Genomic DNA, 68,994 nt, shown 5'->3' on the forward strand with positions numbered 1-68,994 from the left:
AATAACTAAGGGTAACCAATTCTTCTTTAAAGCAAGCACTACAACAAAAAGTAGCATTTCCTCACTTCCCTGTTCTGAAATGTTTTTAAAATTGACCAGCTGACTCACTGTTATGAACTACACTTATTTGTCTTTCACAGCAGTTCTTACGTAGTCCAGATAATTCTTCTCTAACTTATACATACACACACACTCTATTTGAATAAAAGGAAATCCCAGAAATTAGTCACAAAATTTCAGAAGCAACTAAAACCCAACATCAATAAGCTTCCCAATTGTTTATTACACCACTTTGAGGTTTTGCTCTTCATCTTGAAGAAAGGGCAATTGTATAACATCTCTTACAATTAAGTGAGACATTCACAAGACCTGGCTTTCAAGTATTTCTGAAATAAAATGAGATTCAAGTACCTACTAGAAAAATCAGAATACAATCAAACCTCAAGCCATAGTATTTATTTTCCCTTGCTTTCTTTTATCTCCTCTCATCTTTTGTGAGACAGTCTGCAACTGAATTAAATATCACTAGCAATTTGCAAAATTTCAGATTTTGCTTTACATAATCCTACTTCACGTTCTTGGGAGTCAAAGAGACACAACTCAAAACATAAATTTTGTTTCCTTGACATGCATTTTGATCCAATTCTTCTTGAACAGCCTTTTTTCTTTTGTTACTATCGCCTCTATTGCAGTAAATGGAAGTCAAGAAGCACCTGCTGCAGAAACAAAATCCTCTCAAGTGTGTCAGGACTGGAGCACACATACTTGGCATGAATAATGTGTAAATGCTTACTGTAAATTGAGGAAAGCCTAGAGTCATATTAGTATCATATATATATATAGATAGATATAGATATAGATATCCCCAAGCCTGAATTGACTTGAAAATTAATCTCATGTACCATAACTTTAAACCCTTGAAAAATTACAAAGTTAAACATAGACCCTTCTCTACAAAAATATGGGTTGACACTAGATCTTTAAGTCCCTGCAAACACAAACCACTCTTATTCTGTGATCTTTAACAGCTTTTCTAAACCCTCTGAAGCAGTCAATGGAACAACTGCATGGATACAATGTTCTAGGAACCACAATGCAAGTTTGCTGCTAGACATCTTTATTTTTCTTTAACAAAATACACAAAGGCACAAGATTCACTTATATCTTGTCATTATTTTACAGGTATAAATAGTGCTTCGTATTCAAGTACAATCAAGTGCAGAGACTTTCTATATTTTATGTAAACACAAAACAGAACTGTATGTATGCGCCTCTGGTTCATCTGCAATGCAAATACCAAAGGAGATACCATTTTTGAGTGTCATTTAATTGAATTCTATCAAAAAGTTAAACTATGAATAACATCAACACTACTGTAATGACACTTTCCATATGCTTAAGTCAAAAGTCCGATGACACTTCAATTTGTAAACATCTGTATTTAAGATGTACTCAATTTACTTCAGTAGGGAAACATTAAAAGGTATCTAAGTTCACTAGACCAAATTTACTAGATCAGCTGTGGGCCAGTAGTTGTTCGTTAACGGCTAAAGAGATGCCAAGTTACAGGTCACCTTTAATAAAACTTAAAAGTTCAGTTTTTCAAATATGCATAGTGAACTACGTCTATGACTGTTAGACTTCAACCAACTATACATTCTGTGAGTTAACTTAAAGACATGCTTAATTTACAATATCCACTTTTACACAAAGCTTTGACGTACTGTGGCAGTTGAGGCAGTTTCAAGCTCAAGCGAGATTTTTAAGTTGTACCATTTAAAAAAGCTCACCTGAATAGTAACAACAGGCATGAACAAAGCTAATAACTAGCTACAGAAGGCACTTGAAGTACTTTATTCTGCTTTCATTAAGGATTCCTCACTTTGTTCAGTTGAAATAGCAGAATCTGAAACAGAGTCTTCAGTTGTTGAAACATTTTCTGCTGCTTCTTTTTCAGCTTCTTCAACAAGACTATCACTCAACTGCTCAGCACTTGGTGCTTTCTCATCCGTCTCATTTGACTCAGTGAGCTGAGCCACTTCTTCAGATTCTGTGGGAAAAAAAGAAATTCAATACCTATTTTCAGAAATAGCAAACAGCTAATATTTCTAAAGTGCATATGAAAATATTTTGCAAACATATATACAGGTTTCATTACATAAAGTTCTCAGCTGCCAAAGGTAAAACTATCAAGAAAAAAGAAACTGCTGTGGAAAAGAGTTCAGACCCCACTGAAAATACTACATATTATTTGTGAACATTCATACTCAACAGAATCTTTCTGGGCTTGTTCATTTCACGTGAGAGATTGTTACAAGTAGACATTATGGTAATTCAGTTTCTTTATTCTTGGTAATGGAAGCAATACAAACTGTATAGCTTTTTCCAAGCTGAACCTTCATACAAATACATTCTAAAAGATTCTACTTGGTGGAAACTACTTTAAACATAAGGAGCCAGGTCAGGTAATTAGAAAATTAGAAGAAAATAGAACAATCTAGTTCAACATCTGAGAACTGCCAATAAAAAACTGAATATTCTTGATCTTGCTACTTGTCTCACCTCTGCTTTTTTTCTTCAGTCTCAGATACTACAAATGTGTTTATGCCTTTTCTTGCTCCAGCCTCTCCACACTTAAGTTATGTTAGATCTTTACTGCAGCTGTTGAAGCTCGAGTGACAAAGAAAGTAGAGGATGGGAGGAAAAGAACTGCATGCCCTCAATTCTCCTATAGTATAACCCAACCATTACTTGTCTGCTCGCTCCTGCAGCCCTTAACTGAACAATGCTCAGCATTCTGCAGAACTGCCTTGTTTTCAACCTACCAAAAATAGAGGCACTTTCCCTAAAGAAAACAGTTATTTTACTCGACTTTTTCCCTCACTGAATTTTAAAGAAACTTTGTGAAGCTGCTGAAACTCTCAGTTTAAAAAGGAAAACCTTACCTGGAAAGTTAGTATAATAATTAAAGGTCTGACAACGCTAAGGAACTAAAGAGCAGGTTCTTTAAACAGGAAGCCATAGCAGTCACATGAAATGGTACTGCTAACTCACTTATAAATATGATAAATCTTTATTGAATATACACAGTGATTCCATTTTAAATGCACTGATTAATCGAATTTTAACTTCATACCGAGTGCCTTAAATTATTGTAGGAACAGTAGCTAAGAAAAAGCTCCTTAAGTAAACTTGAAGATGACCACAGAAAGGTAGCATTCTTGATGATTAATCACAAATCCCAGATCTAATTGAAGAATGCAGCTGTGCACAAGCAACAGCAAACAGCTCTACGATGGTTTAAGGCAAAATTGCAACCATAAAGTTCTTAAACTTAAAAGCCCTGGTTTTGGCTTCAGTAGTTCCCTCTTTCCTACCATCTCTGCTTAATGCTTACAGAGCACACGTACTTCACACACAACAAGTTCATCTAACCCTCTTCTTAGAGGGTACTTCATTATATAACCTGTGATAATCACAATATTGCATCACTACCAGATTGAGTAGAAGATTTGAATAGTCATGCTACAGACAAAAACAATGGAATTTTTAAACTAAGAACTGTGAACAAGTCATTGAACTCCAGGTAAGCTGATCCAGGTCTGCCTCAAAATCACAGAACTCTAGCTATGTTAACCAGATAGCAGACAAAACACAGCAGGAAGAAATTCACATATTTTAAGTGACAAATTGGCTTACAAAGATATACCATATCCACACTGTCCTGTCAAAGCAAAGCATATTTAATAAAGAAGCAAGCCAAATCTCAAGCAGAATTTGTCCACTTATTATTAAAAAAAGCAAGTAAACAGACCATCTGACCAACTTACTCCTTAGTTTTATCTTCTACCAGTTCTAATCCTAATGTTTCTGCTCCATTTGAAATACTTGCCCAAAGCTAAGCTCTAATTTTGGTACAACTCAAGCATATGCTCAGAATAGAATTATTTTTTGAGAACAGTATCACTGTGAACGCTTCCATTGAAGTGCAAACCAAGTTTCGGCATCTGCCTTGTAAATAGAAATCTTCTCAAACATACTAACAGTTGCTATATGCCAAGAGCATTAAATAACTGTAGAATATTCAGACAGCCAGGGAACACCATGCAAACCTGGAGATCACAGGTTATCTTCACAAATTCCTGATGGCTACAATGAAATCTGAAGTTCAAAGGCATCTAACAAACATCAGCACCAGATATTCACCACAAAATACTCATGTTGTCAAACTGCAATTTCAACATTCAAAATGTTGCTATATGATAAGTCTACATCAAGAACAAAGCAGAAGCACCTAACACAGGGAAGGCAGAATTAACCACAAAGGTGAAAGTAATTCATGGTGTGTTTCTACCCCCAATATAAGATCCAAACATGAATACTTTGAGATGTTCATAAGAGACCTGCCTTTGATAAGAAAAAACAAAAAAAAATTGAGATCAATTTTTTTCTTAAGAACTCAAGTATTTGGTTTCATTCTGGTACTAAAATCTCCCAAGTTACACAGCTGAATAGCAAAACAATGTTTGTGCCAGTAATCGGCATCAGACTGACAGCTGATGACTTCATATTTCCAGAGGATTACAAAGGCCAAGGTTCAGTGCCAGTAGCACTCCACACAACCATTCTTCAGATCTCTTATCTATAGAAGTACCATGTAGCATGCTTCACTGTGTGAGCACACAGCAGAAAAAAGATTGAGCTTCATGCTCCATTCATTAGTAAAGTAGCTGATGGTAAAAAAAAACATTTATAGCACTTCTGCATCTCATTAGTCTGCAGTTTCTTCAAGCTATATAGCTATGGTTTAAACAAATTATACATAAGAGTTGGATATCCCTGTGTTGTCAATATTGTGGTGAGTTTGGTTTCTTGATGTTAATGTTTGTTCACATCTAAGTGAAGATATTCTATTCTTGCCATGACAGCATTTATATTACCACAGTGAACAAAAGGCTTCCCCAGAGCTATACCTTCACAACTCAAAATTACAATCAAGGAAGATGCTCATTTATTAATACAGCCCAACTGTCAGTAAGCAGAGTTATGCTTCAAATTAGGGTTCTGATGGAAAAAGTGATTTACTGAAAATGATATTTTCTCATTCGTAAGACATTACTTTGTGGCAGGACACAGGCAGTTATGCACAGTGACAGACAGGATAGCATAAATTATATCAGCAAGACATGCTTCAGATATTAGTTAGGTTAAATATTAACGCATGCTCTATGCTGGCTGCTTACTAATTATCAAAACAGAATGGTTCATTCTCTGTAGATGAAATATTCAGAAAAGATTCAGGCATTTAAACCACATAGAAACAAAAGTCAATGCACCAAGTTCTAATTTCTCCTCCAAAAAGTTTCAGCATATACTTCTTAGCAGGAAAAGGTAAGTAGGGAATGACCCCCACAGTGGTTTAATTTTTGTTGGTTTTTTGTTGTTGTTGTTGTTTTAAGTTAAAGAAGCATACCAAAATATGAAGATCTACAAAAAAAGAAAGCCATTTTTACTTGAAAATTCTACTTTCAGAAAAAAGAAGTATTTCACAGAATTTTCACTCCCACATTTCAACTGCGTAATGAAAAACCCACACTAATTCTTAAAGCTTTTTTTTTTTTAACAACATCTGTAAACTGACTCAACAGCTCAGACCCATTAAAAGTATAGTTTGATAAACATTACTTCAAAGATAATACTAGCTTAATTAGCACACCCTCTCTCAAAACCTCTAAAAGGCTGCAGCTGAACATTATTCAGATGTCCTCAAGGCACATATCTCCAAGAAGCAGGAGCTTCTCCATTTGATTCATACAGAAAAAGAAAGCCTGAGTTTTGAAGACACAATTAACAACCCCTATCTTTTCTACAACAATCTTCTGCCTTTAAAAGTAGCCACAAATTTATCAGTCCATCCACTATGCACTGAAAAGATCAGATAATTAGAGGGCAGAGGTGAAATTTGCATGGTTTGGATTCACACATGATTTAGTTCTTGTTTCAATACTATTATCATAAAAGTACATTTTAGTCAAGTACACTTATCTCTGTTGCCATTCGACCATAGTTCTCCATCTCCTCAGTTGTGTGAATAAAACTGTTAGACAGCTATATCTACATACATAAAGCAGATAGTAAACTGTGGCACACTGGCAAACACAAGGGGAGAGAAATAAAACATGCTGTCTTAATAAATACTTGAATGTGGAGCTTCTCAATCTATGTCAGAAGGAATTTCTTCCCTCCTGTATGTTGCTCCACGATGCATCATCCTTTCAGATGAGCCAACAACTGGCTGGGGAACTACACTGAAACTAGCTGAGGAAAGCTGTCCTGTCACAAGCATTGCTTTGACAGGAAAAGAAGTCAAGCAAGTTTTCCCTGCAATGCACCTTTCATCAGACTGCACCCACAGAGATAAGTCTTCCCTACCAGTCTTAATCAGCATTCCCATGCCATTTTGTACTTAGTGTTAAAGAGTAAACAAGTATTCTGTCACAGTCTGACAGTTACAATCTGATGAACTTCCAGTCTGAATACCAGGTCTGCACCATCTCATAACTTTTTCCAACATACTCCCTGATTTGAACTAATGCAAAATGCAAGTAGAGAGATTCTTTAGTTATAAATTATAATTTCCAAAGTCTTTTAAAACACTGCATCTTCCTGTTGGCTGTACACCAGATGCCTACTGTATCTGCAGACTATAAAACGTCTCAAAAGGAACTATGTTAAATTAAAATTGACAATTTGTCTTTGAACTCCTTGATTTTAAACAAGGGGGTTTTTACTAGATTTTCCTGCCCTGAGGAAAACAGCAAAAGGAACAAAGGCAGAAATTCCAATGCAACTTAATCAAATGACCTGCTGAACACAGTTGAAGTTAACCACTTCGAGATGTATTCCCTCCTTAATTTATTTACAGTGCTGTTTTCCATGTGTTTATCAGTAACAACAGTATAAATAATTTTGCTGTGATATCATTTGTGCTGAACATACTGCATGATATCAAGAAACTTTGGAGTTCGGGACAAAAAACAGCAGCATCAACAAGTTAAGCTACAAGTAGGAACAAAAAGATTGGAAAAATTATAGGCTGTAACTACTTGTGAAGCTATTTCTACAGAAAAAAAAACACCCAGGTAGAGAAATCCCAATGTACAGTAAAGACAAACATACAGACTACATATCAATAACAGTTGGCACGTTCAATAGCTGCATGCATGGGAAATGGCAATTTCATTGGGCATTAAATAAGAGCAGACTTGGCGAGGTTAGCACGTACCTTCTGTCTGCCGATTCCCCTGCGGTTCTCTCTCTCTCGATTCTGGATGCTCTGTTTCCGACTGCAATTCTGGAAGTTGCTTTTTTTCAAAATTGAAGTCTGGTAGCCGTGGAGCCCGAGGTCTCGTTTTTCTTGCAGGATTCAGGAAAAAGCAGTAGGCACACCTAAATGCTGCACAAAAGCACATCCAGTAATTAGCCTCACTGACCAATTTCACCGTTTCACCCTACCCTGCACAATATGTTGACTGTCCAAAATACTATAAAGAGAATTAAATGACTATCAACACCTAAGCATATTCCCATCAAATTTATACAAGTGTTCTATTTAGCTTTTTTTTCTTCCCTTCAGCACACATTTACTTATTAAATACCTGTTTGCTTTCAGCTCCGCTGCATTTCAGCATGGATATTTTTGCCCATAATTGTGAAATATTAGATGACAAAAAAAATAATGCAATTCAGTACCGTGAATTTTTGTCACATGCTGTTCTATTCTTTCCTACAGAAGACCTAAGCTGGCAGATTACCTTCTTATTAAGATGTCACTGTGCTTGTTTTTCAAGTAAAAGGATGCCGTGTACTCTAACACATTTCCTCACTATTTGCTCTTAGAGGAGCATTCAGCTCCAGTGATGCTTAGTTAAGAAAAGGCAATTTTCTTCTGAAATACTGTATACCACATAACACATTTTATACAGTTAAACACATATTTTCACCAAGACACAAGTGGGGGGAAATGGTCATCTCTTGCACACCAGAACTGTGAATACACTTGAGCAAGGAATGACATATAGACTAAATATATTCAGACTCAGAGGAAACTTTCATCTCATTCTTTTAAAGTGCTATATATTTTCTCAGAAAATTAAGAGAAACAAGATTAAATAGACTTATCTAGCATTTCCTCATTTTTCAAACATCAGGCTTACACTTGTGGTAGAAAGAAGGCAAAATAAAACATCTGTGTTCAATAACGAGCTGTGTCTGTCTTAAGTTATTGTCAGCCATAAATTCACATATAGCCTCCCAGGGCTTGTTCCCAGTCCTTTTCCAATATCTCCCCAAGATCTTCTTGCCAAAGCAAAATTTTAAGTTCTGGTTAAAAAGGAATACTTTAATGTCAGATCGTTTCTGAACATAAAACCCTTCTGAGAACCGTTCAAAGCAATTTTCAGGGATGCATTGGAGGAGGTTTATTTCTACTGAGTAGTTTTTTGCACAGAATCCCTGTCCTGGAAGTTGCAGTAAAGTACTTCTTCAAATCTTAAAGTGAATCTTTAGATACAGAGAAGCAAGTTACCATAAAACTGCTCCTGTGTGAACTGGCATTTCACAGTGTCAGTTGAATATTTTGCCACAGTCAGAATGAAGCATCACACATGCCTGTTATGAAACAAGCCAGCTATTACAGTCTACTGTACAGTCTACAGATGAGTTCTTACCTATATATTCAAACTCCTCCTTCAGAGCCATACCATTGTGAGAACAACACTGCTGACATATAAGGGCATACCTAGAAAACAATACTTAATTTTGTACCTTTAAGTAATAACGCACTGAAGCAGGAGAAACATTTTACTTTAAACACCAATAGCTTAGATATTTACTCTAAAAAATTAATTTGCACAGTGAAATTGATACTAAAGGACAACTAAATCTGTATACTTAACAATTTTTAAAGTTGGTTTAGAAACAGCTACAATTTAGAGTTCATAGTTGAATAGACTTTTAATACTAGCATTTTCAGAAAATAACATCAAAACCATTTAAATATTTGTACCACATTAGTGACCACAGCTAATATAGGAGTTCAGATATGTCTGGACAGTTCTGAAGGCAAAGCATTTATAATAGTAATGAAGTTGAAGTGAAAAGATAAATAAATGGTTGGGTTTCTTGAACAATTTATTCACCTACTTGAGTATCAAGGTTTATTACTTTTATATCATGGCTAATACCATTCAAAGTAGTTACCATTTTCCCTACAGACATCATGAAGCACTAAGCAGCAGCCATTTCATTTTAAAAATGTGCAACACTTATAGTCTTGACCCTTCTAATTTTTTTTTTTTTTTTTAAATAAAAAAAGGGTTAAGTTCCCTAACTCAACTGTTTGCATTCTCCCTTAAGCAATGTCTTACCTGTTCTGAGGACCATCACCAACCAAATATTCAATAACTCTATCCATAACTCCTCTTTCTCGAGGAAGAATAGGCCTCGCTAAAGGAGGGCCTGGAGGATGAAGACCTAGGAAGACATGAAAAGTATCAAATGGATTTTCAACTATGTTGTATATAATCCATCACGTGTGCATGCTAGTGCCATTAAAATCCCACCTACTCCATATAAAATGTATATTCCTTCATTTACTAGGAAAGCTTTAATTTTTTTCTCAACCCACAACAGTTGAAAGTTCACCTTCTCCTTCAGCTTACATTAACTCATTTTACTTTTACACGTTGTTAAATTTATTTCTAGAAAACAATGTATCAATAGTAGTTAATGACGACTGAGAATTATAGACTTTTTAAGAAAAGTACTGCTCTTTTTTGAGTTTTCTTAACACACTTTCAAATCTGCATATGTACTTTTCCAAGTTCATGCCAACAAATCTGGGGGGGGGGGAAAACCAATCCAACAGCAAAAGAATAAGTAAGGACACTACCAAAGAAGCATCCATTGGCTTATGCAGTCTCTAGGCAGCAGGAGCCTAACTGAAAATATGCACCGCATGTATTCAGTCTACACATTAAACATACCCAGACATCTGATATTTTGGTAATCTAATATTTGTTGGAAAGCTGGATATTTTCAGACCTGTGCTTAGTCAAAGTAGTCAGAAGATCAGTGATATGAAAATATTTCTGTATGTGTCTGATTTCTACCAAAATAGAACTCCTTTCAAAAACGAGTAACAACATTCAGTGCTACCGCCTTCATCTCTGTTCACATACAGCAATTACAGCACAGCAATGGCACACACTTGTCTTCCAACAAAGTTTGAAAACCCTCTGGTCTGCTTCAACACCATCACAAACTACCCATTTCCATATATGTCACTTACATTCACACTTCTATCTTCCCTTCTAGTCTTGACACAGAAGTTAGACATAGTGAACAAATACAATAAAAATTGACCACTCAAAAAGCAAGCATTTCAAATCAAGGACACTCCTGGCCATTTTACACACACAAGATAAGTTACAGTACATTCAAAAATTTAACACATTTATCAGATTATACAGCAACATATACTGCCTTCCACTTCTCTGTTAATTAATAGTAACTATTTTAAAGGAAATAACTGCTTTTATCCACAGTACTTCTATGCAACAAGATGTATGCCTCCCAGAACTGGCATATCACATTGTCATACCTGCAGGCTACAGACAATGCTTCAGTTTGAAAAACTGCTTGATCAATTAGTTTTAGTTAAATCTCTTAATTGTGTGTCCAATCACCAGCTAACATCCACATCAGGTTAAGTTCAAATAAGTGCTACCAACTGAAAACATCTGATTTCTCATCTTAAAGGACAGAACCTTAGAACACATCCTTATGAGACCACTTTTACTACTCAAGATTAACTTTATATCCCAACCCTTCAGATTCTTTTTAAAGGTTACATTAACTGCAGTCTGCTCTACAGCTTGAACACTTTGCATTGTTGTGAGAATACACACTTCCTCCAAAGTCCTGCCTTCTAAATTCTGACCTGAAATGACTCCTTACATGAGCAAGGATTCTGCATATTATTCAGTGCAGAATTCATCCACATTAATGATAAGAAGAAGTTCCTTCCAGGATCTCACACAGTTAACTGAGACAAAGACCATGCTACACCCACTAACCCAAGAGACTAATACCCATACTTGAAAGCTCATTCAGCAGTTGAAAAAGCTACTACAGCATCTGAAATCATATTTGGCAGCTCATTAACTAAACTTCTAACACATCACAGAGGAAAAAATACTTACAGCTGAACAATGCTATAGCCTCGTGGGTCAACATACAGCATTAGTTCCAGACAACTTGTCCTGTTGCTATGATTTTGCTCAATGCCAAGGAGAAAGAAATGAATGTGGGGTAATCTGAAGCCATGCAAAAGTGAGTATATTTAATCCTTAGGAGTAAAATTCTCAAGGCCCAAAAAGCAACTCCTATTCTCTCAGGGAAGAGTTCTGGCTTGTAACTATTCAATATATCCAATAAAAACACTTATATAAAACACATAGCTTAGAAAGGCTTTCAGTGACCACACATTCAGGTTTTGATTCTCTATTCCAGTATTTTTCTTGGAAATGTGTTTCATAGATTGGATTAGTTGAACTAATTCAGAAGGACATTTAATTGAAAGACACTACAAGGAAAAAAGAAAAAAAAAGAGCAGACTTCAAGTTTCACGGAAGATAAATTTATCTTTTCTGTAGCCCTTTTATGCATGCCCTAGCTGAAGTCATTCCTTCCAGTAACTTTTAGCAGATTCCTTCATAAGCACCCACAGAGAAGCAACATGTACGCTATGGGTATACAGAGGCAAAGACAACACAGCAGCTCTTGCCACTTAATAAGCTGATCTAAGATGGGCATTCTGCTTAAACAGCATTAAATGTAACTGACAGCAATTCTCTCTCAAGCCTTTTATCTTTTAACCTCACAGATGCAAGCAAAGGGAAGATTCACAGCCAAAATGCACTACAATCAGTTGTAAACCTGAAGTTCAATAGTAATATATCTACATCTCCTAAGGTTAAAAAAAAAAAAAAAAAGAAAATTGTTTCACAAAGTAGGTCTCAAACATTTGGATGTCCTCTCACAGTCCTACACTGAGAGTGAGATTAATCTTGTTATTAAGGGTGCTTTTTCTAAAAGAAAATGCCTCTCATCAATTCTTGAAAACTGACCTAAATGGTTTGTCCTGATCTACACATAAACAGTAAGATTTGATCAGAACATATCGCAATTTACAAGTCTCCAATAAGCACATAGTTTCATTCTTAACATATTGGGTTTTTTGTTTTGTTTTGTTTTTAAAATCATCCTCATTTTCACAAAAGAACTGAAATCAGGCGACATAAATCAGCATTCTCAAGATATTCCTGTATTCTGCAAACAAGCAGTACTTAAAACAAAGAAAAACCTCAAAGCAGTTACAAGAAGAAATTCACTACAATGTTAACTAGGCAGAACCCTACATTTTACAGATTTTTTTCCAAAGGCTGGCCAGAGAAAACTTCAAGTGAAACTTGAATTTCCTAAGGCTTCACAAAAAAAAAAAAAAGAAAAGAAAAAGGAAAAACTCAGTGCTTCCATTAAAAAAAAAAAAAAAAGCGAATGGTCAATGTTTAACATATGAGTGCAATGGCAAAGATTTGGAAGACTGATATTATCTGCAATAAAATTGAAACTCTACCATTTTTTTTTCCTCAATATCTGGTTAGTATTCAAACACTGATTAATATCCAAAAGACCAAATTTTTATATGCCTCATATATCATAACAAAGTTTCCAGTAGTTGAAAAAGGTAAAATTTAAGTAAAACTACCTAGCATTACAGCATGCTCCAAGGAAAACTTCAATTACCTGACTACTAATAACTCAAACCAACCATCTTAGTTCTCATGCTGTTATGGACACCAGTAATTAATATGAACATCAAAAGCAATCATTGTAGAAAGACTGGTCATTTTTGCAAAGCTTGGCAAACTCTCAACTACCTGCTGGTTATTAATTTTCAAACATATGGGAGCTCCGTGGTAATACACGTTAAATTGATTCTCCTCTACAAAATATAGTATAATGAAAATGAATTATTAATCTTCTCTACTTTAGAGATAATTAAGGCTATTCACATTTGTTGCAAGCCATGCATAAACTTAGAGGCAATGATATTACTCTTACAGATAGTGAATTTACATACTTCCCACTACAGCTGCATGACTAAGATTTTATATGCTTGAAAGGTTTGGGAAAACTCAAGAGAAAACAAGGCTTCCACACTGACACTGACAGTTACAGCATACAACAGAACACTGCTGCAACAGACTAGCGTTTAAGTAGAAAAAATGCACATGCATACAAAGCACTGTCATCAAAGTCACATTAAATATTTTAATTAACAGTCTTGGCAACTGTCCTTTTAAACAAGCTAATTTTTCTTCCTCCTCTAAATCCTTTCTGCAAGTAAGGGCTAAAATTCACCCAGCTTATTCATTGTACCCAATGATGTCTTTTTTCCCCAATAAGAAAACTAGCAGACTGCTGATACTTGATTACAAAGCCAGCATCTTAACCAAGAAGGAACATGTGATTGTAAGCTCATTAAAGAATTTCCAACAAGCAGGTTTCAGTAAACACTTTTTGAACCCAAATGACCACTTCCTTGGTGTGTGAAGTTAATTTACAGTACTTCAAGATAATCAAGAAGTATTAATATCTTGCCATTATAGTTCACTTCAGGGATAAAAACAAATTTAGCAGTTTCATAATAAAGGTAAACAATTACTAAGCAGTAACAAGGCTTAACAAAGCACAGTAAACAGATCGCTACTCATAACACTGCACCAAATTACAGTGGTGCTGAAAAGAATCTTGGCAAGTTGCATCCCCAAGACCACTTGAGGAACTTCAACATCCACAAGAATACGAGTCCTGATGAGACACATCCCAGAATTTAAGGAAATTAGCTGATGTAGTCACCACGTCACTTCCAATGACGTGGATGGCGTGCCATACAGAGGCATCTAGATAGGCTTGAGCAGTGGGCCCAGGTGAACCTCACGAGGTTCAACAAATCCAAGTGCAAGGTCTTACACCTGGGCCGAGGCAACCCTCACTACAAATACAAGCTCAGGGACAAAAGGTTTGAGTGCAGCCCTACCAAAAAAGACCTGAGGGTAGTGATGGATGGGAAGGTGAACGTAAGCCAACAATGTGCCATCGCAGCCCAGAAAGCCAGTTGCACCCTGGGCTGCATCAAAAGAAGTGCAGCCAGCAGGTCATGAGGGCTGATTCTACCCCTCTACTCTGCACTGGTGAGGCTTTACCTGGAGTACTACATCCAGATATGAATTCCTCAGTACAGAAGAGACATAGACATGTTGCAGCACATCCAGAAGTGGGCCACAAAAATAAACTATAGAATGGAACACCTTTCCTACAAGGACAGGCTGAAAGGGCTGGGACTATTCAGCCTGGAGAACAGAAGGCTCCAACATGACCTGAGAAAGACCTTTCAATATCTGAAGGGGAGCTACAGGAAAGAAGGGGACAGACTCTCCAGAAGGATCTGTGGTGACACAACAAGGGGAAATGGTTTCAAAGAGGGTAGATTTAGAGTGGATATATGGAAAAAGCCTTCTTACAGTGAGGGTGGTGAGGCACTGGAACAGGTCACCTAGAGATTCAGTGGATGCCCCATTCCTGCAGACTTTTAAGGTGAGGCCAGATCAGGCCCTGGGCAACCTGACGTAGCTGTGGTGTCCCTGTTCCACTGCAAGGGAGTTGGGCTAGATGGCTTTTAAAGGTCCCTCCCAACTCTAAGGAATCTATATTTTTGAGATTGTGATCTCCTCCACTGTCTTGAGATCCAACTTGCCAAACATTCTGCAACAAATGTCTGCAACAATTTGCAAAAAACAAACCCTGGATCTGGCCCCTACTGATTCACCTTCAATGAGCAGAACAAAACCTCTCCTTCTCTCAAAATCTCCCAAATTTTAGCATCCCTCCCTAAACCAAATGGCACATGCTCAATTCAATTAAGTCCATTCCTTCACAACAGGAAACCAGAAACAAAAGGAAAAATACTTCCAGAATATGAAACCAAGTTTTAAGGAGCATTCATTTCTACAGGATTTTGACCTGCTGGTAAACTTTTGACTATTGCACCAAACTAACGTGCAATTTTAGAAAAAAATCCAGATACAACACAGACAATTCTTCTAGCATATTTGGTATTTCATACTTAAACTCTATGAATATAGATTGCCTGAGTATACCTACTGAAGTAAAAATTTAAATAAATGTCAAGATGCATGTTAAAAAAATATGTGCAGGGTTTAGTCAGAAACATGAATGTGTTCGGAAAGTGTTCTCCTCTATATCTGATTTATATAACTGTAGAGTTCTTCTAAACTAAGAACATAAAAAGGTATGCTATATTGTTGACTACAGAACACTGCAAAGTTTTATTGCCATTTAAACAAAGAAGCCATAACAGTTAAATGAGCTCAGGCAATAGGTTTCAGCATCAAGAGGTGCCAGCTGTAAAGAGTTATAGCTAATTGAATATGGAACTCCTGCTTAATCAGATAACTGCTCTGCAATTTCCAAATGAAATGCCATTTCCATACTGTCTGAAAATGGCCTATTTTATAGGTAACCAGAGAAAACAATATAAACTGTAAATAACAGTAAGCATTCTGTTTACCCATTCCAGGCACTGAAGTAGCTGGGGATCCAGGGCGTCTTGGTAGAATGTTTGACTGCAAGGGTGGCACAGCAGTTCTTTCTGGTTGTCCAGTAAGAAGAGCAGATGCATCCCTCTGCTGATTAGGAGATGGTGTTGCCAAAACAAGTGATTTTGGAGAGCCTTGCTTAGGAGTAGCAGGTGTGGGTGTAGAAGCATTTCTTTGAGCTGCAGTCCTCTGACGAATTTCTGATAAGATACGCACATACTTATTTTAACATCTAACACTATAAGCAAAAAATAAGTACGTTAATATCACTAGCCTGCTATTTTAATCAGCCAGAAATAACCGAGTCAAATAAAACCAGAAAGGCCTATAACTAAAGACTGCCACTGAATGGTTGAGCATATCATAGAAACACAGCCTGTACAGAATGCTATGTTTTTAATAGTAACAATCATTAACTGTGTACTTGGGGTAAAAGACTTCCAGAAGAAAATTAGCAGATGCTTACCTTATAATCTTGTACTCTAAAGCAGAAAGTTGGACAGATAAACAGATAAATTCCAACCAGAAAGCACAGATGGAACCTGTTATTTCTGTTTTACTCTATGATTTAAACACGCTTCCAAGCATTTCATTTTCCATGGGAATAAAAACTATTCAGTCATTGCCTAAAATATCCAGTTTAAGTATCCAGCGCTATTAAGAAACTTTCAGATTAGATAATTTCAGATTGTATAAATTAAAAGTCTAGAATGACAACAAAATATTACACTGCTAATCTTAAATAGGTAATACAGTTCTGTTCCCTCTTTTCAATAAATGTACCAACAAGCCACATGTTTGGATTGTCACAAAGCAGGAAAAGACTCTACTACATCATTCACATACTTTTACTTTGATCTCAATCTGTGACCACTGAGTTACTATTATTTCTAAGAACATTTTTATATGTTTCTTCAGCTTCTCTTCCACCAAGACAAAGCTCTCATTAACAAAAAAAGGAATATCATCCCAGTAATATATTATGGTTTAGATATTTTAATCGAGTCATGACATTTTGAAGTTCTATTACATTTATATACAAGTTTGTTCACCAAAGCAAGGCAGGATCAGTGACCAGGAATAGCAACCACTGAACTATTTCTCATCCTATCTATATCATGTTACCTCCAAAGAACATTTGAAATACTCTACTGTAAATAATTAAATTGAAATTAACCCTCACTTCAGGACTCCAGACATTAACACTGTTAGTATATGATGGCTTAATCTAAAAACTGTACTCCCAAAATGGCTACACCAGACACTAACCAAATGCTTCCAAAGCTAGTCCCCAGCACCCACAATATTTTGACTGAACTTGCTTATCTTCAAAAAATAAAATAAGGCATTTAACATTTGGTTTGGACGTTCAATTCATCTCCCTGAGTTTCAAGATTGCTGAGTTTCTGGCATGCTGGAGTGTCAGCTCCTAGCAAGTAGTTAATAAACTCATTAGCAACTGGATGGCCAGGGAGATGGGTGTGCTGAAGTCTGAAGGAGCAACCTCTGTACCACACTAAGCTTTTGTATGTGCTATGGGGGGTGGTGAGCATGTAACACGAGCTTACACTAGCCAAGGAAGAGTTGCTATCACTGGAGCATCAGGTCAAACAAAAGTTCAGTTGGGTCAATTGCCAACACCTAGTGCTATGAAACTGCAACATGTAGGCTATGTTCTGGCCTACTAATCTGTGCATATATATATATATATGCATATATATGCATATATATGCATATATATGCATATATATGCATATATATGCATATATATATATATAGCATTAGTGTACACCAAAAGGAAGAAAATATCATCATCCACAGTCAGAAGACTGCAACCAGTCTTATTTAAAAAAAAAAATAAAATCTACCTAGCTCAGTTTCCTACTAAGCAGAACACATTATTAGCTTCCCCTTCTACGTTATCATGCACATTGCTGCATTAACTGACACTTCATCTTGCAGTTTAGATCACCCAACAAGTATGAAGATTCTGTATGCTTTGAAGTTGGTGTTAGCAAGTACGTGTCCCCTCATTTAAACTGTTCCAGATCTGCATAACAGGATAAATTGATGAGGTTGCAGAAATTCCTTAAAGGTCTCCTTGGTAACATGTTCCTACTTTTAAAACTAATCCTGTGTCAGAAATTGAATTTCAATTGAGAATTTATCTACGATAAACATCTCACCAACACTGAGAGATTTTTGTGAGAGATTTTACTAGCAACATTTCAAATTAACCCGCACTAGAATAACTACTCTCTTCATTTACTCATTTGCAGCTTGTAAAATTCTGCCCCAAAAGTATAAATCATCTATAAATAATATATTGCATGTTAATTATGAACCTCTTGTAAACTTTCAGGTTTCCATAATGAAAGTCCCACGAGTTAATTGAAGAAAGTGTTCATTTTGTCTCTGTTCTAACAATATATAGAACTGCTGAAGTAGTTTGAATTAAGTTTTGCAGTTTTCAAAGGTTTCTTCACCTCCTCCCCCCCCCCCCCCCCCATAAATGAATACTTTCCATCTGTAAATTATCTGTAAGAAGACAGACAAGTAACTTGAAAATGGGCCTTTTATCCTTCAGGTGTGCTAAGTTCCCTCAATTCAGGCGTGTTACTGGCAGTGAACAATACTCATACATAAGCAGATAGATTAAAATGGCTATTCCCAACTGATGGTTCAGTATGATTTCTTGCAGGTTTATAGAGATATTGCTACTGGTGAGACAGCTGTATCTTTCACTTTTAAGAGAAAAAGTATTTTATTTCTCCTTCGCTTCAAAACTTGATTTGTGTACACTGTTTTTAAAATACCTACAGCACAATGCCAGTCAAGACATAGTTCACAAACTTGTTGGCTTTAGTGGCAAAGATGAACCAAGAATTTCTTTATCCTTGGTGTCTGTACCCAACCCACAACTTGCAACCATCTGTTATTGCACTGTTTTTAAATTCAGGTCATGCAGCGATCTCAATTACAGAGCACTGCTAACAGCTGTATCAGCACATTGAAGGGAACAGGTAACAACAGGATATTACTGTGGTTTTTTTTTTCCCCACTTACTTACTCTATTTTCTTCATAAGGACAGAGATCTGAACATTCATTAACTCCACCCCTCAAAGCACTGAATACATAAAAATCACACTTCAGTTTTCAAATTCCCCTCCTTCTGAATTACCAGGATTTTCTAATAGCAAACATCAAGACTAACTGTAATTTTAAGAGATGAATTGTATTAATTAACAAGTGCATCAAAAATCATAAAAACTTTGAAAAGAGCTAAGCAGCACACGATGAAGCTGCTGAATGATCAATGCAGGGTCTCATTTCTTCCCTGTGATAAGTTCAAACTCTCAGAAATCACAGAAACACCAAGGTTGGGAAAGACCTACAAGATCATCCAGCCCAACCAACTACCTATCACCAATAGTACTCACTAAACCACGTCCCTCAACACAAAATCCAAATGCTCCTTGAACACCTCCAGGGTCGGTGACTCCACCAACTCCCTGGGCAGCCATTCCAGCACTTGAACACTCTTTCAGAAAAGTACTATTTAGATATAAATCTCCCCTGGCACAGCTTGAAGCCATTCCCTCTAGTTCTATCACCAGTGGTTTTCTGAGAGTTAAATACTATGTGAAGCTGAATGATAAAAATCTTTGAATTAAATAATTTGTTAGATGTGTGAGTTTCTATTTCAACTTGCAAGTTAACCATATACCAACTAACCTTCCACCAACTGCTGCGTAGAACTTTAAGTCCAATCTGACTGGTCATTATCTATCCAGTGCTTAAGATAACGAGTTCTGCTCCCTGACCAGCTTGTCTCCAAACTGAGACAATAGAAGTCTAAGGAAGTATAGATGTTAACTTATCAGCTATTTTATGAATTTCAAATTACTAACTATGCTGTATGTCATATACAGTAAGTTATTTATACCATAACCACAATAAGGCATCATCTAGTAAGTTGTAGTAAGTTAAGTTAGGTTCTGTTCCATGCAGTGTATTTGTTTGGGGCAGATATTTAGCGTGAAAAACAATAAGCTAACACTTTTGATATCTAAAAATTGAATTAATGAATTACTGCATATACAAAAAATGGACTATTGAGAAAACAGGTCTCCTCATTTCAGAAAATAAAGCCAAACAGCACAAATACAAGCGCTGTGCACCTACAAAAACAGCATTTCAAGAATGAAAAATGAAAGAAATACAGGCTTGTCTATTTCAAATCCCTCATTCAAGAATTAGACAAAACAAGAGTTTTAACATAAGTTCCAGAGCAGTGTTCTTCCATAGGAAATTACGTACATCAGATTCTGCATTTTATTTTGAGTATGAACCCCCACAGCTCTGAGTTGGTTAAAACAGCAAAAAACTCTTTAGACTGTCTCAAAACAAGTAAGCAAGCCACCTTCATTAACACTATACCAGGTGGCCTTTAGACTGAAAATGCTACTGTTAATACAGTACAAGTACAGCATGTTACACTCAACTTTAAGAAAAATCCAAGTATATTTTGTTTGTGACAAACTAGTGAAATCCATTTTTATTACCTAACACCACTTCTGCACTAGCTTTGAGAAATCAACCTATCTGCCATAGAAAAGTAATTTAAGTGCTGCACTATGAAATATCTGACTAAACAGATAATGTAGCATAACTGGAAAATTAAGTCAAGGAACACAGTATTAGATTTCACAGCCATTTAGTACTCATATGAAACAAGTATGTGACACAAGAACTTGATTTTAATGCATCACTGTGTAATGTTGATGCTAACATTGCCTAGAAGAGCATCAGTATTTACTAACAGATCTACTCTATGAAAAAATAAGGAACATCCACAGGCATAGTATAATAAACAGTCTATTAACCCTAAATAAAGGTCAATCAATCTACAAATTTTATTACAGAAAGACTTCCAAAAGTGGAAACTGCAATGAAAGATGAGCATCTCTGCTAAAGAGCAGCCATTTTACAGAGCTATTACCTTGTCCAGGTCTTGAGGTTGCAGATGTTCCAGCAGATGGCAGTTCAGCCTCCTGCCAATTAATTATAAATAACATTATCTGAATGTACAACTCCATGGTACCTTTTACATTAAGTCACTATCAATAAAAATTCTTACCTTTGCATTTGATTCTGGATCAAACCTTTCAAGAATTAGTTTAGCAGTCTTGTATGTTTCCTTCTCCATCACTTCCTCAAGCTGGAAACAAAAGGGTCCACATATCAAAACAGAATTCTTTCAGCATTGTCTTCACACACACCTATTCACAACCAACATACAGAAGTTACCAAATTGTGAAGCTCTACTCAATGAGTCATGTTCAGATGTAACTCACATAACATGTTCAGAGAACTGCAGATTTGGTGCATACAATGGATTTGTATATGTATGGTGCATAAAATGGATTTTCCTTCCAAAAGTTTAGCAACTCTAACGGGCTACTTGTATTTAACAGCTTTATTGCAAGGAAACACCAAATATTGCTAATTGTTTACATATAATGAGGAGAATAATTACATGCACCAACTTCAATAATGGAATGTGCAAAAATCTATCAGCCATCATTATTGGAAGTTATTAGACATGACAAGCACATGACAGGCAATTCCTTAGATTTATTTCCTCATAGCACTTAATGCTATTAATTTAAGGAAGGTCGTTAGCCAAGTGCTTTACAGAATAAAGTCTCTGTGCCAATTAACTGCTGTCAGCATCGATTTTAGATTATTTATTAGCAGAAGCAATTAGCTTGCTGCAAACGCTGTGAAAACTCACTAACTAGAGAACAGCCATAGAATTTGCTCAAATGACTTTAAAGGCTGGAACTCCATCTTTACAGCAATTCAAACTGCTTTTCAGAAGAAAAAAAAAAGGGAACACGTTAAGAATTTAAATAAAAAAAATTTACTGAGAACTATGCATACTTCAGGGAGTGTAATTAAAGCACTTCATTATTACAGTGTTTTATTTACAATGCACTCAAGTGGCTTTATAGCTAATACATGGGCTTAATTAAAAAAGTAATCACTAGTAAAGTATCATTTTAGTGGTTAACAGTCAACATCAGAAGTAGCTTAACTTTAAAACAGATAGCTGAAGTTATGACAAATAGCAAATATACATAGAAATTATAATGCATTTTACAGTATCTTAAGCAGACCTTTTCTCTTAGATATGCTGACTAATGGCCACGTTCAGCTAAAAGTAGTCGTTTGTTTGTTTGTTAAATTTGCTGTTGGCATAAGCTGTAAAACTGAGAAGGTCAGTGGTCAAAAAATTACATTCCCTCAAAGTCATTTATCACTGCTAAAATAATAAATGGTGCACATTAACATGACTTTTAGGCAAGTATTTCACTAGTGAGAAACTAGCATCTCAGCCTGTGTATACAGTCCTTGCATTGCTTTTACCATTAAAGAAACCTCAGAATCACAAATAGACCTCAGAAGATAAATAAATTCCACTCCATTTAACAGATACACAGTACCCATTTAACAGCTCTCTCCTACACGCACTACCAGAAGTTCAAGGCAAGGAATACTACACAAGCTGCTAATTAAAGACTGTTGAAATAAAAAGGGAAGGAATAGGGAAGTAAAAATAATAATAAATTCGCTAAATTTTTATTTCTGCAGGGCTTTGGAGTTAACCCACTAACTTAGAAATGCCACGCAGTACACACTAAGATCAGAATTAAGAGTCTAATAGGAAAAACAAAGCATTCATTTCTCATAAAAGTGCAAACCATTAGGCAATCCTTCACATGACCAGGTGATGTTAGCAAGGGAAAGTGGGGAAGCACTAACCATCAGTGTCAATATCCAGTCCCCAAACCAAAAGGAAGAGCCCCAGGTCACTTTACATAAATGACCGTAGAATGCATGCATTTGTCTTCATAGCAACACAGGAAAATGAGAAAACCTCAGACTAGATAACTTCCAGGTAAAGAAAGAACAGAATGCTCCACCATCACTTGACACTTTCCTGTCACAAGATTCAGATGTCACAGTCATTCTCAAGTTATCAAATTATGGGATAATTCAACAAGTTATTCTTCATATTTTGAAGTTTATACACAGCTATATAAATCCAGCAAAGCAGAAACTGAATGAGAATTCACATCTGCAATCAAGCTTTTACAAATTTCTTGAAAATTCCTAAAAGAGATCGAGATTTTTTAATAAATATACTCACAAATCCCATGGTTTCACTTCTAGAACATATTTTCCTGAAATCAGTTAAATTTGTATTGGCTGACAATATAAAAAAAAAAAAAGTAGTGAAGAGATCAAACTTTGCTTACTGTTTAAGCAAATTAGTATAATTACTAGAAGCACATAATGGCTTGTGTGCATAAGCCTGGAATACTATAAGACTGCATGAAGAAGAAACTTGCTTCTGCACTACCACAAATCCATTTGTAAATACAAATCAAATGACTGACTTCTGGATCATTCACTACTTTGAAACGACCCCAGAAAAGCTTTGTGCTGAACAGTGGCTCAAAAACACAACAAATTGCTCTACAGTTCCGCTCTTCTCCCTAATAACCTTCTCTGAGATTCAAATGTTTTCCCCCCACAAAAACGTTTTTCACCTCCTACCAAAACAAAATCCAGTTTATCAAGCTAAAATGCTGAGTAACCAGAATCACAAATGAATTCTCTATAAAGGTTAATACCACCTAATCATGGATTTCCGAACTAACTCACAGAATTAGTCACATCTTAATAAAGCACCATGGTTGTACCACTTTCTCTCCTGTGGATAACTGCATGGATGGCTTGCTTTCCAAATGACAACCAAACAGAACTCCTGCAAAAACTACACCAGTTGCCTACACTGAAAAGTAATATGTGTAATGTATTTTAAGCATCTTGTCAGGGTGATTTAGCAAATAGAAATTTGAAGTATTAGCACAGTGCAAGCTACTTAATCACCACACTACCTCGTGAGTTCTTAAACTGAATTACTTGGTACGTCAAACCTCACTATGGAGAAGTATTTCTCCACATTTGTGCGAGGCTGAAGATTAATTTTAACATACAGTATAAGATTTGCAAGCACATACAAAAGTAACTTTAAGATAGAAAATAAAGTAATTTAAGCCACAATAGTAACCGTTTCATATGAACACTGCAACACATTTACAAGAAACACCTTGGTTATTCATCAATAGATTTAATTTTTAATCATACGTTGAGCTTCCTATTGTGAATTTGCAGGACTCTAACGTATGCTGGGTAGGCACAGCTGGGCTCACACAACGGTCAGTAATTACTATGCTATCTTAGCAACTCTGTCCTCAGGCTAAGAATTATCCCATCTTTAAGACCGCTACTCCAGGTAAAGTCTCTGTTAATTCCCACTTCTAGCAGCTTAATACATGTCCTGTGCCCTTGCTTTTAATCTGCTTAACCCTCTGAACTTGCTCATCTAAACACATTCAGGCATAAGGGTTGACAGCTTCATTAACTGATGAAGAACTAAGGCCAAAGAGACAGTCACAGTATCACAAACACAACCATAGGTATCCTTATAATCAATGATGGGAAAAGTTGCATCTTGAAGTACTGTCTTAATTATAGCTAATGCACTCAATTCTTACCCCCGTGACAGCGTCATAGAGAACCACAGCATGTTTGAGACCACTAAGGAAACAATACTCAACCCTGTGCAAAGTATTATACACACTGTGTACTTCATCTCAACAGACAATATTAATGGATATTTCAAGACGAAAAATCTCAGATATTTCACCCACGTTACCATCCATGTGATTATGCTACTAAAGTCTGAAGTCTTGTGAGAAGAGCTGAAGGGTCCATCTGGCAGCTCACATGGCACAATCACCAGGGCTTTCCATCTAGTAGGTGAGGAGCTTATTCTGTTGTTGGCATCCTTTGGAACTTAAGGAGCATTACCAGGGAAAAGATAGACCACAGGCCAGAAAAGCTCAAGGGCTGTAACACTTCTCAAAAGGCCAACTGTCTTTAAAGTTTCTCCAGCACTCAAGCAGTTGAACTACAATAAAGTGAAAAACTATAGCTATTGCAGCATGCTCACAGTGCCTAGACAATCCACATTACAAATAAACAGGAAGTACATAATTTACCCACTCACTATGTTAGTATCTCAGTAACCATTTCTATTACCAAATACATTGGCTACTTAGAATCCAACAGGAAAAAACTATGATCTCGTCCTTCTCCATTCCCATTACTTCGCATTAATGCTTCTGGTTGGTTGGTTGGTTTTTTTCCCCCTGCTTTCATTGCTTTAACTACAAAGTAGGTATCACTACAGGTACTTGTTGATACAGATAGGACTAAGGAAATTAATACAAAACCAAAACTAAATCTAAATATTATCAAAATCACATTACTACATAATTGTTATAACTCAATTTTAAAATGCTTTTATCTAGAATACAATTCTAGGTAATTACCTGCATCCGTTTTCAGCTTATTTCAACAAAGTAGGATTCAAGCTTAATTAAATACCTTAAGCTATGACCAAACTTTGAAGATAATCTTCAGAGTGAAAAATACTAACACCACACCAGATCAATAGGCTTCAATAAGTCCTCTGCTTCCTTGCTAGGAATCAGGTACCCACAAGCTCAGGAGATAGTCACAGACTATATTGCCCTCAGACTGAAAAATAGTAGAGCTAAAGTTCTGCTTTTGTTTGTCTTCAACGATTACAGGTTGGCACTTGGGCTGTTGTTTTGACTTTTTTTTAAAAAAACTTTTTTTTTTACATTACATATTTTGCATATGCAAAGTCAGGACATTTACACCACGTTTCACTATAATTCCAAGCAAAGAAACCTCCCCATTTTTTTTCCTGACTTATCTACTTGATTTTGTCTCATCTGAAATAAAATAAAAAAGGCAAGGAATCCACACACAAGTTCAACATGACTATTTTTTCAATAATATGATTATTGTGATCACAGAAAACCGTTTATTTAAATGAAATGAGAGATTTACACTCAAGACTCCAAAGGTTCTTGGGATCTGCATTGAGCTTCTCCAGAAATTTCCCTTCAAAACAACTCAGTAAATGTGTAAATTGGAAAGATTAACTAACTTCAGTTATTGTTTTAATAAAATAAGATTAAAACTATAGCTGTCATATTCATTTATTTCATTACTACAAAATTTAAGCTTCTCCAACTCTTTTCATCACCTCTTCAGCCAAAGGACACCTCCATTTAACAGATCCCTTAAAATAAAGATTAGCAGATGTAAATTAGCAAATCCTCTTTACTAAAGGACAATGACAATCAGGTTACAGTTTTCCGTACCATTTTTACACTTACAATGTACTTACACAGCCCAGTGGAAGATCAATGAATTCTGTTTGCCATGTGAAGGCCATATGATTTCAGACTCTTAACAGACACCTTTTTAGTAGCTTTGCTACAGGTTTTCTGTTAATTTAGCTACTAGAGCAAGCAATCCAGAAGGCACAAGGTAAACACTTGGAAAAAATCATAAACATACTGCAACCTCAGGAGGATGTTTCATGGGTAGGGACTTCATTTGTGATTTCATCGGTGGCTGGTTGGAGGTTTTTGGGTTTTTGTTAAGTTTTGCCCTGAGAAACCTGAGATAAAGCCACAGTTTCCTTACAGAGCGACTAGCCAGAGATGAAACAGCTTTCGGTATACAGTGCAAGTTATCCAAGACTCAGTAGCTTTTCGGTCTAAAATTTGTTTCAAGATCAAGTGTTGATCCATCTGATACAAAGACCTGACATACACCAGTTTCATACAGTTAATTCATCCACACAGCTCACAAAAACAATCTGGAGATAACCAATGGAACTGATACAAGACAGTATACATTTTCAAGAGGAAAGAAGATAATGGAATGAATACATAGTATAAAAATAAGATGGAGGAGAATGAAAAATAAGCAAGGAAGCATTTGAGATACAAACAATCTGTTACTTGATGAAAAAGTGAATCCAGATGCAAGGCATTTTTGTTATTTATAAACAAAAAATTAAATGATGTGTCTATTAAAAATTCAGTTGGACTATGTTCTCCAGTCAGTATATCTACTGCTTTATAAACCTAAAGCAATAAGCAATTTAAAGAATACATTTTCATTTTTTGCTAAATCACTTAGCAGACCTAGCAACAAACAACAAAACAGGAGGTTTAATTTAAACTACGAGAAGAGAATTTATTCTCATACACAAGCAGCCCAGTACTACTGTGTGGCAGGAGTACTAGAAAACATATGAAAACAGAGCAACATTAATAGCTTCCCCTCCTTCTCCTCTGCCTGTCTCTGCTTTTCATTTATGTATCTTCATCAAGCTGAGCTTGTAGAGACAAAAACATTTCAGTGGACCACAACAACTGCTTTTTGAAGTTTTACTTACAATTTTTTTCTTTTGAGATTTTAAATCGTCCAGCGCATCATCTAAAAGAAAAACATCATACATCAGTTTCCACATATGAGAATGTCTGCACCCTCTGACCACTGAATTTGCCCTGTACGATCAAAGTTTACTGACCACAACAAAACCTGCTTCAGTTAAAAAAAAAAAAAAAGAAAATAAACTATCTTTAACCCTGAAACTGCTCATAAATTATAGCCCACTTATCATTTTACAGTTATAACTATTTAAAAAGTTTTATGTACCATTTCCTCATTAAGGGAACCAATTCTAGCTAGTGCCCTGCTTTGACCTACATTAAAATTGCTACAACAATGGACCAAATGCACTTAATCTCAGCAGTCAAACTACAGAAAAAAATGCTTGAAGTCCAAGTATTAATATATCTGAGTACCGGATTTACTGGCTTCAATATTTCATGTAAGCCTCTTACACATGCTAGTTTCAAATGCCGGATGAATTCTGAGCTTCAAATCTGAATTTATTTCATCCTTCCAATACTAGAGATCACAGAAGAGAAAAGTTTTGTAGGCTAACCAGGTCATTTTACTACTAAATGTAAGAGACTTTGCTACAAGTAATAAGTGCAGCACTTAACCTCTTATCTCTACAAGGAACAGAGAGGAAAGGTCAAATGCAATGGGATTCTCCTTAAGTCAAATGCTTACAGCTTGGCACTCAAGGAAACCTCACTGCAATAAACCATCACCTAGTACAGAAGATGCTTTCTTGGTAACACCAGTTTTCCACTACATCCTTCATAGCAAGAAGAGCTTAAACCACATAAAATCTTGTTTAAAACTCTTTCCCTTCCTCAATATTACTGGACTCTAGTAGTTCACTTGTAAGATATCATGGTTTCTACCCATTTTTCAGTTTTCCAGAAGCTATAAATAAAATAAATAAAGCTATAAGAAACAAGAAGAATATTAAATGTAATACATACTTTTACTTACATACATACATTTGCATTTATCTATGTATATTTATTAGGTATATTAAATACTTCTGAAAACTTATTCCGGGAAATAACTTTGAGGAACACATAACATCTTGAACTTTTCCAGAATGTAGGAACCCACTTTGATGTAATAAGCCATTCTATTAAATGTATAAAATACTAGAACCTGGTACATACAAAATTCTGAAGTTGAATGCTAAGAAAAAAAAATAACTATTACCATCACTTACCAGTAAAAGAGATGGAACTTAGAGCAAAATCTATTGAGTGCCAGGCCAGGCCAAAGAAAATATACAATCCCAGGAATTACTTCAAATAAACAAACTAATACACCTCCACCCACCAAATTTGATATCTGTATTAGAACAGTCTCTCAGGTAGTCCCATATAGATTAACAGCTTCCACTGTAAGATAGCATGGGATCAGGCAGCCAAACAAATAGTAGTGTCATTCATTAACAGTTAATTAAGAAACAGAGGCTGCATTTGGTACACAACTGCCTAGAACAACTTCGAGTACAGCCACCCACATAGGAATACAGTAAGTTTATAGAGGGAGCATTTGTTTCTTTACCCCCTGCTTTTGACAAACATCTCATGCTTGCCACTTCCAAGGTGGACAAATGGAAATTACTGGAAAGCACTCTCAAGAAACCAATATATATCTTATCTTAATTAAGGCTACTGAAAAAGCATTCATATCAGAGAAGTCAATACCTGCAAAATACCTCATTTATTTTCTCCACGCTTTGGGATAGATCAGCCTAAATCTTCCTCAACAGTTGTCTGACTCACCTATCTTAAAAACTGATATTCCCTAATCTTCCTACATCACCCATCCTCCCTGTGTTTCACTAGGAATTTTCCTCATTCAGAGCTTGGCTCCCAGAACTGATCCAGTGTAGACTTCCACAGTATTAAAATACCATTTCTAATGAAACTCACTGTACTAAATTATACCAGAACAAAAGACTATATTTGAGATACTCAGCTGCCAGTTCTTTTTCCAATGCACTTTTTTCTGCAACTCTTGCACTGTGTGTTTTATTTCTCTTTTCTAAATAGAAGACTTGCAATTTTGAGGTAGAACACAAATTGGGTTTGCCCAATCTCTAGTGCAGAAATAATTCTCTTTAGCATAATCTAACAAGTACTTAAACCTTTCCTACACAGGTTTAAAGGCAGTAGACTTCCTCATATTCTAAAAACAACAAAGGCTTTTAAACAAATCAGAATATACTTTTATTTCTTATGGGACCATATAATGCAAATACATATTTGTCCTTAGAAATGAATCAACACAGCATCACAAAATATATGAACAATTTTATCCATACATAAAAATGTCTGTCCCTATGCTTGCGTATAAGATGTAAACATTAAATTTAAGAAATTCCAAAAGTGACATTTAACTCAAAAGCTGTCAACTTAAAAACATCTTGTTGCTCTGCAAGTCATGAAACACTGACTTTTTTCTGTATAAGTGCTCGCATGACTGTGAGATATTGCTACAGGCTGGATTCCTTTCAAAGAAAATCTCAGATGAAGTCTAACTACCACAGACAGATGAATTTCACGTTACAATGAATTTGCATGTACTTTAGCAACTACACACAAATATATTAGAATACCAGCATTTTTATTTTTTAAGTTACATGACACCCAATTTTCCTTAGCTCTCAAAAAAAAAAAAAAGCCATCACACCCCCATCTCCTCATACACTCAGGAGAGCATAAGCATATTTTGGAGAACTTGGTGAGGAGTAAGCCGTCTTGACAAATAAATTTAACACTTGCTATACATCTCTCCTCTTGTACATTAAGATAACAGATTAGAACTGCAAGAATACTTGCAAAATGCAAATATTAAAGAAGTCACTCCTATTATTTTCCTTTTTCTGCTGCATTTTATTCTGTTACACTTCCAAATATCCAAAGAGAGGAGAAAAGGTTACCATCATTTCATAAATAGAGAGATTAAACAGTTTCCTTAATGTTCTCCACAGAGTTGTGGTAGAAATAACAGTGTGACTAACACTACCCATTTTAACATCAAGAGGTTATTGCTGGAAGCACCAAATGATTCAAAATATTTCCTTTCTCACAGCAAGCATCATTCCCAACTAGCCCCATACGCTTAGAAAGACAGAAAAATACTTACTATTCCTTTCTGTCCTTCTGGAAAAGAAAAAAATGAGCAGTGTTCTTATAAACCAGATTCTTTAAAACAGAAAGAAGAGTTATATTAATTAAAATACTGCAGAAATCATTTCTGAAGTCATTTAGCAAAGCAGACAGTTGACACAGAAGACTTACCACATGAGATTTAATTCTGCAAATACAAAGAACAAATCTTCAAACAATATTTAAGTTATGTACTTGTTTAAATAACAATTAATAATATTGCTAATATTCAATATTAACAATATTAAGCAGAGAGCTTAAATATTAATTGAAGCTTAATGATTACATTGACAACGAGACATCAACACTGGTATAAATAAAATCCAACTGGAATAACATTAAACAAATGCTACTATAGGTAGAAATACTAAGGAAGCAGTAGCAGTAACATCATTGCTCGCTAAAATGCTCAGTGAGAATGTTTGGAAACCTCAAGGTATATGAAACCAGCTGAAAACTACCTATTCATTGCTTCTTGTTAAATAAATTTATGAAGCAAGTTAACCAAAAAAACAAGTCCACCAACTAAGACCCAAAATTAATACACAGGAGGTTTGTACAGGGAATTCAATACCAATGAAAGGCAAGAGATACAGCTATTGTGCAAATGCTCTCCCAAACAAATATAACTGTCCTGACTCCCATTGATTTTACAGAGCTCTGAATCCAGTCACATTCTGTACAGTTTCAGCTGACTTAGTCCAAACAATGCAGCAGCTTTATCTATGTGCTCAAAATAAAATTACTGATCGATGTCTGTTTTACATTTGAAAGGCTTCTCTACAATCCTTAAGACTTATTTAAATCTACAATTGTTTATAATTTCAATAAAGTAGCAGTGTTTCAGTTGAGCAAAAAAATCCACATCCCAAAGGCTAGAAACATTTTCCTATAACTAGTATAGGAAAGCAAGCAAAATAATGTGAGATTTTAAAAATACTTCTGAGTAATTCATAAAAACATATTTTGTATTTATATAATGGCTACTCAGTTTCAAATGCTTTTACACAGTAACAAAACATGAATTAGGTAAGTCAGACAGGGCAAATAGAAAGTGAAGGTAACATATCCAAGGTAAGAGAAACAAGCCTAACCATTCTGCTTCCGAAAGTCTACTGTAACAACTTAAGAACACAGACAGCACTGTCTCTTAACAACCTAAAATACATCTTCCCATGAAGAAAGAACACTATGGCACACAGGCATTACTTTTTTGCTTTTAACTATGCTTAATGCAGAAAAGAGTCTTTTCCTACCTAAAGTTGTATCCTAAGCAAACACATATGGTAGGATTTCACACAGCAGAAAATTCACGAAACTTGGAAGTTGGAAAGTTGGAAAACAGATCTTCTCATATAAACATAAGTTTAAAATGAAAAACATTTATATGAGAATTAGGGCAAGATGAAATACTTTTCATTTAAATGGATTCCATTTCAAGAATATCTTCCTAAAACACAAATCTTCTCAGAAGTATCAATACATATTTAAAATCGATCCTAGCAGTTAACTCTCCTTACCAGTAACGTGCCAAGACTAAGGGAATGACCCAAGGCAGAAACAAGATGGTGACTGACTGCAACTGGAAAAGGTAGACATATTCCAGTTGGATTAGGGCTTAAAAAAAAAAAAAAAGAAGAAGAAGAAGAAGAAATCTTAGAGCTATTGCTGGGTGGCACCTCCTGACTGAGAGCAAAGACAAGCTGGCAGTTGTTTGCTATTCACATCTGTCAAAAAACCTGAAGCGTAATAGCTTAATAGAAAAAAAATCAGATGAACTGTCACAAATGGTAAAAAACAAGTCTAGCTCTGAACTTGTAACCTAATTCAAAAATGCCACCATTCCAAAAAAGTAAAGCAAGAATTGGGAAGACAAATTAGGGAAAATCCATAGTGAAAATTCACACCAGAGCACTAGAAGCCATCACCTTCAATTGTAAATTTTTCATTTCTACACAAGCTCTCCTACCTCAGTCAGGTGAAGATTCCTCTTCTACACACTGTCACTAATAGCATAAGCAAGCTTTGCATGCTAACAACAAAAGGCTTCAAATCAGTGCACTTAAGAACTAAACAATTCATATTGCTGTCAAAGATTAATTTATAAATTAATTCTTTCCAGAAAAGATAGCACGGCCCATCTATCTTCTCCACAGGATTCTATAACAGCAACACTTGACTACATTCCACTTAACACAATATAACATGTAGAGAATATCTTCGTGTATCTTTTAACGTATAACGTATTATGTTCTGTGTTATCCACACCAATTGATCTTGCATATCCTTAAATATATACACTTGACTCTTCCTTTCAAGTCTACAGCTAGAGCACTGGCAAATCAAGTTTCCATACAATTGTGCTGCACAAATATAGACAGCATTCATCATGTTCATCGGAGATAGTGCAAATTCCTATGACATAAAGCAGTAAATGCACTCTACAATCTGTTTGCTAGAAATGTTGCTCCAAAGACCAAGACCAATTCTCCTTGCTGAGGGCTGGGGGCAAAGAGCAAAGAAATGAAAGCACTCTTTGGTAAGGTGGGAACTCAACTTTTTGTTTTTAAATAGAAAAAAGTCAACGTAGAAAACTAGTCACTCATGAGGACAAACAGGCAATTGTGTAGAAAAAGAGAAGACTATTGTCCCTCCTATTCACATCCGAAGATGTTAGGGTGTTTACTATGTAAACAATCAAGGAATTTACAGGTAAAAAACAGCTATTTACGTAAAATTGATCCTCAATATATTTAAAATTGATCCTCAATATATTTAGCCCAATAACCCTCCACATAACTTGAGCTAACACTCAACTAACATCTAAAATTCAGTTTTCTCAAACTTTTTCCTCCAATTTTATATGGTTCACTTCACATACAGGCAGAATAACTTGTATCACTTCCATACAGTAGTGTTGCTTTTCCAAAACAGCAGCAGAAATGAAACCTAAGATAGTGCTCTTCTGTTTATACTACGCTAACTGGCAGCTGCTCAGGTACAGCTCTGTCTCTAGCTCTGGTATAATTTTGATAAGTCAAGCAACTTTAGCTGCTAACACCTTCTGATGATAACACTTAATTCAATACTAAATCCAGACCCTGGAGAAACATTCCCACTAAAGAAAGCATCTATCCTACTACTTGGATTTATTTTAAAACAAAAAATTCAACAAGTTACAACAACTCAAAGATCATCAAAAACAAACCCAAACCCCTGCCACAAAGCATTCTCCATCTCCTTCTATCAAAGGGACAAATGTTTAAAAGAGACATTTACTTACATCAGTGGAAATGCAAAAAATGGAAGCGTCATAGAAAACCTTGCTGTCCATTCATCAGGAAGACACCACAAATACACAATTAAGCAGGTGGCAAGATAAAGAAGTGAAGAGTAGAACAGCAGCCTTCCAACCCATAGTTTCTGTAGTCTCTGATTTTTTTCTCTAAATTCTTCTAACGTCTGTATTTCCTGTAAATAAATAGGTTCAAGTTTAATGATGAAATGTAACTGTGGCTTTTATTAAGCCGCTTTTAAGTGCTTGCTAAAATTAGCCACAGTGTCATACCAGCACTGAAGTTAAGCATATTTTTGACAAATGCTGCTATTTACCCGGAGATAACTTTCACACCATAAATACACCCCAGGACTATTCTTACAATGAGGGCCACTTGCACTGTATTAGCAGTGACATATCACTACTGGGCAGAACAAATGAAAACTATTACTTTTTCCTATGTAACATTTTAGTATGCTTGGGACAAACTGAACATGCTCTGTATCCTATGAATGGCTGTCTCTAGGACCACAGAAGACTCTACCAAATATATCTTGCATTCTAAAACTTTTATCAGACATGTGGAACATCAAATGTTTTTAATGCTTTCCTACTAACACGGGAAACTGCTGAAACCTTCCAATCACTCCACATGGTTTCATCTCAATATTTTCTCACCTTAAGACTAAAATCTTGAAAATCGAAATGATACTTTTGGCATATTAGTAAGCAATCAAGCTATGCTCTGAAGTGTTACCATTTTTATCGCATTTCAAGTGACAACAGAAGTACTTAAATTTAAAGGAAAAAGTATCAACAGCATATTTCAAATGAATATTTCTTCAAGCAATACAGACACATGTCTGAAATTCCAGCTAAAAAGCACAACTGATTAATTAACTGTCTGTTTTGTTACTCAGGCTCTGCCTTACTTACTACCACTATAGTTACAGGTTTTGCACTTTAAACCACACACTGAAGCTTTTCTAGCAAGCCTGATAAACAGAACTTTCCTCAAGTGACATTTCCCATAACACAAGAGTTTAACTATTAGTTATAATAAAATTGTGAAGTTATGCCAACTTCACAATTCAGACCTGTTCCAAGCTTTCTAAACAACTGTTTAAACTATAGAACTATAGTTCCTCTAATTATTACACAGTGTTTTGGTGTGGTTTAGGTTGTTAGGGTTGGGGTTTGTCTATTTGTTTTGGGGGTTTTTTGGTGGTTTTTTTTGTTGTTGTTTGTTTTGGTTTTTTTGGTTTTGTTTTTTTTTTTTTTTTTTTTTTAATGTAGCAGTCTGTATGAAACTCAGAATCTATAACAACCAAATGGAAAAATCAAAATGATTTAAAATTCCATAGCATTATTTTACTTAAAATAAAAGTGTGACCAAACAGGACATATATTTCCAAACAAAAACAAATATTTACGAGTCAAATACATACCTTATCAATTTTTTCTAATACTTCTACAGTAGAAGGCTTTGCCTGCTTACAAGGGAAAGGACAAAGCCATTAATCTGATTAAAGAAATACATTGAGGATTAGTGTAGATTAACAGTTTTCTAAAAAAAAGACATGTAATGAATTAATACATCATCTATTTTATATAAAACTAATAATCTTTCCTACTTGTACAATCAATGAAAGCACAGATGTTACAGTTATGAGTTGTACCAGAGAGCTTGGCTGCACAGTTCTTACACCAAAGCAAAAAAGATAGGATGCTTATCCGTATCCTGGGCTCACTACTAAATTCCAGCAGAGTGGATCTCCAGAAGAGATCCTTCCCCACTGGCAGCCAGCTCTTAAATAGGTCTAGGAGAGGTGCAGCCAGGCTCCACCCCTTCCGGCAGCACAGCTGAATTTCCTTCACCCCTGCTCCCGTGGCTACTCATGGCTCGCCTCAGGTGGTCAGTGAGAGGTTCAGGCCGTGATTCAGCAGTTCCATACACACTTGAATAGTGACAAACAGAAGACACTGACACATCGCTGTCTTGCAGTTGTCATCCTATGGATTGAAGGCTCCACTCCTACACCACAAAAGATGAAAACCTACAACTACGGTAATAATAGGTGTGTGGGTAGGAAGTAAAACAAGAAGTGAACTGATGAGTGGAAGGAAGAGGTAAAATAAAGAAAATACAGACAAGAAGCCTCAATCTAAGAACTTTAAACCTTTTAGCAGTACTCATTGCACACAAAGACAGGCTCTAAATAAATTATAAGCATCTGCAAGTAAGCATTCTCATCTGCAATAAAATTCCCCTTAAGAACAACTTGGAATCTATCTTCTAACAATCTCCTCTAATTTCTGAGAAGTAGGAAGGTACTAATTATCCTCCCAAACTCACTGGACCACAAACTCAAAGACTAAGGCCAACACAAAAACCACTGTAGACTTGGAAAATCCCCCACCCCCCAAGCAGGGCCGGCAATTTTAACTACACTCTCACCTTTTAATGATTTTTTTTTTTTAAACTCTAAAAACATAACTTGTAAACCCAGACTCAATAGCTCACATCTGCTAATAGAAATAATAGTCAAGAGCATAGTCAAAAGCTTCATGACTTTTGCAAACTCAGTATATTATTAAATTATACATAATCCAACAAAAATAGTTAGGAGGAAAGATCTGTACATGTAGCTACCAAATTATTTTTTAAAAAACAGATACAGAATGATATTCTGAATGTATCCACTTGGACTGAGAATAGTTACTCATCTTTAAAGTTACAGATACTGCTGTATCTACCATGATAGAGTACCACAAAACTCTTTGGAGTCAAAGCAGTAATTTTGTAACTCAACCAAACCCTGCCAGGTCTGGTACAAAGAAAATAAATCTTCAGCTGTAACTTTCAACCAGCATCGAAGTCAACAAATACGATTAAGAATTACATCCTGCAAACTTCAATCTTCCAAGCTAACAAAAGATTATGACATTGTTAAAATATTTTACTTACCCTCCATCTCGAAATTAATCCACCCATCTTCTACAGTGGACAAATGTTGGTAGAGCTATTAATCTTCTACAAGAATTCACAGCTAGAAGTAAAGCATTAAGCACATAAGACCAATCTAACAGCATCCTACAAGAGTGATAACATACTTTAATAGCTAAACATGTCAATACAGTGCATAAGATCACTGCATAGTTATCTACCTATATGTTAATATAAACCAAGTCTCTGCTTCATAGACCCTCTTGTAGGTCTCTTAATCAGCTTGAATGAGAACAACTTAATTTATACTTTGTAACTTTAAACGGAGGGGGACCCTCAAAAATAGACACAAAATAACCACTTACAAGTCAAAATCCTCCAGCACTACTACTTACTATTAAGCAGGATAATTCATTTCTCAGCTCCTCATAAACTCAACTCTTCATATACCTTTTTATTTAGTTGACGCCCCCAACATTCACAATTAACATCCTATTATTCATGAGAAAGAAGTTTTTCTTCCATAGATTTCCTTCCGTTTCACACCCATCAATAAGAACTTTTCATATAGCATTATTATTCCTCCTTTGTATGATCAGTTTTAGGTTCAAAGCAGGCCACAGAGATTTCACATGCTCTTGGAAAGCACTACACTGGCAGGTGCTCCCTGAACACAACTCAGGGCAGTTACCACCACATTAAATGGCCCTAAAAGCAACTCTAGGCGTGCAAAAGTAGTTCAGTCTGCACGAAACCAGAACCCATGAACAACACTAATGCAATAAGCTGGGCCTAGGTTCCTGAAATAGAAGTTTTGCAGTCTTCCATCAAAAAGTAGATGGACTTGGAACCCTAGAATGATTTCTCTCCAGTCTAGACTGAAACAATAGAACAACAACAAAAAAAACAAAGCACCACCCAGCTAGGCAGAAATAAGTAATTAGTAGTTTGTTTGTTAAGTACCTTTTGGCCAAGCATTGAAAGATAAAGAAATCTCATCTCAATTCAAAGTTGTTCCCAAATTGTCTGAGGCTGTCAGAATGAATTAACACAACATAGGATACATACTGCTCACTAATGCTACTGTATTACAGCCTCCTCTTCACCTTGTAAGAGAGCCAAGGACTTCAGAACCCAGAACCATAGGCCCTATGATTTTGAAAACCAATCCTTGAAGATAAGCAAATCTGTACTTGAAACGCAGCCAAAGTGAAGCTAGAACAGATGGACACATGAGCTCTGCTGTTGCCAAATTACTAGCACAGAGTGCATGAGATACAGAAAAAGCACTGCTAGCCCTTGGTGTTCTGCATAAATCCTCCAATCACTATTACAGTAGCTCACCTCAGAAAAACAACTTCTCTATTTTTCAACATTCAATACTACTGTTCTCTAGCACTAAAAATTTTACACCATTTTTATTTTACCAGGTACATGAAGATAGATTTTGACACACACCGAGTAGATCTGAGGTGACTTGCTTCACAAGTACTTTCACGCTGAGATAGCATCATTATTGCAAAACAGAACGAATGCTGTTATCCAGCCAATTAAGAAGCTTGTAAACCTAGCACGTGGTTCCCAAATCCGGTTTACTTCAATTATATTGTCACTGGTACTATGAGCACAGGTAACTTTTTTAGGTTCACATGATTCACATGGCCTTTTGGAGCCATTTTCCTTCACACCACAGCTGCAGAAAATGACACAGAAAATGTAGAGGGCCCTGTGAGCAAAAATTGTTCATGAACCATCGGTGTTGCAGACCTCTGTCAATAACCCATTCATAGTGGTATCTATCCATATGTCTTTCAAACTACCTGGAAAACATCTGGAAGGGAAACAGGTTTGACAAGTGTCATCGCATGTATAATTTTATACGAACCACAAGAGCAACAGGCTTTATGGATGCCTGTGACTCAGTATTACCAAAACCCTTCTCCAAAGAGGATTAGGACCACTGAATTCACATTTGCAATTTAGTCACTTAATCCTTAGTTACCAAATAGAGAATTTTCTGTGTTTACTATGGATCACTTCAGACACTTTCCTTGCTCCTCCTGCAGAAAACATGCTTCTTCTGCACAGAGCTGTTTTGCTCACTCACTCACTGCTGTGATAGGACTCAATTCTACCACATTACCACTGATTTAACATACAAATAAGATAGCTGAACCCTAAGCTTTAAAAAAAAAAAAAAAAAAAAAAAAAAAAAAAAAAAAAAAAACAATAATACAAGAGTTGTGAAAACTACATGGAAGGTCATGAAAACACAATTACTGTTTTCTATTGCCTAAGTCTCAAAAAAAAAAAAAAAAAAAAAAAAAAAAAAAAAAAAACCACAACATGGTAGCATCTCCTCTACCCAAAAAAGAGGCAGCTTGATTAGGAAAAAGCAGACATGCCACAGAAGGACAGCTGGAGCAGAAAAGGCTTTTCTTTTGAAAGATGGTGGATTGTGCACAATTACAGAAGTCACCAATCTACTCATCCAGGGGAAGAAAATGGTTTAATGATCTCATTACACCTCATCAAGCTACACAGTCAGGCAGACTGCCTCCTATGGCTAGCAGCACAGGCTGCACTCCATTTCAGAGCTAACACAGGGTCCAAACAACACCAGGTACCCTCAGGGCCCTCCTCAGAAAGGGCCCAAAAGCACGCAGAACATCATCGCCGCTTTCAGATTTCTTCAAGCTAACTTCAAAGAAGTTTCATGATTAAAAAGCTCTTCTGAAATTAAAATCCCCAGTGTTAAGAACTAACACACTGAAATTCATGACTAAATAACATCAAACCAAATCATACTGTAAGGAAGACTCGAAAGTCGCAGTCAGGACTCTGCATACAGACACACAGGCATTGCACCCGAAGGGAAGGCAAGTGCCATTTAAATCAGGTATTCTGCAAGCCTTCCAATTCGCTCCTGTGTAGACTCCATCAGGTGCTCACCATCACACCCAGGGATGGAAGTGCCACCTCCGTGTCCGCGTCTGCTCGCTCCGTTTCCACCCATAGCCCAGGCTCCCGTTGGCCTCAGACACCCACAGCAGCTGCAGAAGCTCCGAACGCCTCGGACAGGTGAATGTAAACCGCGAGCATCACCTGCCACGCACCACCACCAGCTCCAGTACCTCCGTTAGAGGCAGACACTGACTTTTGTCAGCTACCAGCTTCGATGCCATCTGCTTGGAAGCATCCCGAGGTGCCGCGTTTCTCCCGAGGCGCAAAGAAGCGCAGCTCACCAACAGAACACGGAGCGCAGGGCGGCGGCCCAGGAGCCCTCCGCGCCCCACAGCGCGCCTGAGGCCAGACAGCGCGGCAGTTCCCTCCCGGCCCTACGCCCGCCGCCACGAGGAAGCCCCGCACGCTCCTCCCGCCCGCGGTTCCTCTTCCGAGCCTGCGCCGCCGCGCTTCGCGGGGGCCGCCGGCTGTCAACGGGCGAGGAGAGGGCGAGGGCCGTGCCAGCGGCTCCGGTTTCGGCGCGTGGGAATCACCGGGCGCCCCGTCCGCCCCTCGGGCCGGCGAGTCCCCGGCGCAGAGCCGTGCCAGGCGCTCCTCCCCGCCCCACGTACCTGCCGCGCGCCGGGCCGCGCATCCCGCCGCCGCCCGCCGAAGGAGGGGTTGGGCCGCCCCGACGGCGATCCCATCAGCCCCCGCGCGGCCCCGCCAGCCAATCAGCGCCGTGCCGCCGCGGGGCGCGCTGCGGCGGGGGAGGGGGGTGGCCGCCGTGCGGTTGTTTCGTTCTGCGCTCGGCTTTCCCGGCTGGCGCAGCCGGTGCGGAGGAGCTGGCGGAGCGCAGGGCGCTGCCGTGTGTGCAGTCGCGGCTCCTCAGCTCCCCCGCTTAGGAGTTTTTACGGCTGCGAGGAGCTGAGAAAGAAAGGTGGTAGTTCCTTCGAGGTGGAAATTCGTATGCAGAAGCTGCGCACCTTCATCTGCCGAGCCCGCTGCATCTAACCGTGTAGCACAACCTGGCCCGTGTTTTTTTTTCTCGTTTGGATTAGTTTACCTTGGGAGGCGGGGAAGCGCCTGCACAGCCCCTTGTTCTTAGCGCTGCAGAGGGATCAGGGAGAGCGGGAAGCATGAGAGTAGGAAAGCTCGTGGGTCGGGTTAACAGACAGCTTAGTAAGTGTAGGAATGAAAGAGAAGTGCAAAGGAGATCACCCACCGCCTCCCACAAGCAGACCGATGCCCAGCCAGTCTCCAAGCGACGTCTACATGGAAGACAAAGTCTCCTGCCGTCTGCTAGCCCAGCTCTATTGCCGAGTGTGCCATTCTCTGGTACAGAGCATCACTTACTTGGGCCAGTATGAGTCAGCTACCCCGTGTGTGCTCTGCTACTTTCTTGCCCACCACAGCCTTCTCACTGAAGGGGCAGAGTGAGAAAAAAGAAAGCTGTGCAAGTGCTGCTCAGCAATAGCCAAAACACTGATGCGTTGTCAACGCTTTTGTAGCCAAAAGTCCCAAACACAGCAATATGGGGCTGTTGGGACAAAAGCTAACTCCATCCCAGCCAGACACAGTACACTAATCTTAAATGTTACAGAAAATAAACAAGGTTGAAGAAAGACATGCAAGATATTGAAGTTACTTTTCAGATAACTGGTCAGCTTTGTGCTTTAAGTAGTGGAGCTGCTGCAGCTGGTCATCTGCCAGGCATCCATTCTCAGTTCTGACATTAGGAAATTAATTCTTTTTGCTTCTACCAGTATTCACAGTGAATCCTACCACTCAACATTATTAGTTACAGTATCAGCCAACTAACACTTTGAATGACAGTTGAGAAAGGGTTTCAGAACAGAACAAAAACATAGCAGTCAGTGCAGAGCGCTGGATGCATTGAAGTTGCTTTGCTACCAGCTGCAGAGGTCATAGCTGTAAGCTGCACATCCATCTTTGTTTTTCTCACTATGAGACCCTTCCTTTCCAAAAGGAAAAATGTTGAGTACTTTCTCTTCAGCTTATAACTATCACTATCCTTCTGCCGACAGAACTTTTTTTTTCTTTGTTTTCTGATAAGTACAGCTGCAGTCAACTTCTGGTTTTCATACTTCACTGTGGTGTTGCTGGAAAGCAGCTCATTTAAATCTTAAGCTAAAATATTTAAGCATTTTTATGTCTACTTCCAAGGTGTAGCAAAGCATCCACTTTAAATAAACCTAGATGATGATGGTACTGTGTTTTGGAATGATTGTTTTGTTTGTTATATTGGTTTATTTGCTTGTCTTTATAATGCTACAGCCAACAGTAACACCTCCAAGAGGCCTCCCCACCTTTTATATTGCCATAAACTTTTTCAAGTCACCACAAGTACCAGCCCTGACTCAGGGCTGAACCAGAATCATGAGGGACATCCCAGACTGTACTTTGTCCTTGAGCCTTGCCATAAAGCTATATCTTGAAGCAGGCCTCCTCCATTAAGTTCTAATCACTGCTATGCAATCATTAATCTATTTAACTGGTAAGTTTAAGAAGGTGTTGATAGCCAGTGTTATTGAACCTTTCACACAGAGAAGTCTCTCAGCTATGTGACACGCCATGATAATATGCAGTGACCTGTTTGCTTCAGAGTATAACTAGCCCAAATTCACCTAAAAGAAGAAACTGTGCCCATGTTGCTGGTGAGCATAATAAATCTGAGTATAGAACCATAATTTCAAATCAGTTAAACTAAAACTTTTATTAATCTGGTTCAAAACTGCCCCCTGCAGAATATTAAAACTCTAAATCTATTCCTTTTAAAATCCTGGAATTGGTGTTTGACATGATTCTGTACGATCACTCTAGCAGCAAAGAATGTCTCCAGAGTTTTCCCCAGCATCATAGAGAGTATTCAGCACTTTTAGCCCCTCCCTACTCAGAATATTAAAAAATTAGTAATAAACTTCTTTTAAATGTTTTCATCTCACACCCTGTTTATTGCCTTTGGGAAGTGAGAATACTTGTAGCACACACTGGTCAGCATTAAATGCAGTCTAGTAATCTGATTTATTTTCTAAATAAATATATGGTTCTATACATCCTTAGGAAAATGTTATTTGGTTAGGAGAGGTTCAACTTTGCTAGTTTGTGTTTACTCGAGGTTTTTAATTAGGCACCCAAAGTATGCTCAGCATCCTCTTAAAGCAGACCCTAAATGAGACTAAGCAGATTGAGGCCATCTAGTTTAACTCATTTAGATGCTGAAACTGAAACACTGTCTACGTTGCAATTTGAGATGTCACTGCAGAAAAAGAGTGCATGTAGCTAGCTTTAAGATCGCTGACCCTACTAATTCATAGCACTATGAATTGACTATTAAATATGACTATGGTCTGCATCTGCTGCCATCTCACCAGTACTTTCACAGTGTTGTCATTGAAAGAGTTTGAGAATTACATGCCGCTCTATGTCTCATTGCTCTGAACAAATGGCAGAGTGCTGTGACACAGCTCCTTTGTTTCTCTTAACCAGTCCTGTGCTCATTGCTGTACGCCACAACGACACAGCTTCTCTTCAGATCACTTCCTCGTGTGCTGTAGGCACTTCAGTAATTAAACTGAGCCCGAGCTGTCAAGAACACTGTCCAGGCACTGGCCACTCAGCTCTGCCTTCTACCTGCACAGCTACCCTACAAGGCTGGCTGAGTGAAGCTGTCAGGGCTGGTTAGCTGCAGGTTCCTCCTATGCCATCCCCAGTAGAACATTCCCAGCTGGCTGTGATGGCAAAAGCCAAACTGAATCAAGCCAGCAGTGGGTCATGTTTCTTGGGGCCCAGACTCTGCTTCCCGGGCATCCTGAACAGAATGGGTGTATGTGGCATTTCATAACAAACATGCAGTAATTAATGGGAATCTGTGAATGTCTTATCGAATTTCACTTCAGAAAAAAATTATAATTTGACATAGCTTGGAATGACATGGAAACATTTTAACTTTCACCAGTTCAGGAAACTATTATTTTGCTTCTTATTGTTCGGAAGTAAACAAGTAATCATTTGAAAGATTTAAACAAAATATATAACAGAGAACACCTTTGTGGCTCTTGGTTGACGCCCTAGATTTTGAATTTTTCCATCATGTTTTAAAAAAGAATGGTGCTGTCATCTTCATTTCACTACTGTAAGTCTCTGACAGCGTGTTTGGAAACATGGTAAAAAAAAAACTCTGGATTATTTTTGTGGCTCAATGAATCAGGAAAGTACTTTCTCATGAAACATTGAAATATATGTGTTTATTCCATCACTAGCATCTCATGAACAAACAGAAGGAGTCTAGCACGAAACTGACACATGAGAAGCGGAAAGATGGTTTTGCCTGTATTTGAGATAAGTTGTGTTTCAAATCTTGTATGGATAACTTTCAAAGCAGTTATGATACATGTAGAAGTGCATACCCTTCCCTGATGGGCATAACTTCAAGCATCTGATTCTTTAATGTTCATAGTGAGTAATATATGCTTTTAATTCGAAAAAAGCCTGTGTAAACCATAACTCAATGTTCTTTAAAAAAAAAAACAAACACTAAATTTTCCCCAGTCTCCCAGTGAAAGCCTGATTATTCTCACTGCAACTATTTGAGCTATACTAACATCTAAGTCAGCTATATTATTTTTGCTTCCTGGAGCAGTTTACTCCTTAAACAAATTAGGGTTCTGATTCAGCGGGATTCCTCCTCTTCAATAAACACGTAAGGACATCCTTAAATTTTATTAACATGCATGTCCTTGAAGCTAAATAAAGAATCCTATCCAATAGCCTTTTAAATGTGGCTGTGCCTACTGGGCGAAGTGGGAACCAACACAACAAAATGAGGACCAAATTATGAAATAATTTGAGTGAAACTCCTCTGACCTTAAGAAGATTTTTATATAAGAATAATGGAATTTGGAACTAAGTGAATGAGATTCAGGTGTGAATGGGAATGCGCTGGTCTTTCAGCAGTGAGCCTCCCTTCCAGGGCGCTGTGTGTGTGTGTGTGTGTGTATGCAGCACAAACAAGTGCAGGAACAGTGCACCATTTCCATTCAACCTGACTGCATTTTAGTGCTCGCCAATTAGTCAAGCTGGAGGAGACAGGCAATGAGAAGGAAAGTTCTAATTAGTACATATATTTTGCTTTTGATAACTGTTCAAAATAGTAGATAGAACATTACCTACATTAAAGGCATTTTGTACATACTAGTGATTGTTTAAAAAGCTTACTGTAATGAAGTATTAAATTTGCATATAAAATTGTTTTCAGCCAAGTGCTGCATACTGGATCTGCTAATAGCCTTTGTTCTGGTTGGAAACCAAACGGAACCACGTAGTCCCAGAATGCCAAAAATAGGACAATAAATATTTTTGGCACGGTTTCAAAGGTGTGTATTACCAGACATAGACATGTAAAAGTAATGGCAAGTTCTACAAAGATCATGAAAGAAATAAAATCACAGTTCGTAATTCATATAGTCATGTTAAATAGCAGGCTTGTAAAACAATTCATATAATAAAATCCACACATAAAACTATCTGTAATTTCATTTGGTTAAAGATGACAAATATTACAGTTCCTCTTGAAAGCAAATGACTGTCTTGCAAGCAGAAGGACAAAGAACAGTTGCTTTGTGTTCATATTAAATTATATAACCTGATAGTCTTTTCACACACACTATTTTCAAGAAACTTTCAAAAAAACAAGTTCGAAAACATTCAGAATTTCAGAACGTATCTCAGCTACTATTCTTTGCCAAAGCTATTACAGTTTTAAGCTTTAGATAAGATCTGAATTTACAATGCCTTCACATACAAATCTCCCAGTGAAATCAACATGACTTTCTTTTGTTACAACATACCAGCATAAGTCTGAAACAAAGCTTGAATTAATTGTATTAAGATGTCAAATGTGTTTGTTTTTTTAATATAAGGCAATTTCTTTAAATATATGTAGAAGATAAAAAAAGAAAAAGGAATATTCCCTGTAGTAACAAATAACTCCAGTGACTCCAAATGATAGGATTCAAGGTCATTTCAAGGCTGTTTTGATGACACAGAAGTGTTTAGATTACATTAATATATCTTGAGTTTTCAAAACACATTTAGGAACTTGCATTTTGGAGTATTTAATTTTGTTTCTACTGAAAACTGTTTGGGTGCTCTTCATGTTCTGCTCAAATATTGACACAGTCACCTGGTGGGTAGGATGGTGGAAAGTGAGGGCAAGGCGTAAAAAATCAAAAGTAGAGTGCAGACAGGATATTGGAGGTAAAAGAAGTGTGAAATAGGGCTTACATTCTTTAAGTAACATAAACCAGAATGAAATACATTAGAAGATGACCTTGGTTTGTTTTTCAACATAGGCAGCACATCAAGTTGAGTCCTTCTGAGAAGAGTTTGCTAGGATACTCGGACATAATGAAAATAGTATATTGTGAAGTCTAGGCAGTTTGCTTTAGGGCAAACAATATATTTTTGTTGTGTCTGAGTTACTTTATTAAGTCAGTTTTCCAGTAGTAGATCAGTTCTTTCATGGCAGAATAACACAAAAATCTGCTATGATGCTTTTATGCTTCTTTATAATGGACAGTCTTATTTTACACATTCATTTCATTATCTTTAAAACAGGTGCTGATCTTGAACATCTTAATCTAACGTACAATGGAAACGTTCTTATCATGCTAGTTCTCTCTCTTAGGAGACTGTTCTTTAAAATACAAATTCTTCATTTTCACATAAGATCTGACAGCATTGTGCACAGAGAAAATCACTGAAAAAAAAAAATATATATATTTGAGGGCAAAAAAAACAATATGATCTTATTCGTGGCCCATCTGCCTTTTGTTTGTTTCCTGTAAGTTGTAAACAGTTTGGTGTTGTCTCTGTTCTGCACTTGAGTACCTCACGGCTAGCAAATTGGATCCTGAAAACCTCCACAATACAAATGTATGGCTCCTACTCAGTAACACACTGAATTATACTGATCTAATAAACATCTTTACAGATCATAATCTTCCCTATTTGGCTTGCACGCTTACTTTCCAATTTACTTCCCAAAGAAAACTTTCAGAAAGGTTCAGTGAGTTTGGCTGAAATGCTGCAATGGATCTCATTTTGAGAAAGTACAAAGTGTCTAAACTTCAGGAATCAAGTCTCTTTTAAATGTTTTAGAGGCACCTAAAGTGGAGGAGCCCATCCATACTCAAAGCGCATTGTTTTAGCCTTCACCTATATGCATCTTCTGATTTTTTTCCAGTATATTTCTGATGTATGCAAATTTCCCCCTTCCTCCCCCAACCCTTTTTTTTTTTTTGTAGTTGTAATATAACTTAAAATTAACAGTAAAAATAAATCATTACATTATTGCTGGGAAAAGTGCAGGCACCACACATTTCTAACAATCTATAAATGAATTCCTACAAACTTGTTTATTGGATAAGTCTGGTCATAAATTGGCCAGGACACAGAACTTTATATGAAAAGAGCAGAACATTGAACAAAAACATTATAAGTCCATAGTATTAGATTTAAAGTAAAGCAACCACAAACTCCTAAACATGTATCCCAAAACTCACAATCTCTAGAATGAAAGGAAAAGACCACATCATATAACTGTCTTAGTCAGGCAATTCGTTTATTTAACTTGTTTATTTTTCAGTTAAACAAAATCCAAATATCTCTGGGGAAGACAATGCTAATAACAAACATAACCACATAAGCTTTGTATATGAAATTCAATTTTAGCTTTAGTAGGGCCTGTCAAATTGGAAATTGTAGTAAAAAGCCAATAAACTTTAATCAAATTCTATCACACAGAGAGATTGGGCATTTTGGTTTTACTCAGGTCGCTACAGAATTTCTGGTTTGATCCCGAGTCCCATTATAATAGTATATTCCTTTGATATGTTTCTTAGATTTGGAAGGAATCTACTCTGTTTTCTAACAAGGAAATTTCATATTAATAGAAGAAACCCTGCTTAACCAGTGCATCTGAGAAAATCAATTACTATTTCCCTTTTGATTTTCTGGTGAAGTTAAGAGTTTTCCTGAGCATTATCCTTTCTCTACTGACAGAACTGCCACCAATTCCCAGCCACCAACAGTCACCAATAAGAACGTGACTGTCCTATTAGGGGAATATCCACCTGCAGGCCAATGATCTTAAATTTCTCCTGAAATTTCCAAAATTTCATGAATTCTTCCTTCTTTAGCACTGCTTACAAAAGTGTGCACATTGACATCTATCAATCCACTGCTTAACATGTGAAATAATTCCTTGTGTCTTCATGCTGCGCTCAACTATTTGTATTGTACTGACATCACCTTTTATCCTTCAGTATTCTTACACTCAAATTTGCAGTTTCTCTATTCTTTCAGCAAATTTAGGGCCTAATCCTTCATCGCTGTCTAAATACCCAAAACACTACCAGGGTTCTGCACAGCTGTGGGTATCCCGAGGAGAAATAGAATGAAAAAAATCTTGTTTTCTATGCCTACTTACTGCTATGCATCTGTGGACATATATCTCATAGATTACTTGGCAATTTTAAACTATTTTTTTTCTACTATTTCCCATCACAATTCTTGCAGACAAGCAAAGTTACAAGGAAGTGTATAGGTTGTTCTATATTTACCATTACTTCTGTGTTACCTGAGCTGCGTGCATGTCCAGGATATTGTTCTGTTCTCCTAATATTATAACACGTATAACTTCAGAAGTGACAGCTTGTGTTGGGTGCTACACTGGAGAAATCCCACAGATTCTGATTTCTGCAGATCAGACTATGCAAAGCTTTTCAATGCTCAAGGCAGTTAGAACTGAAAATGCTAAGCATGTCAAATACGGTGGGCACATCTGCTCAAAGATATTCTTGGGTATTCAAATGTTTCCGCACTGCCTTACTGCTATACAAAAAGGCTTTTTGGTTATTAAGTTACAAGATGTTACATATAGATTCATAGCTTGTTCTCAGTTCTGTCTTCAGGTGAACACAACCTGCTCTTTGATTTAAGCGAGGTATTCTCTGTATTTTCTGTGAGGACATCTAGCTACCCTGTGCTAGAGGACCAAGCTCCTGCCTCAACTGAAATCATGGCAAAAAGCCTTCATATGCTTCAAAACCGTGCAGCAAGGCAAAAGGTAGCAGCAACCTGAATCTTTAACCTGGATTTCAGACAGGAGAAAAGGCACCGTACTGATGCTCATAACAGTGAAGTCACTTGAGCCATAGACAAAATATTTCCATTTGTGAAGGGGATTGCGTCTGGTCAGCTTCCAGAGCCATCTGAGGAAGATACTGGCTTTCTGCACACAGAGTCACATTTATCTTGATTCCAGAAGCAGGTATGATGTGAAGAGCTGAAAACTGGGATCACCATAGTTTTAAACTCTTTGTGTTTTTGAAAGAAGAATTCAAAGATCCACCCAGCTGCATACAATTAAGAGCAGCAGCTCAGCATAGTAGGGTGAGGAACTTTTAATAGGTGTTTATAGGTTAAAATCATCAGCCCCTCTTTTAAAAAAAGAAGCAGCAGAAAAAGTAGTACCAGTAGAAGAGCTAAAAGATAACTCTGAATTCAGAACGTGCTATGAAGTGAAAGGTCTATAGTTCTTGAAGCATCGGAAGGCCAGAATACCTGCAGACCACCTCTGTGTTTCACTGTCACTGATAAGGAGAGTGAGAAGCCACTTTTCAAAATCTTGCCAAAAAAAATTGAAGTTGCATTAGCATTTTTTAGCTGCTCAGAAGGTTAAAAACATTCCAACAAAAGGGTCTAGATCAAGTTATGTGAGACAAAAACAAGTATTTCTCCATAAAAATGGGTATGCCTTCATAAAGAGAAATACTTGCTAGGTTAAGGTGGGAATTTAGGGAATAGTATTATTTGCTTTTTTTTTTTTTTTTTTTGCTTTTTTTTTTTTTTAAGACAGGAAATACTGTTTAGGCATTTTATATAGGGGGTTCTGCATCTGTGAAGGGATAATTTGCTCTAAAATATGTGGGCAACCAGCCTAAATTCTCTAATTGAGCAGTTTGCTTATAACCCCAGGCCATTAGGTGAACGTAAACTATTACAAGCTTAGTAAGAAAATAGTCCCATTAGGATTTTTGTATTTGTATATGGTTGTGGGTTAGTGTGACTGTTTCCAGAATGATGGATTAATGAAAAGGTCTTTTTTTTCCTGAGTTTTCAAATATCTGCTTTGAAATATCCATGCTTGAATGAGGCCGTAGAGTTCTCTTTCTATCAAGAAGTACAAGATCAAGGCTTAACTTCAAGTTCTAGTGCAAGTTACCTGGGATAGCTTTATAAAAATCAATATTCCTACAGAAATGTATAAATCAGGTTGGGCTCCATATTTCAAAAACTCTTTAATTTTGAATGGCAGCTATTAATGCAATCAAAATATCCTCTGTCTGATGAGAAACCTACATTCTTTCTGATAGCATACCTCATGCTTCATGCATACAGTTCAACTGCTGACATTAGGGTGTCACACAGACTGCTTGTAGTCTCACCTTACAGTGAGAAAGGAGACAACATTATATGCAGCTTCTTCTATACTGTCCCACATATATATATATGTACACATATAAGTCCCACATTTGTCTCTGCACAGTCCATCTCTCTGTTGATGACTCTATTTGCTTTAGTCTATTGCATTTTACATTGATGGCTGCTGTAAGGGACTGAGATATAAGATAGTAGGATACTAACAGGAAACATAGCTTTAGTTCAAAGTCACAGGAATAAATGACTTATAAGTACACATGAGAAGTCAGCCCTAAATTCCCTGATAATTTCCAGTATCCAGCCATCCTCACACAAAACCTGACAATCAAGTGCTGTGAGAAACTCATGTCTATGAAGTGAGCTAAGTCCTGCCATAGCTCCAATGCAAAAGAAAGTAAAGAAAACATACGTCTGTCAATAGCACTGAAGTCGCAGAGGAGAAATGAAAGCATGGGGGTAGGCAGTTCTCCACACAAGCTGAAGAAGAGAAGCACAAGAACAGCACAGCATCCTTCAGGTGCTGGAGAATGTTCACCTAATAGACAATATGGTATATCTGAAGTCTACCACTTGTCATGTAAATTGATGTGTAATTTTGTCAGTGCAATAGAGATGGGAAGAATTAAAGAAGAAAAAAAGATATTTTACATACAGGATAATTAAAACTGAACCAAAGCTTAAAAAAAAAGCTGTGTGCTAAAATCAGATTGCTTAGGATATTCACAGAAATAACCTCAATACAAGCTTAATATAGAAATAAGGATCTGTGTTATTAAAAGCAGAACCATCACATGGCTTGTTCTGCTTCTCTTGCAGTCTCAAAACTGTGTAAGTTGTTGCTGTTTGCCCATTATATTAGTAATATAAGAGACTTTGTTCGATAAATAAGAGTGATAAATAGGAGATCTGTTTTGAGGATGCAACAAATTTAACATCACTGTGAATCCAATAAGTAAAGCACAAACAAGAACATTGTTATGCAGTAAGCAGGCTTTAGAAGTGCAGTGAGAAAGGAGCTCAGTGTACCAGTGTAGGTTGTATCCAAATCTGATATAGATGGGAAAGAAAACCAGTAAAGTGTTTAAAAAAATAACATTTTTCTCACAAAAGGCATTAGAGAGAGGTGAACACTTCAGTGCTTTTTTTGGAAAACTTATCATGACATCACAAACACATCTGCTTCTAACTTCCCTCCTCACACACAAATGCTTCCCCAGTCAGTCTCACTTTGTCATCCTTCCTGTCCCACGCTGTCTGCGCAGTGACTGGCAACTTGTGAAACCCAGAGAAGCAGACCAACGAAAAAACCTTTATCTGCAGTATGCCTGGCATTGTCTCAAACAGTCACAAGATAAAACCATTGCCATGACAACAGGCTAACGGCTGAAGATATTGTTGGAGGAGGGAACCCTCAGGAGACAGGGCGGCCTTGCTTTGGCCAAAACTCCCTGTTCAAACAGAGATGTTGATTGCAGAGTTTTGACTGTGGAGCTATTGACAGTGAACTTGCTGATTGTGAATGCCACAAATCCAGCAGGCATGAAAGGATGTCTAAAAGAAGCTCGAGGAGACTTCAGAACCTTAGGACTTCTGGATGAGCACTGTCACAGACATAGGACTGGTCCTGTGGCTGGACCAGCACTGGAACACAAACTGGTGGTTTCTTCCTCTGCGCATCCCTATTCCCCTCCCCACCCTTCTTTTTCCCTCATAAAGCTGCTAAGTAACACAAGGCTTATTTCAACTTCTTATGAAGTTGTACAGTTCATCTGCACTGCTTGGATAGATAGAACTGTAAGAGTGCCAACACTTTTAAGATAATTGTAGCACAGAGATTCTCATTAAAATTGATGATTGTCTTCAGACTCCGAGTATCATTTTCACTGTAATCTAACCAAGGGAATTTGTGAAACTGGTCATCCCTCCCTCCCTTTATGGGCAGAGTGTGATTGCACATGGACTTGTGACACTGAGAGAAGCCAGGTCCCAGTCACATGGCCTGAAGCCACAATTACAGGCACAGGCAGTAGAAGGTAAGTCCATTCAAATCCTCTTTAAAGGTGAGTAGATGCAGTGCAGCAAGCACATATGTCCTGAGGGGGGCAAAGAATCTTCAGTGCAGGTGGGACATTCATGAGAATTTGCTACTCTGCCCTTGAAAATTTCCTCTCAGGAAATACAAGGCATAGTTATTGGGAAAGTTGGAATTAAAAAAACATGCCTAATTCAAGGACAACCCTTCTGCTAGTTGTAAGTTGTTCATCTACAGCAACTAGAAACTTTAGGATAGTTTTACTGTGTATATGTTTGCTTGCTTTTCACTTCGGGGGGGAAAAAAACAACCTGTCTTTTATGAATACAATGGCTTAACTCAGTGCTGACATTTTCAGACATCAATCAAAGGCAGATACACAGCATTCCATATGAACAGTGTAAGCCTGGATGCCAGGGACAATGGACAATAAGGTCTTCTAAGAGGTGTTAGAAACCATAGCTATAAGGAGTGCTATTCACATACTGAAAATGAAGATTAGAACCCATGTGCAGATTGTTTGAAGGTTTTAACTGTAAATTCAGGTGCTTTGCAGTAGTCATGAATTAACTCGCAGTTGTTCATTCTTTTTTCTTATTATGCCATCAGATTCCCACCAACCTTTGTATTTGGCTCCATTTTAGGCTCCAGTTTATGCCACAGATGAATGGCACTGATGATGCAGGTTGCCTCTCCAGAAGAAATGAAGGTAGGGCAGGTACCAACTTCTCACAAGAAGGCTGCTATACTGATGAGCCTGAGATTCTCCTTCTCAGAGCTACAAGCACTCAGCATGTCCAGTAGCTACTATTAAATTCCCTGGCCTCTGCCTCGTCCCACCTAGTGTCCATCCTTTGAAAACACGCTCTAGGGCAATATGGAAACATCTCAGTTTCCATATACATGATGCAAAGGTTTCTCTTACTCAAATACACAGACGCTGCCTCTCCTATTCATCACCTTGCCCTACTCAGCCTTGCTGTCTCTCAAGTCATCTGTGAGACACTGCAGCCCTGAAAGTATGGGGCAGGAGGAGAGTTTTGCTCATGTCAGTGCTTGTGCAAATCCTCCCTGGCAGCATTCACACCCTCCTTTCTGTGCCCTCTGACTGTCCTTCTAGGAATGTTTGCAAAATATGGAATTAGAAGTAAACAGTGCAAAACATATCCAGCCAGTGTATGTGTATCAGGTTTCCTAAGCAGATATCCAAAAATCTTTTAAGTCACGTTAATTACACAATTCTCTAAGAACTATAACCAAGCAGCCTTGCAAAGAAAATATCAAAGAATAACATCGTAGCATTTTGTCATGAAAGTAAATGACTAGTTACTATTTTACAAGTTCAAAGAAGGAACTTCAGGTGCTGAACACTTCTTAAAACTAAACAACTTTTCACTGGAAAGATATCAAGTTAGTTGCCTTCAAGAAAATTACTTTGATATGTCCCATAGCATTTCTCAGACAAGACACTGCTCAGGACAATCTAAAAGCAAAATAACTGTCAGTTGTTAATTTTCTTGTATGAGAAGGATTTGGCAAAACAATGATGTGAAAAGAGAGATATCGTGAGCAAATGATTTTTTTAATGAATCCTCCATTGTATTTCTACAAAACTCCAACATATCTTTCCCCTTCCTAGCTTCCCCATAACCTGCTGCACAGAGGCTGGGGGTGAGCCTCATACCTGACGCCTGCAGAACAGGGCTCTGTGGTGATGCTGGTTTAGCTTTCTGCAAGGATCACGCTGCATCACAGCAACAGTGAGCTCTCTCTGTGGTGTGTCCCATCTGCTGCTGCCCATCTGCAGCCATGTTCTACCCTTAATCTCTCCTCAGACCTTTTGACTTGAAATCTTAGTGTAATTGTAGCTTTAAACTGCTCCTTGAGATTATTTTGGGAGTACAATGAATTCACAAGAGATTTGATTTTAAAAGTGCAGCCTGGATATAAACCTTACCTACTATGTAGTCGTACCGTGGATACAGGAACTATATCTAGCTTAAACCCAGGGAAGAAAGCCTCAGGATCAAAGCCAGACTTTGTAGACATATTTAATTATGTATTACTGGTAAAGCAATAAAAGCTTACAATATGGGCTCTATTCACAAAAAGGACATTGTTTTGTCATGTTCTTCTTGTAAATTCCTTAAGCATGACTCAAAGTGTCATTTTACATGAGATTCATAAAGACAAATGTCAGTTCTACATGGGTGTACCAATGTGTTACAGAATTTAATCAAAAGCAAATGTGTATGTTGAAATCCTATGTGTCATTAAGAGCATTTTTGCCCATAAATTGGAACTCCTATTATGGTCAACAGACTGAACTCCTATGCAATAAAGCCAAACTAGGCCTTCTGCATTTCCTGAAAAAGTATAGCAAACTATATATAAATGCCATTATTAAACAAAATGTTCTCTGAGGGAACTATTATCTCAGGGAAGTACTTCAGGAAGAATCTCCATACTTCGCATTCCTGCTTCCATTTCAAGTATTGTCAGAGAAGAGGTCTTGAACAACGTGTGGAGCTAGAGCATCTCTTCAGAGAGTTTGGGCTTCTTTTTATGAGAAACAGAAAGTTAAAGTACCTGGAGGGTCAGGAATTTCTGCTGGATGACTTCAGAGGCAAATTACTGAGAAAAAGCAGAAGGCCAGCAAAACAAAGCTAGGTAGAAGCCAAGGTGCTGGGAATCACTAACAGCACTCTGAATATTAATTTTCAAAGCTATTGTAGCATTGCAATAAAAAGATAATAGAAAACTTGCTTTTTAATTGTAATTTAGAGCATTAAAAATGTAAATAAACCAGAACCCGTACAGATATGAACTACAGCTACAGCCGAAGAGGAGCTCACAGGAAATACAAATGCTGAGATAATCCTTAATGTGGCACCGTTAATCTCCCATCCTTTTATGGCTATGTACCAAAGCACACAAAGCTGTACATCACTTAATTTCAGTTAGTGAAGAAAGCCCCATAAAACAGAGTTTACTGATAGAGGGATAACAGTGAGTAAATAACATTCAGAGGAAGACTATAAGGAAGAAATAAGCAGCTGAAAGACAAAACAACTCAGAGTTCGAATAGATTTCAAAGGGTAGTTGAAAAAGCTGCCAATTGCACAGCCAGGAAGCAGCCTGACAGCACATATTCAGAAAGCAAAGGCAATCACTCACTACTGCTGTCTTGTGAAATACTTTTCCAAACATACGTATGCATTCCACAGGCATGGGCAGCAAGCGGTGCCTCCACAGATGAAACCTAATGTTTGCCTGCCCATGACAGAGATGTCTAGAAGGTCAGTTTTAAAAGACTGAGTAATAATGAGCTCCATTTGATTCTTTCAGTACAGAACACATTCAGAGCTTGGTTCTTAATTTTGATATACATCTTGTTTGATTCCACTATAAAAATCTTCTGTATTGCAAAACTGGGTGAAAGGCAGATTCTCTGTTTTCTTTTGCTATTTCTGTCCAGGCCTCTGAACTTCCCCTGGGAACGTGACAGGTAAGTTGTCTTCTCTACCAGCTTTCCCACACACAGCCATGTCCTGCTGGAGCAGAACACCTGTCCTCCAGAAAATTGCCATTGGGCCACTCTGAAGGAAAATTACCACTTGTTTGGATGCTGCTGACAATGGCTCTGAGTCAATGGACTTGTGTGTATTTAGGAACAGATATGCCCATGTCTGCATAGAGCACTATACTTTCTGTAATTTTTCATTTAGGGAATTTACTATGTACAAATCACATGATCAATCTTTTTATTCTTTCTTTTTCCCTGAAGCCTGAGTTTGAGTTCAGTCCAGGTAAATGTAAATTATCCCACAGAAAATTACATATAGCAACTACTAACAGAGATCAGATGACAACGTATGATGAAAGTTTCAATTAGACACCATCTCTACTTTAAATACCAGCCATTACAGGACTAAAGGCCAGTGAACACTGCCTTCAGTGGTGTCTTGGGAAAGCAAAATTCTTTTTTCCAATTTTCTAGAAAATTCTTCTAACTGCAATTTCATCACATTTGCCACCAATGTATCCATGTAAGCCTTTCAAAAACACAAAGTTGTTTTCCTTTCTTCTAACTTGAATGAAGTAGCAAAATAGTAGGATCCGTAAATCTTCAATTAGATGCTGCACAAAGTATATCTTCTGATTGATTGCACATATCTCATCCCTTACTATTTAACATTAGGATTATTTGAAAAAAGTTTAGGATTATTAACAGGAAAGCATAGCCCTCTTTGGGCTTAAATGATCAGGGGTTTGTTTCTGTTTGGTTGTCTTCAGTTATTTACTCAGTGTCTGTTGCTGGCTTTTCACTTTTTGAATAACTGTTACCACCTTATCACTTTTACAGCATGGCTCTGAGAATTTCTAATCTTCCAGAGCTTGTTCTTCAGCTATACCTGAGGTCTCTCTACATCTAAGGCTACAAACACCACCTTACTAGGAAGTGATGCCTTTCTACCAACTCACGTGCCTTTGTTGTATCAATTGCTTAGAGCAGAAAGAAATGCTGTTTAAGAAAATTTGTCCTTTCTACTTATTCTACTGAAATCACTGAAGGAAAGACACATCACCGTTCTATATATTTAATAGTAAGTGTAATAAAAGAAAAAATACTCCTAAAACATATTGTAGACAGAGACAGATCTGCATGTGTGAGAAAGGGCTGCTGGCTTTCTGAAAAGCATGAGGAAGGATGATTTACCCAGCAACCTGATGGGATAACCAAGTTCTGAATTTCCTAGTGATGTTTCTCATTCTTTAACGAACCCGCTTGTTTTTGACTTCTCCATTCTGTGTGGTTACTCTATGTGCTATAGGAGCCTTACACAAAGCACAGAGTCTTCAGAATGATTTCTCCCCGGTGAACAGCCCCATCCCCCGACCAGAAAGCCAATCGCCAGATCTGCTGCTCTGGGCCCAACAGGCAGTCCAGCCAGGCCAGCAGCACACAGCTGTTGCTCTAATCCCCAGCCTAGGAGACGTGAGCTCACATCAGGGTAGCTCTAGCACCAGGTGCCTCGACAACTTCAAGTGGGAAAACACCTTCAGAAGCTACTAATGGAAAAGGGGGGGCTTGGTGCAGAAATCCAAAAAACTACTTTTTCCAACAACAAGGGGAAAAAAAATCATTCTTACAAGTAGAATTTTAAGTAGCAGGCTACATCCGTGACATTTTTGAGACTACATCAAGACAAAGCATGGTGACCAGTGGTCTTGACTGACCCAGGAAGGTAGCTCTATCCATCCCTCAGAGATACATGCTAATGAGGAGTTCAGCTAGTCCCTGGGGCAAGGAGGAGCAGCAGCAGAAAGGATGATGTGGTCCCTTGCAGTGCAGTGCTGCTATGACTCCATCTCTCAGAGCAGCTGACAATGCATAAATTGGATATCTCTTCAATGACAGATTGCACTTAATATAAATTTCAGGAAATGCAAATTCTAGTAAAAACGCTAGATTATCACTTGGACTTAATTTAACAGCCAGATTTCATGGAGATAAAAGAATGAAATTACAGCAAATCAGAAACATGCAACAATGGAGCAACTGAGTGTATCCTATCCCACGGTAACTGAAAAAAACAATTGCATCCTCATGACAAGATCGGTTTGATACTGAAATAGGGCCAGTGTAAGCTCTACATAATAAGAGAATGACAAACTTAAGCAATAAAATCCAAGACAGACCAGGCAATACCTAGGCTGGAATAAATACAAAATAGTTCCACTGTCATAAAAGGACCCATACTACTATGAGCCATAAAATATTACTAAGACATCTCTCCACCAGAGCAAAAAAAAAATAAAATAAAATAAAATACTGCAAATCAACATTCTTCCAGCAACTCTAAACCAGGTTGCTTTGCACCATTCACAAGCCTGGAACCAAATGTGTGTTTGATATTCTTTGGTGAGGGCAGAGTGCTATTTCAAACTCCAAAATACTTCTCATTACCGTGTTTTTTCAGCTATACCTGAGGTCTATCCATATGTAAGGCTACAAACAACATCATGTTGGGAAGCGAAGTGTTCATATTATCTCAACACATAAACACACCCCTAGTGCAGTAGCATCTATTTATTAAAGCTTCACCATGCTAAGCCCTGGAGGCTTACTTTGTACCGCTCCTTCAAGAGTGCTCCTTCCCAAACCAGCTCTGATCCAACTCTCCTGCACACTCCAGGACTGGGAGCTCAGCTTCCTCTACACCAATGGAAAACCCAGGGAATGCAGTGTTTCCAGGAGTAACCAAGCTGTACCGTAATCAACCAGCAAGAAATGCAGGGAGTTTTAAGACACGGTTACAATGGTTTCCAAGCACATCTCTTCTGGGTATCATAAATTTCTCTCATTTACTGAACAGGTAATCCCATGAACTCTCAGCTGGGGTACTCAGCATCACCCAACAGTAAATGAGAGAAGTTTATAACACACAAAAGAAATGGGCGGGGGAGTAGCCATACATGTATGCTAGAAGCACACGAACCTGGTTGAAGAAGCTGTAAACTAGTTTTCAACCTGCTTTAATATTGGTTTAACAGTCAAAAGAAAAAGCTTTATTATTGAAGCAAAGTTTAATATGAAGTTTATATTAAAGCTCTGTTTAAATAATACAACTTTTTTTCTTCTGGTTGTTAAAACTATTTGAAAGATGACTGAGAAATGTTTTCACGCTCCTGCCTTGGCCTCTCACCTGCAAGTGTCACAGATGTCTTTGCAGAAACACAGCAACCATTAGGGCACAGCTGAAAAATATCAGGTGGAATGAAAAATGCATCACAGAACTCCACAACATGCAATAGCATGCACCACTGACAACATATTTACTTCTCTACAAATCTATATGTTGGCTTAGCTGTGTTGATTTTGAGGCCATCTCTGACTTCTTTTGAGTTCCGTGGCTGGGCTGGCAGAATATCAAAGTTCCTTTTCCAAGGAGATAAAGACTCACCCAGGGAGCAGCATGTTGTACTGATGACATCGTAATGTAGCCTCTTTGTTTCAATAAGAAAATAGTTCACTTCAGTAAACAAAGAAAATGCTTTCAATAAGAGAGGAGAAAGGAGAGAAAGGAGAGCCACAGAAGCTGAGTGATGTGTGGAGGCCTCTCCTCTCATCTACCCACCAGCAGAAGTCATGGGTTGTGCCATCATGTGCAAGCAGCACAAGCTGGCAGTGCTGGGACTTGGCAGCTACATCCTACATATTACACGAGTTTCCTACTTCTGACAGCTCTTGACCAGACTCATAGGCTGAAAGCCTTTCACAGCTGGTGCTAGGGAAGTTGTCAACCAGGTTAATTCATCCAGAATGAATCCAGGGGTTAGCCAGCAAAGGGAAGCACAACACAAAGTGGGGGACATCCAAATTAATTTCAACAGGTGTCCACACCTCGTGTAGAAATCAGGGCTCTAAATGACCATCAGGCTGTATCCCATTGAGCTTCTTCATCACCATGGCCAGGCAACCCAGCCTACCACTCAAAGGAGCAGGGGAAACAAGTTGTATCCCAAATCCTTGTTTATCCCCACACAGTCTCAGCTCGTGAATTCCATCTAACACTTAAGTAACGCTGAGGCATTTCTTTCCGCACTGATATATGTCTACTAACTCTGTCTCAGGGATAATGAGGCAAAGGAGTGACTTGATTTCATTTCCAGTCACAGGATCAATGAGCTCAGCACTTGAACATCCCAGTCCCAGCAGTTCTGCTCTGCAGCCAGCTGAAATATGCATAGAAAGCACACACCAAGGATGACCAAAAATTAATCAAGAACTAATAGAAATTCCATACCTTTGGAAAAGGATATGGACTCGAATGACTTGACCTGTCTAGTTTGTCAGACAAGATGGCAACTCAATTATGTCATGTCACTCCCCGGGACACAACAAGGACCACTGCAGAATACTTCAGCAGAAAATCACAATCCAAAAAGCACAGACAGTTTCAAATATATGTCTAAAATGCAATCAAGTGGAGGCGCTCTTGAGCTAGCTTTGCACTCCTTGGGCTCGCAGGTAGTTGGCAGCCCACCCAGGGCAGCGGGGTGCTCGTCACTGTATAACTGCTCCATCAATAGATGGTGTATGTGCCAAAGTTTCTTGGATGGCTCCAGCTCCACACCCAGTACTTCTGTTCCAGCTACACCCCCGATTTATTTAAAGGTCACCAGAGTGTGACTGCGCAAGATGCAAAAGGGCAGCGCTCTGGGCCCTGGCTCAAAGGAGGCTGAGAGTGGGAGGATGCTGTTTGTGTTTGCATTCATGCCATGTAGCTCTAATGAGTCACTCTGATTGTCCAGAGTGAGAGACACATTGCAACATGTTGTCTCAGCTCATTACAGGACCAGTTATAATGAGCCTTTAAAAGGCTATAATCACAGGATTGCTAATGGACCTGGGTGATGTTTTCCCTGACAGATCTTTCTGTAGGTCAAGTGCTGATGCTGTTGGCAAGTCAAGTACAGATCTAAACACTTTTTCTGTAATGAATAGCTAGGAGCAGGGCATTGCCCGAATTGACTGCAGTCACCTGCTTTTCCAGTGAACCCTTGTTTTCTTTACATGAGGGAGGGCAGTCATAATAGATTCAGAAGAAAACATTTTATTTAGTTGGAATGGTTGGAATGTTAATATGTTATACAGCATGCAAAAGAAGGAATGGTCCTCTGTCCCAAACAACACATGATTCAAACATAACCAAAATGCATAGTGTTTTTTGTGGTTTATTTCCTACATTTCCCTTCAGTATTTCTGCAGCCCCCATGCAACATCCCTGCCAGGCAGTGGGACACAACTCATAAAGCTTTCTTCCAGCAGCAGAAAGCCCCCTTGCTGGCAACATGATTGACTTTGACCCCTGATCTGAGGTGTAGCAAGGGGGCATCCAAAAGAGGAAAAAAAAAAAAACACAAAAAACAACACAACCTCCCCATTTAGTGTCACACAAGAAACCCACAGCAAACTTCACCTGCATTGCTTCCCTGACACCTTGCCACAGTTGCTATATTTGTTCATCTGCATTATTTTTGACTAGTAAGCAGCTGTTCACAAATCTGTCAAACCAAACTGAAGTAACAATTTAACTTGTTTTTCCTCTAATTGAGACATTTTCAACTTATGGTCAAAGGTACTTTTCCTGACAGGCACAGCCATGAAACAGATTTTTTACAGAGGCTCTTTCTCTAGCTGTGTCCAGTTGCTGCCTTACAACATCCAACAAAGAGCTGCAAAGGATCTTTTAGAAAGAAGTAGCGATGTTCCAAATCCACAAGGAAGCTTCCTCAAGATATGTGCAATAACTTGCATGAGAACAGAGCAACTAAACAAATGTACTGATATTTCTCAAAGATAGGGGGGAAGCCTTTAAACATTACCACCCAGAATGAATCATCTATAACCATTTTCACACATACAAATATGATAATTTGGAAAAGCTTCCTGATGTTTGCATGCTGCTTTACAAGAGAGAAAGAACATTTTATTCTTGAATAGGCTGACAACAGGCTGAGTAAAAAGGTATGTGTGTGCTTTACCTCCAACATATCAGGAGGGATTTTTAACTGGACTACTTCTCTGGAATACAGGGAAAAGAAGAGTGGAACAGATGGAGGTAGAGATAAGTTTTGCCCTGGATTTGGCTCCCAGAAATTCATGATCTGCCCCATAACAAGTTGCGGAACTGTAGGCATACTCAGCTATTCAAGCAGAGCATCCTGCATTCAAGAATTGTACAACCATCTATGAAAACTTGCATGGAATTCCAAATTTACAGATTACACAGACCTACCACAAAATGTAAGTAATGATCTGTAAGTTGATATGTGAACTGAGATTAAGTTAATGAAAGCTAAATGGAACTGTAAGTTAAGTAAGGATCATTTCTGGCTAAACAAGTGACTAGCTTCAAGACATGGTAGACAAGTATCAACACAGTGTGTTAGTAAACACTGGGACACATTACAGCACATGACATGCGTCTCCCCAAATGAAGAGCATCACACTATGACTCTGTCATTTGAATGGTGCCACCCAAACAGTAACGTGCACAGACAGAAAGGTGTGACCTCCAGCATTTTGGTAAGTAGCGTGACATATGTTAATATATAAGTTATGGCCTTTGCACAACACTGAACCTATTTAAAGCAAAGCACTGCCTGCTGCAGAGTCATGCTTCCGTGTTCCTGAAGAACAGAGTTAACCACTAGATAAAATCGCAAGGAAGAGAAACAGATATGACAAAGTGCTGCTACCCTAGGAGCAAGAAGCAGCAATGCATACAGGTCAAGTGGATTTGAGATCTCAGCTACATTATTTGTGATTGCAGCAGTCATAAATAGGGTAGGAGAAATGGTGAAATATATATTATATATCTGTCTTTCTGATGTAGCATAAAACTGACATCTTGCCCATTTCTTGACATTAAAGACCCTGCTGTTAAGTCTGCTTTTTTTTTTTTATTTATCACAGTACAAAAAGGTTATTTTTCATGGAGTAAAATTGTAGGTTTCTGGAAGTAAAACAGCATTTCATAAACAGATATTTTAAGAGACATTGTCAACCAAATAACGCTTTATAAGGCTCTAGAAATGATTCAGTGTTTGTCTGAAAAAACAACTCCTATTCACTTCTAGCTCATGGAAATTTTGCTATTCTCTCCATGAAATAACTACTTTTTCCTTCTCATCCACATTTCAGAAAGAATAAGTTTCCTTCAGATGGTTTAAGAGCCTACCATGAGAAACAGGCCATGAAGATTTAGACAGACAGGACAGATAGTGAACAATAAGACCCTCTTTCCTTATAGAAAACTACGTTATTTTCCTTCGAAAATACCAAATCTCCTCAAACCAAACTCCTGCGCTACACTTTCTCTGCTTTTTCTTAAGATTATCTCATGCAGATTCCCAAAACACTTACTTCATACATATGTTTAGATAATGAGTGATAGGCAACTCTGTAAAGAAAATATAATTAAATGGAAGTACAACTAGATCATATATTAAAACACATAACCCTGTTCTCTTGCCCACTGTGCTTTGTATGTACAAAATCCACTAAGCAGTAATACCACTCTCAGGCTCTTTTTGTACAAACACAGGAAGTGACAAATGGGCAGAAACATGAATTTAGTATTTTTGATAGAATGTTTTTAGCTGGCAAGCTTATGAGAAAACTGAAAGTGTTACAGCCTTCCCAATGGCAATTGCCCAAACCCCAAGAGTTGGATGAACCCCAAAGGCTGAAATGACACCTCTGATACATTGCAATGTTTGCTGTCCAAATCTTAAATCTGAATGGATAAAATGATCTCTGGGTCATGTTTGGAATAGTTGTGTGGTGTGACTGGAGACTGATCAGTGCTGCAGTGCAGCCAGAAGTAAATCTGGGAGGCACTGAAGTAACTGCAGTGAGCCTGTTGAACTTGGTAAAGACCACACAGCAGATTGCAGTTAGCCCTCTGACCACATTTCCTCCTCACATTTAGATGAGCCAAAGCCTTTATGCTTCTTCCTAAAAATGTCTTGTTTCTCTCCCAGAGATAATCATGCTTTCTCCTAATATTTATGTTTCCCTGGTTTGGGCAGTAAAACTGAACTTGTGGAATATAAAAAGCAAACTCTTCAACCAAAGCCAAGATACATCCCCCTACTTTGTGCTCATAGTATCCCAACAGTGCAAAAAGCAATGGACAAGGATAAAGCTACCACAAATGGGATTGCTTGATGTCATGCAGGAGCTCAGTGCCTCAGCATGCCCTTCGACACTACATCAGCTTTGGCAGTCCTTATCTTCCTTGAACACCTTAATCAGAGTTCCACACATAAACTTCCAGCTCCTCAAACAAGCATCATCATCTCAATAAATCCATTCATCCTCCTATCACCAGTGCTGCCCACTAATCCATGTTCCTAAGTGCTACATCTTCCCTTTCCTTACATACCTCCAAGGGTAGTAACTCCACCGCTTCCCTGGGCAACCTGTTCCAATACCTCACTACTCTTTCTAAGAAGAAATTCTTCCTCATATTCAACACAAATGAGTAAGCCTATGGCAAACTGAAGCAATAGTCCATGCTTTACTTATTTATATAAGGAGAGATCACTGGCTGATTTGTTAATCTTGGAGCCTACATGCAAACAGCTATTTCAAAAGCTGCCTGAGGAATCAAGTATTCAGGCCTTGGGAACTGCCACTCTTAAAGTGATTTATGAGGCCTTATCTCATTGCTAGGTAGGGCTGCACTATGATGCAGGCATGGATAAAATCCCAATCTTTGTTGCTAAGCAAATGGCTGATATACAAGGTCTTCTGAAAGTGCCTAAGTACTGCACAGCGCAAGCTTGATATCAGTAAAACCCAGCCATATTCTGGACAAGTTAAACAACACTGGAAATGCCTTACAAAACAGGGTGTATGGCAAAGGAGACAAAGCAGTACCTTCTAGTAGGAAACAAACCCTACAAGAACAATAGCAAGTATAACAGAAAGAAAACTCACATACCACTTCTAATGACCAGCAATTGTTGAAGTGCAGTCTCTACCCAGGCAAAAACTACAACCTTGGCTGCTAACCCTTAAATGAGGGGTGAGGAGAGGTGGATGCTGGCTCCACCCCCTCTGGTCACTCAGGTGCATTGCTTGCACCTGAGCTCCCTGGGTTAGCCACACCTTCTCACCTCATGCTCAACCACTGGTTCAGGCTGTGACCTGGCAGTTCCACTGTGCAAGGGAAGGAATGGTTTCATGGGATAGATGAACAGTGCCTCAAATAGTGTAATTCAACCTCTGCCTTACTACTGAACTCCTGTAAAATGGCAGGCACGCCATTTAAATCCAGCTTTTCATGGTTGGGTACAAAGAGTAATTTCCATGTTAAGGGCTCCAAATCACATTCAACATCTTGTTTTGCAAAGCAATGAGAAAATAAGATTGCTAGATATATTAAAGTGTCAGCCCAGTGTCATCTGTGGAACATACAGTGTCACATAGAGTGCAGTTTTCATTTGTCCCCAAACTGTGTGTCCCAGTTAGAAGACAGAGTTAAATCCTCACTTTACATAGTCATACTGAGTGTTTTTGTTTATGTTTGTGGGGTGCACTGCGATGGGAATGAGGAGAAAGATGCAAAGCCCACTATGGAAAGTGAGCTGAGCCCTGCACTGGCAGGAAACATCGATGTGGGTCCAAGACACTTTGTCATTATTTACTCAACAAAGTAAACACAAACAGAAACGTCAGTAATATATATTTTTAAATGGGCATGACCTGGAGTATTTCAGACCAGTTTTTGAAAGGCTTGAAATATCTGAGGTGTGGAACTAGTTAAAATCCCGGTCAGAAAATGAAGAAGTTTGCCTGAAAGAGCATGCTGTGGTGTCCAAGAGCAGAAGAAATGAGTTCCAGACTGCCTCTCCACCTGTGTTAGCATTTTGCATGGAAAAACAAACTGCTTTGAAAAATGTATAGGGAAGCAGGAAATCTGGAGTCTAAAATACGGCAACATACACAAACCCTTGCTTTATAATTGTGCGCACTGTAGACCATCTGTTTAGCAGTTAAATACACTGCCATTTAAATGAGTAAGTACATTTAATGGACGAAGTATTAAGATCACTGAGGGGTGAAGTTTTATATTTGCAGTGTGTAAATGCTGGAGTGGAACCACTTGTACATTCTCAACGCTACGCACCTTTAAAATAACTAAGAAAAATGACTACTTACCTGCTGCATACCAAACCTGGCTCCTTTTAGGCAAATCATTACAAACTGGAATGGAATTGAAGCCTGATGGTCTCTCGGCCTCCATTCCAGAAGTGTAAATCAGGCTGTGCTCAGCCACTGTTGTTGTGAACTCTTTTAACGCATAGAAAGTGAAAATCAAGGGAAGGGATGATTTAACAGGTTTGCTTTGAGTATTCATTGTCATTTCAATCATCTTTTAACTAAGACAGGAGCGGAGAGATCTTTCCTAAATACCTTAACTAATACGTTGTCAGTGTTTAAAGAACAATTACTTTCAAAAATAATTTAAAAAAAAAAAAAAAGGAAAGGAAAGGAAATTAGCTGATATGATCAAGCCATATGGCTAATGTAATTGATTTGTTCGGATTTTTTTAAATGATGAAAAACAAAGCCGAATCGGCAGCGTAATATAATTTATGCGTTTTACTGGAGGTGATACGTTCTATTTAGTTCGACAACAAATCGCGTCTTCCCAGTGTCTAAAATGAAATACGACGAGGGAGGGCCGCACTGGGCCCTGAGCACACCGGGCCCTGGAGAACGAGTTCCGAGCAGCGGGGTGGGGGATCCCGCAGGGGTCTGGCCGGGGGATGCCCCCGGGCCCGGGCTGTTCCCTGGGCCACGGCTCGGCCCCGGCCCCTGTGCAGCTCCGCACCGCCTCTCCGAGCCCTTCTGAAATTGCTGCCGGAACTTGGATTCGATCCGTGATTTTTAAGACTTGCTTGCCGTCAAACCGAGCCGATATTCCCTTCTGGTTGAGTCATACTCAGCAAAACAGACCGGAGCCATAATAAATCTGCGCTGGAAAATGTATTTGTTTCTGTTTCTCTGCTCTGAAGTTTTTCAGTCCCTTCCTCAGCTGTCTGGAGGATGCGTTGTGTCCTCCGCCTGATCACTGCTGCGCGGGGGCTTCCGAACATGGGCTGAGAGCGACTATTTTGTCAGGGACAGTAAAGGGAGGAGATCTGGGGAAGCATAAGCTTCGTTTTCCTGCACGCTCAGTGGGCTGCGAGAGCGGAGTGCGACAAAAGGGCTCCCAGCACCTGGCGTGGCGTGCACGGGGCCGGGGCTCTGCCCCGCTCGGAGCACAGCAGCAACCCGCACGCAGCGCTCCCACCTCGGGGTGAGGTTCCCTTGCTGGCACGTGTGTCCGGACAGAACTGACTCTGATGGGCACCTTGCACTGGAGGACAGAGAGTTCGGCCTCTGCATGCCGAGTGGAGTTGAATTCAATTAGGCAAAAGCCTCTTTTGAGTAGTCTGGAAACTATAGACGCGGCTTAACTGATCACTTCAATGCTGTGAAATTCGTTCCCATCGCTAATAAGTGCAGGTCTCATTAAGGTGCTCCGAACGGAGTTTTTAATAATGTGTTAATAATCTGTGCCCATTGGTCGGGAAGGGAAGGCTTTGAACCCAGCTGGGGCGAGACGGAGCGGGCGGAGCCCGAGCGGGGGGGGTACAGCACGGGCAGAGCAGGGGGCAGAGGAGGTTTCTTTTAGACATGTACATATATATAATTAAAAAAAATGAAAAAGAAACAAAGAAGACTTCCAGACAGAATTTGTCTTTTTGCAAGGAGAGCACCTGCTATGCGGCTGGGATGTGCTCTCCCAACCGGGACAGCTCGAAGTGCACGCGGGGCCGAACCCGGAGGGCGCAGAGCTCCGTGTGCCCACAGCGTCCTCACAGCCGCGGGCGGTGGTCGGAACCCACGCGGGATGATGCCTTCAGCCGCAGAGATCATCCGTGATTAATGAGTGATGGGGAATTTGGTTTCACTCCCCACACCCACCGGGCTGCACAAGGCCTTCCGAAATTGCTTTTCTGGTTGTAAGATTGACTTCCCTACCTCGTCTCCTTGGCTCGTTACTATTATCATCTGGGTTTAAATTTCTCTTTTTAAGCAGTGTAATCTTTCTTCGGTTGCTCGCCCCGGAGTAAAAATCAGGGCATCATTTTCACATCAAAGAGCTGTCAGCTCTCTCGTATGAATCGCTGCCCCCCGCACCCTCTCTCAACCACCACCCTTGACACCCGCGCATTCGGAGCGTACCGCAGATATATCGCTGTAATCACAGCCCTTATAATTGGCTTTGGCGCTCCGAAGCTGGGAGGAGGGGCCGGGCCGCTCGGACGGGGCGCACGGGGCTGCTCCCCGGGGAGGACCCCCCCGAGGACGGGAGCTCAGAGGGGACAGGGAGGATTACATTCTATGCTCGGAACCGGGATCCCAGGAGAAAGTGGGAGAGAAACGGAGCTCCCGGCCGGGGGAGGCCGAGGGCCGAGAGCTGCGGCTTCCTGCCCTCGTCTCGTAAGGAAGTAAACCCAAATCGTTAAAAAAAATACTTCTTCTCGTCATAGAAAATGAGGGACGTTTCTGGTTTTATCGTTTAGTTGGGGATTAATTAACGCGAAATGGCTTCACCAGACGGAGCAGAAGGGAAAGGGTCCTTTCCGTTCACGCCCGGGGTCAGGCTCGAGGTGGGGAGCTGCAGACTGACTCGGCCCGGCCCCAGGAGGCTATACTGCCGGCACCGAGGGGGGGGGGGCCGGGATAGCCGAGCCCGGAGCGATGCCGCCGCCTCCCGCGGTCGCGGCGCGCCCCGCAGACGGCAGCTGCCCGGCCCGGGGTGCCGCGACGGTCCTCCCTCGACCCTATAACCCTATAACCTCACGGCCCCGACGAAACCCGTGTGCGCCCCTGGTATCTCCGCGGCTCCCGGTGATTGTTTTCTCGTTGATCGCTAACGCCAGCCCGCGAGAGGTACCGTTAGAGAACGGCGTTATTAGGGAACCCGACGGTAATTAGCGCTTCCCCTGCCACCGCGCCTCTGGCACCGCGCAGCGCGTAGAGTCGTGTACAGCTGACAGTGCCGCTGCAGAGAGCGCTCTCGGGTAATGAGTCGGGGCCGCGCGGAGCCCCGCTAAAGGACACTCAGCCGAAGCCTCATTGCGAGGACGGTAATTAATCGCGCCCTAGGAAGGCATTAAGTGCTCTCCCGGAGCGAGCTGCTGGCTCTCCAGAAGAGAGCCTCAATTTGCCGGAGAACTCGCGGGAGCGTCTCCAGCGGAGTTCGCCTTTGTTGCTAAACCCACACATCCCCACGCGCAGCGCAGCGCCTTCGCCTTTCTTTGGTAAACATTGTTTAAACAAACAGTGCCTCCGCCGCCA

The 68,994-nt window shown here is 38.6% G+C and overlaps 1 protein-coding gene across 2 annotated transcripts; it reads right to left on the bottom strand.

The window, feature by feature from the left end:
- Window positions 1-1,096: 1,096 nt before the first annotated feature.
- On the bottom strand, window positions 1,097-40,225 carry LNPK (lunapark, ER junction formation factor). 2 transcript variants are annotated; one of them, XM_048952800.1, is made up of 13 exons: window positions 40,132-40,225; window positions 36,578-36,659; window positions 35,058-35,099; window positions 33,616-33,803; window positions 30,310-30,368; window positions 27,170-27,210; window positions 20,888-20,968; window positions 20,750-20,801; window positions 15,719-15,946; window positions 9,429-9,534; window positions 8,730-8,800; window positions 7,286-7,456; window positions 1,097-2,050 (listed from the first exon to the last, which is right to left on the bottom strand). In XM_048952800.1, the coding sequence occupies exons 2-13, from the start codon at window positions 36,602-36,604 to the stop codon at window positions 1,854-1,856; spliced, it is 1,263 nt and encodes a 420-aa protein (XP_048808757.1). In that variant the 5' UTR covers window positions 36,605-36,659; window positions 40,132-40,225; the 3' UTR covers window positions 1,097-1,853. The 2 variants fall into 2 exon arrangements, with proteins under 2 accessions (XP_048808757.1, XP_048808755.1); XM_048952798.1 differs by having other exon boundaries at window positions 35,058-35,102.
- Window positions 40,226-68,994: the final 28,769 nt, after the last annotated feature.

The sequence above is a fragment of the Lagopus muta genome, chromosome 8 (genome assembly GCF_023343835.1).
Source record: "Lagopus muta isolate bLagMut1 chromosome 8, bLagMut1 primary, whole genome shotgun sequence".
NCBI classification, from domain to species: domain Eukaryota; kingdom Metazoa; phylum Chordata; class Aves; order Galliformes; family Phasianidae; genus Lagopus; species Lagopus muta.

What these genes read in the sequence shown, in the direction of transcription:
- LNPK (XM_048952798.1), bottom strand. Translation starts at nt 36,604, where the DNA reads ATGGGTGGATTAATTTCGAGATGGAGG. An exon ending in CAGAAGGACAGAAAGGAATA is followed by an intron (nt 27,211 to 30,309) that starts GTAAGTATTTTT and finishes TTTTTCTTTTAG; the next exon opens with ATGATGCGCTGGACGATTTA. An exon ending in TACTTCAGTGCCTGGAATGG is followed by an intron (nt 9,535 to 15,718) that starts GTAAACAGAATG and finishes ATGTCTTCCTAG; the next exon opens with GTCTTCATCCTCCAGGCCCT.